This window comes from Malania oleifera, chromosome 3 (assembly GCF_029873635.1).
Source record: "Malania oleifera isolate guangnan ecotype guangnan chromosome 3, ASM2987363v1, whole genome shotgun sequence".
Lineage (NCBI taxonomy): Eukaryota > Viridiplantae > Streptophyta > Magnoliopsida > Santalales > Ximeniaceae > Malania > Malania oleifera.
This window is the reverse complement of record NC_080419.1, coordinates 117,283,373-117,355,461: the sequence shown is the minus strand read 5'-3', so window position 1 is coordinate 117,355,461 and position 72,089 is coordinate 117,283,373. Positions and strand designations below refer to the sequence as shown.

Genomic DNA, 72,089 nt, shown 5'->3' with positions numbered 1-72,089 from the left:
GATTTAACACCACTTTTTAGTTCTTAGCAAAATTATTTTGTGAATTCAAGTAAATATGAATTAGATTTTTAATTTTTTTTGAAGCAACTTTGAAATTTCAACATTTCAAAATCAAAATCTTGTTTTTATTTTAATAGTCACTTTTGCATTTCCAACAGTTTGCCATGCGACAGCTTAAATAATTAATGAATAAGATTTATCTACTGCCTTTTAATTCGTATCAAAATTTTATATTTTTTTAATGAAATATTTTCAAAATATCTCGAAACTTTGGGATAGATTGATATTAGACATAATTTTTTTGTGAATAGTTACACCACATTTGAATGCCAAGAAAATAAAAGAAAATTCACAATTTTTCAAGAGTGTCGAGTCTAAATTATTATTCTCTGGGTGGACATATTTTATGGAAGCAGGAGCTATAAATTTAAAAGTAACTCTTAAAATAAAAGCAACATTTTGATTATGAAAATATTGAAATTTCAAAATTGCTTTCCAAATCAAAAGCGGCTTTAATAAATGTTAAAATCTAATTCATATTTTATTTAAATTCACAAAAATTCAAATTTTGGTAAAAAATAAATTATGAAATTATATTTTACCGATTAATTATTTAAATTGTCACATTACAAGTTGTTAGCTTTGGTGCGATCCCAAGAAGAGGTGAATTGGGACTTAAAAAATTATCGCTTAAGTCAATCGATTTAACAACAGTATTACATAATTTAGGATCAGTTTATGCAATCAACAAATAAACATACACGTGCAGTAAAAGTAAAATGCGAAAAGTAAACAATACACGCAATATGTTATTGAGGTTCGGTCAAAGTGTCTACGTCCCCGCCTTGGCTACACCAGTACAAGGATTCCACTAATGCTCACTTAACGGGTGAAGTGACATCGATTACAATCAGGTCAATTCAAGGGGCTGGCCTCAACCAAAATGTCTTACCAGGATGACGCACTTAACTTTCCTAACCGGGTTTAAGTCAGTCCGGGACTATTCCACAAGGTTAGCCTCCCTCTTCATGTAATAACCTAAAAAAAAAAAAAAGAATAATAATGATGGTAATTTAGTTAGTATCAAAACGAAAGTGTTTATCTGTTAGGATTCTTGATTCCATGTTTGATGTTTAAGAAAGACCTTGTCTAAGTGAGTCCTCAGAGACCATTGCGACTCAGTCATTCCCTGGAGGTCGGTCTGGTCAAAATGGAATTTCATAAGATAAAACATGGTAAACACTGTTTATATAAGTAAATAAGTACATAAAAAAATATTTTGACTAACATAATTTGTAAAAATATATGATAAAATAATAATAATTTAGGTATCCTATACGGAGCCCACAAGACTGTGTGAGACCCACATGAGTTTCGAAGCCATGTAGAGGTTTACACGAGTTTCAAAACTATGTAGGACGCATAAAATCGTATGAAGATTATTCGAGTTACGTAGGATCCACATGAGTTTTCAAAATTCAAATTTAATTCTTATTCAAAAATAAATAATAAAATAAATAAATACTAAAAATAGTTTAAAAGTAATAACAATGATAATAATAATGATAATAATGATTAAGAAAAATAATAAAATTATAAAATAATTAATTAACTAATTGATTAATAAATTAGGTAAGTAATTAATTAAAAATTTATTTAATGGGAATGGTGGCAAGTACTCCCACATGGCCTCCATCCCCATCCCATATTTAACTCATACATGCCCATCCCTTGCCCACTCTTTAATTTAAAAAAAAAAATTATAATTTCACCCATTTCCCCACACTTTTACAAATTCTATTTCTTCTCCAAAATTTTCCTATAAATAGGGAGCTCTCAACCTTCATTTTTCACAATAATATTTTAAGGAAGAGAAGGATTAGTGAGTGAAAAAATTTGTGGTGGAGAGAGAATTTTTGAGTAAGTTCTCACTCACTCACTCTTTCCGATCTCATTTCTTAAAGATAATTATTGTGTTCGTAACACAAAGTAAAAGAAGAAGGTAAGTAAATTTGATCATGTTAGGATTTTTATTTAAAATTTACACTTGAATTTATTTGTAAGTAAATTTTGATTATGTTAGTTTTTTTTATTTAAAATTCATACCCGAATTTATTTTGTAAGTAAATTTCAATTATGTTAGTTAGTTTCATAAAATTTTCATGAGTTTATTTTTTTTACGCATATTTAATTATACCAGTTCTATCTTTAATATACTTGCATTTATTTATTTTTGTTAAGAAATGTTCTAATCCCCTCGGGTAAATTTTCAGCATTTCTTTCTATTCAAAACAAAAATTATATATATTTTTAACACAAAAATTGTGTAGCATGAGTTTATTTCTACGTTGCATTTTTTTTATTTTATAAAAATATGAATAAAGATGAGATTTTCACGAGATTATTTTAAATTGCATAAATTATAATAAGATGGTTTTAAAACCCCTTATGACAAAGGAAGTTCAAAGTTACAGATGTTCGGTACCGCAGCTCAAAGTTTAAACGGATCAGAGTGCACCCACACTGTTTACAGAGTGGTTATTTATGTTAATGGATTTCTCCTGAGTGCACACCTGGTTCCGGACCAGGACTTAATAAGGAAAATCTCACTTAAAGTTTACGTACGTTGATTTAGTTTGGTGGGCCAGCCAACTAAGTCCAGTCTTCGGACCGCACAACCCAGTCATGGGGGTAAACATGACTTACGGCAAACAGGCTTAAGGGTGGTTTTTACAATATATGTTTATACATATTTAATTACGTGTAGAAAGTTACTGTTGATTTGAAGGAAAAGTATAAGTTTACATGAAAAAGATCATTATGATGTTTAAATGACGATCTAAGGAAAACGTATAAGGAAAAGTATATTTATGTTTATCATTAAATATTTTTATAGTTTTAAAGTTAAAAGTTTAATTTAACAGTTATAGTATATGATTATAAAATTTTATTGTTGTAATTGATAGTAAAAGTTTTATGTAGTAATTTTTAAATTTATATTTATTCTAAAAGTAGTTTTGAAGTTATAGTATTAAATATTATTTTACGAAATTTTTTTAAAAGCTCATTTTGGCCACACCCTAATAATAATCTTATTTACTTACTGAGTGTCGTCTCACTCTAATCATATTTTTATTTCAGATAACTCTGAAGAGCATGTCGGAAATCAGGCTTAGCAAGCATGCGGGTGGGGATTACAAAAATAAAGATTGATTAGAAATATTAGTATGATGTCAAATATTTATGTTTGTATAATTTTTTTTCTTTTAAAATAAATGATTGTAATATGGATAATTAGCGCTCTGGTTTAATAATAATTGAGTTTATTTACTTCCGCTGTAAATCGATAGTAAAAAGTAAATATTACAGACCCTTTCGGGGTTGGGGTCTTACATTTGGTATGAGAGCAATAAGTTATAGGTTCTGTAGACTTTAAGAAATAATTTTACCAGAGCATAGGCATAAACCATGATGTGAGTAAGATCGGGTAAATTAGGGTGTTTTTCTTTTGCCTATAACCTTGATTAAACTTTAAAGATAAGGTTATGATTTTTAAATAACTCTAGTCCTTTCCTTCAGAATAAACCCAAGGAATAATTTAAGTGTTGAAAGAAACGAAAATAATATGGGGACTTGCAATGGAGAAGAAATCAATGCTACTACAGTATTGTGTGATATGGAACAAGTCATGGCGGAACTTTTGTGGAACTTCAAGAAACGGAATGGTCCACCAACCCATGAAGGTTGTATAGTGGAACAATTCAATCGAATGCACCCTCCGACTTTTGAGGTTAAAACTGATCCAATTGCTGCAGAAGATTGGATGCAATCAATGGAAGAAATACTATGAGTCCTTCATTGCATGGATGAACAAAAGGTGTTATATGCTACCTATAAAAAAACTGGTGAGGCCAAACACTGGTGGAACTAAAAAAAGTTACTCCTAGAGGAAGGACCAAATCCAACAATCTTTACATGGGAGCGTTTTAAGGAAGTCTTCTTTAAACAATTTTTCCCCAAAACCACCAGAGATGCTAAGGCCAGAGAATTTTTGGAGTTGAAACAAGGAAATATGAACGTACAGCAATATGCAGTAAAATTCATTGAATTATCTCGTTTTGCATCATATTTGGTTCCGAACGAATCAAAGAAAGCTCGAAAATTTGAAGAAGGCTTGAACTCAAGGATTTATGAGATGGTAACAGTATTTGAGCTCGAAGACTTCTCCCAAATGGTGAACAAAGCAACAAAGGCAGAAGAAAGTCTACAAAGGAGTGCAGAAATATCTAACCAGTAAAAAAGGCCCATGCCACAAGGGTTTTACTCTGGAAGAAATCAAAGATCTTGGAAAAGGAGCAACAACAACAACAAGAACAATAATGTGGGGCAAGGGCAAGCAGTGAGAAATCCAAATAATGCACAAAGCACATGCAACAAACTACATGGGGGTGAGTGTCGGGTTGGATTAGGGGTCTGTTATCGGTGCGGTAAACCTGGTCACATGCAATGAGAATGCCCACAAAACAACTACAACCCAAATCAAGAAAGAGGAGGCAACCAGGCACCTCGAAACAACAATCAACAGAACACCGCTCAGGCACGTGTCTATGCCCTCACTCTAGGAGATGCCAAAAATACTAATGATGTGGTGACAAGTATTATTCCCATATTCTCCAAGAAAGCAGTAGTATTACTTGATTCTGGAGCCGCACACTCCTTTATATCTACAACTTATGTTAAAATATGTGGGATAAAGACTTAGCCATTAGAAACTAAGTTATCTGTGGTTACACCAACGGGAACCTCAGTAGTATGTAGAAAAATACTTAAAGGTTAACCAATTTGTATTGAGGAAAGAATACTACCGGCTAACTTGGTAGTATTTAGTATGCACGGGTTTGACGTAATTCTTGGGATGGACTGGCTAGCTTCTAGTTATGCTAGTATAAATTGCTATAATAAGGAGGTGGTGTTTAGACCACCTGAAGAGCAAGAATACAAGTTCAATGGAACACGTGTATGCCCTTCACCACAAATATTGTCGGCTATCCAGGCAAAGAAATTACTCTTGAATGGATGTCAAGGGTACCTAGCATGCGTGGTGGAGGCGCCAAAGGAAGAATTGAAGCTCGAGGATATCCCAATAGTAAGGGAATTCCCGGATGTATTCCCTGAGGATTTACCTAGGCTACCTCCTGACCGCGAAATCGAGTTTTTTATCGACCTACTACTAGGGACGACACCGATATCTAAAGCTCCATACAGTATGACACCGGTAGAATTAAAAGAATTGAAGAAACAATTACAAGAGTTGCTGGACAAAGGATTCATTAGACCCAGTGTGTCACCATGGGGAGCATTGGTACTGTTCGTTAAAAAGAAAGATGGATCAATGAGAATGTGTATTGATTATTGGGAAATAAATAAAGTGACCATTAAGAACAAGTACCCAATACCTCGCATAGATGACTTGTTTGATCAACTCCAAGGAACACAAGTCTTCTCTAAAATTGACCTTCGATCAGGGTACCATCAAGTGAAAATTAAATCAGAAGATGTTCCAAAGACTGCATTCTGAATGAGATATGGTCAGTATGAATTCTTAGTCATGCCATTTGGACTGACCAATGCTCCTGGTGCCTTTATGGACCTTATGAATAGGGTTTTTTCGTAAATATCTAGATCAATTTGTAGTGGTTTTTATTGATGATATTTTGATTTATTCAAAAAGCCCCTAAGAACATGAGAACCATTTGAGACTAGTACTCAAAATACTAAGAGAAAAGAAACTCTATGCCAAACTTACGAAAGTGAGTTCTGGCTAGAAAGAGTTGCATTCTTAGGGCATGTGATATTTAAGGATGGTAATTCTATGGACCCAAGTAAAATAGAGGCAGTAGTGGATTGGGCGAGACCGAAAAATATTCATGAGATCAGAAGTTTCTTAAGTCTGGCAGGATATTATCGTCGATTTGTGGAAGGGTTTTCTAAAATATCTGGTCCTCTGACAAGATTGACAAGAAAGAATGTGAAGTATGAATGGACTGATGAATGTGAGCAAAGCTTTCAAGAATTAAAGCAACGATTCATCACTGGCCCGATGCTGACAATTCCATCAGGAGAAGATGGTTTTGCGATCTATAGTGATGCATCTCGGAAAGGGCTCGGGTGTGTATTAATGCAATAGGGGAAGGTTATTGCATATGCTTCTCGACAACTCAAGGAGTATGAGAAGAATTATCCCACACACGATTTGGAACTAGCAGCTGTGGTATTCGCACTAAAGATCTGGAGACACTATCTCTATGGTGAAAGGTGTGAGATTTTCACAGATCATAAAAGTCTCAAATACTTTCATACAAAAGGAATTAAACATGAGACAGAGAAGATGGTTAGAATTAATCAAAGATTATGATTACGTCATCAACTATCACCCAGAAAAAGCTAACGTGGTAGCAGATGCATTAAGTCGAAATTTAACAAATGCGTCAGTCTCGGCAATGGTGACCCAACATCAAATTATGATGGACCTGGAAAGATTTGGTGTGGAAATAGTGGAAGGAAATCATCAAGCTCTCATTACTAATTTGGTAATCTAACAGACCTTACCGGAAAAGATTAAGGCTGCACAGATTGAAGATGCAGAGCTAGTGAAGATTATGGGTAAGGTACAGAGTGGACTAAAGGGAGACTTTAACATCTCTGACAATGGAGTTTTGAGATTCCAAACTAAATTGTGTTTGCCCAATGACAAAGATATCAAAAGAACAATCTTGGAAGAAACTAATCGATCTATTCATATAGTGCATCTGGGAAGCACGAAGATGTATTGGGACTTGAGAGAGTCTTTTTGGTGGAATAACATAAAGAGGGAGATTGCACAATTTGTGGAACAGTGTCTTACTTGTCAGCAAGTAAAGGCTGAGCACCAGAGACCAGTAGGACCACTGCAAGCACTCCACATTCCTGAGTGGAAATGGGAGCACATCTCCATGGATTTTGTAATTGGGCTACCTCCAGCACTCCATGGACCAAACGCCATCTAGGTGGTTGTTGATCGTCTAACGAAGACCGCTCACTTTTTTCCAATCAAAGTTAACTACTCTACGACCAAACTTGTAAAGTTATATGTTCAAGAGATAGTTAGACTACATGGCGTGCCTGTGTCTATCGTATTAGATCAAGATCCACAATTCACATCACAATTCTGGAAGAGTTTGCAAAGAGCCTTGGGATCACAACTTACTTTCAGTACAACATTTCATCCTAAAACTGATGGACAGTCAGAGAGAACCATTCAAATATTGGAGGATATGTTGAGAGCTTGTGTACTGGATTTCAAAGGAAGTTGGATTCAGTATCTACCGTTAGTTGAGTTCGCCTATAACAACAGTTATCAGTCCAGCATAGAGATGGCACCGTATGAAGCGTTATATGGCCGAAAATGTCGATCCTCATTATATTGGGATGAGGTTGGTGAACGACGAATTTTAGGTCCCGAGATTATACAAAGGATCTCTAAGAAAATTAAGCTCATCCGGGACAAAATAAAAACCACTCAAAGTTGGCAAAGGAGCTATGCGAATACCCATCGGCGTGAGTTGGAGTTTGAAGTGGGGGATAATATATTTTTGAAAGTTGCTCCAATGAAAAGAATCATGAGGTTTGGGAAGAAGGGCAAACTAAGCCCCAGGTATATTAGACCATTTGAGGTATTGGAGAAGATTAATCTAGTTGCTTACAGAGTTGCCTTACCTCCTGCAATATCGAGAATTCATGATGTATTCCATGTCTCAATGTTAAAGAAGTACGTTCCAGACCCTTCTCATGTGATAAGTTATGAGTTGTTAGAAGTTAGTGACACTTTATCATATAAAGAAGTACCAATCCAGATTTTAGACAAGAAGGATTAGGAGTTGCGCACAAAGAAGATTTCACTGGTAAAAGTGCTCTGACATAATCATGACATTAAGGAAGCATCATGGGAACTAGAAGCAGAAATACCCACATCTTTTCGACGATAGCAGAATCGGACAAAAGCACAACATTATACAAGGTACTCATTTAAATCTTCGTAAATTTCGAGGACGAAATTTTTATAAGGAGGAAAGGATGTAATAACCCAAAAAATAAAGAATAATAATGATGGTAATTTACTTAGTATCAAAATGAAAGTATTTCTTTGTTAGGATCCTTGATTCCATATTTAATGCTTAAGAAAGACCTTGTCTAAGTGAGTGCTCAGAGACCATTGCGGCTCAGTTGCTTCCTGAAGGTCGGCCTGGTCAAAATGAAATTTCATAGGATAAAACATGGTAGACACTGTTTATATACGTAAATAAGTACATAAAATAATGTTTTGACTAACATAATCTGTAGAAATATATGATAAAATAATAATAATAATTTAGGTATTCTATACGGGGCCCACAAGACTGTGTGGGACCCACATGAGTCTCGAAGCCATGTAGAGGTTTACACGAGTTTCGAAGCTATGTAGGACGCATAAAATCGTATGAGGATTATTCAAGTTACGTAGGATCCACATGAGTTTTCAAAATTCAAATTTAATTCTTATTCAAAAATAAATAATAAAATAAATAAATACTAAAACTAGTTTAAAAGTAATAACAATGATAATAATAATGATAATAATGATTAATAAAAATAATAACATAATTAATTAACTAATTGATTAATTAATTAGGTAAGTAATTAATTAAAAATTTATTTAATGGGAATGGTGGCAAGTACTCTCACATGGCCTCCATCCCCATCTCATACTCAAACCATACCTTACCCATCCCTTGCCCACTCTTTAATTTTAAAAAAAAAATTATAATTTCACCCCTCTCCCCACACTTTTATAAATTCTATTTCTTCCCCAAAATTTTCCTATAAATAGGGAGCTCTCAACCTTCATTTTTCACAACAATTTTCTAAGGAAGAGAAGGATTAGTAAGTGAAAGAATTTGTGATGGAGAGAGAATTTTGAGTAAATTCTCACTTACCCACTTTTTCCGATCTCATTTCTTAAAGATAATTATTGTGTTCGTAGCACAAGGTAAAAGAAGAAGGTAAGTAAATTTGATTATGTCAGGATTTTTATTTAAAATTTATACCCGAATTTATTTGTAAGTAAATTTTGATTATGCTAGTTTTTTTTATTTAAAATTCATAACCGAGTTTATTTTGTAAGTAAATTTCAATTATGTTAGTTAGTTTCATAAAATTTTCATGAGTTTATTTTTTTTACGCATATTTAATTATATTAGTTCTATCTTTAATATACTTACATTTAATTTTTTTTGTTAAGAAATGTTCTAATCCCCTCGGGTAAATTTTCAGCATTTCTTTCTATTCAAAACAAAAATTATAGATATTTTTAAAACAAAAATTGTGTGGCATGAGTTTATTTCTACATTATATTTTTTTTTATTTATGAAAATATGAGTAAAGATGAGATTTTCACAAGATTATTTTAAATTGCATAAATTATAATAAGATGGTTTTAAAACCCCTTATGACAAAGGAAGTTCAAAGTTACAGATGTTCGGTATCGCAGCTTAAAGTTTAAACGGATCAGAGTGCACCCACACTTTTTACAGAGTGGTTATTTATGTTAGTGGATTTCTCCTGAGTGCACACCTGGTTCCGGACCAGGACTTAATAAGGAAAATCTCACTTAAAGTTTACGTACGTTGATTTAATTTGGTCGGCCAGCCAGCTAAGTCTAGTCTTCGGATCACACAACCCAGTCATGGGGGTAAACATGACTTACGGCAAATAGGCCTAAGGGTGATTTTTACAATATATGTTTATACATATTTAATTACGTATACAAAGTTACAGTTAATTTGAAGGAAAAGTATAAGTTTACATGAAAAATATCATTCTGATGCTTAAATGACGATCTAAGGAAAACGTATAAGGAAAAATATATGTATGTTTATCATTAAATATTTTAATAGTTTTAAAGTTAAAAGTTTAATTTAACAGTTATCGTATATGATTATAAAATTTTATTGTTGTAATTGATGGTAAAAGTTTTATGTAGTAATTTTTAAACTTATATTTATTCTAAAAGTAGTTTTGAAGTTATAGTATTAAATATTGTTTTACAAAATTTTTTTAAAAACTTATTTTGGTCACACACTAATAATAATCTTATTTACTTACTGAGCGTCGTCTCACTCTAATCATATTTTTATTTCAGATAACTCTAAAGGGCATGTTTGAAATCAGGCTTAGCAAGTATGCGGGTGGGGATTAGAAAAATAAAGATTGATTAGAAATATTAGTATGATGTCAAATATTTATGCTTGTGTAATTTTTCTCTTTTTTTGAAATAAATGATTGTAATATGGATAATTAGAGCTCTAGTTTAATAATAATTGAGTTTATTTACTTCCGCTGTAATCAATAGTAAAAAGTAAATATTCCAAACCCTTTCGGGGTTGGGGTCTTACACTTCAGGCCCACGCCTGGAATACAACAAATGGTATAAAATTTTTGTACATGAAAATACACTTCTTCACAAGTAGATATGTACACTAGTATAGTTCAAGCAATAATGTAAGCACGTATGATATGTAAATATACTCAGTGCTCTAATGTGTGCTAAACACTCAAATAAGTATAGATTATCAGTCCAAATTTGGAGTGTATACCAAAGTAAGATTTAAAATACAATATGTGAATGTCACAAAATTAGATCAAGGTTTCAAATATGCTAGCTAGTTGATTTAAACAAACTTGACAAGATATTCTTAATGAACTAAGCACAAAGAGTATTTGAATACAAGTTTTTGAAAATGATTTTGCACACAAAAATATAGGTTTAAGTGTCTTGCAATAACAATGTAAAAACCACAACCTTCCAAGTCTTCCCACTCAAGATTTATCAAGTTCAATCAGTAGAAGAACTTGATACTTCTACGCTCAATAAAATCAAACAATCAATATAATCTAATAAAAGTATGAGCAACTTAGATTATACACAAGCACTTTAGAAATACTCACAACACTTGAAAGATCAAAGAAAATGAAGTTTTGAAGTGTATGAGAGTAGTATAAGCTATAAAATGATTTTTGAATTTGAGAGAATTTTGGCTTTAATGATCTTACTAATCACTCCTTAATTTTGCAAATGAACTTGTATATATAGGCATAAATGATTTTTGAATTTGAGAGAATTTTGGCTTTAATGATCTTACTAATCACTCCTTAATTTTGCAAATGAACTTGTATATATAGGCATAAATGATTTTTGAATTTGAGAGAATTTTGGCTTTAATGATCTTACTAATCACTCCTTAATTTTGCAAATGAACTTGTATATATAGGCATAGGCAAAATTATGACCGTTGGAGATACCAAGGGTATTATTAGTATTGTTTTAAAATGTTTTAACACAATTAACCTTGTTTAAAAAATTTAGCTGCGCTAAAAAAATTTTCCAACCCAAAAGCACCGGTCAACTGAACTTGAGGTTCGGTTAACCAGGTGACAAAGTTCGGTCGACCGAGAGAAATTTGAACTAAGAGTTCGGTCGACCGGACTAAGGGTTCTAAGGCAATTTTTCCATTTTAGCGCGGTTTGGTCGACCGAGACACTTTGAATTATGAAGTTCGATTGATCGGCCAGTTGTGGCATCTCCCAAGGACCTTTGGTCAACCAGGGCGTTGAAGTACTTTCTTGGTCGGTCGATTGAAGGGTCAAAGTGTTGACCATGGGAAGTTCGGTCGACTAGCATAATTGAACTGGTCTTGTTGGATCGATAGAGCCATGGTCAAACTGTTGACCCAGGCCGGTTCGGTCGACCGAGGGATATAGTGCTTTCAAGTACGGTCGACCGAACGGGTATTTTTCATACATTTCGGTTAAAGTCCCTTATACATAAACCTTATTCATGTGAGCATATATATTTAAAAAGATAGGGCATATTTTTATAAATTATAGGGAGTCCTAAGGTCAGTCTAAGTCTTCTTTAGGACACCGAAAAAATTTGGCGTCGATCGACGGAAGGGTGATTCATAAGGTCTTTCTATGGTCTGTGTAGGTACCTAAAGTCCAACTAGGGTCGATTTGAGCATACCTACCTATCATACATGATGCAAATAGGAGTGTACAATCCTTAATAATATTACATCTCAGAATGAAGAAAGTGAAAAAGAATTACAAATACAACACAGAACTTCTTCATTCATCGACACGAACACCGCATGCCATCATGATATGTCTTTCAGTCCGAATACACGTGCACAGTGAACCTACATGCAAGCCTTAGTACAACTATCAATACCGCGAGTATTTGTCATGATCAAAACTGGGTGTGACCAATCAAGTCAACACAAGTTGTTAGGAGTGCAAAGGATGATCGTCCTCTACAGCCTACCAAGGAGATGATTTTAAAGCCTCTATTAGCATTCTCCCTTGTGAATAAGTTAAATGACAATCTACTTCATGAACAAAATTGCCTTTACTATTTTGATTGATTAGGCACTAATGTCACCATAATATAGTATTATTACACTCTATTATTATATTTAGTATAATGGTATAGTATGGTTAAAATGTCAAGGTTCAAGTCTTAAGGTTTTCAAAATTTTCATTAAAAATTATATCTTCATATTTAACTCAAAAAGGATAAAGGGACAAACCTACCTATTATTTCAATGGTTAAATCGAGTACCTAAAGGGGTCTTTGATACTATCATTATATATATAATGGTTAGATGTTCAAAAAGCCGTAAAGACAAAAAGAATTTGGTATAAAACGTGACAAAAATGTAGAAACATAGATAACTTTGAAAATTATAAAGAGGAGAGAAAAGATGCAAAAAAGGCTGCTAGTGAAGCTAAACACAGATCATTTTACTAGTTTGTATGATAGAATAGATACAAAAGAAAAGGGAAGAGATGTATTTAAACTTACTAAAACTTGAGAAATGAAGACTGAGGGCTTATGAAATGTAAAATGCATAAAAAGTGAGGATGATATTGTCTTAGTTAAGGACAAAGACATAAAAGAAAGATGATGAAATTACTTTAGTGAGTTGTTTAATGAAAACCAAATAGAAGACTTAAATTTAGAATTGACAAATAAGGAAAAGACAAAAAAATGAGATTTATTTACAAATAGAGTTAATGAAATTAAGTTTACACTAAAAAAGATGAAAAATGAAAAAGCTATAGGACCGGATAATATCTTAATTGAAGTTTGGAAATGCTTAGGTGATAATGGAATTGTAACGCCCCGACCCTTAATACAGCCCCAAAGTGCTACTACACATACGTATCCTGTACAAATCCTGATAACATACATAACTACCCTGCCTAAACAGGGACATACGAGAATTTCATAATGGTCTGTACTCATATATATTGCGGAAAACATAAACATTCATATGGATTCTATTAGACGTACCAGAGTATCTAAATGTTCCTTACATATATTCAACCGTACATAAAACATAAACTGTATTACATTCCCAAAAAGCCAACCAGGTTGACAACCTAGTACTCATACAGAAACTTACGCTAACTAACAATACCCTATGCTTCACAGCCTCTCTAGACGATTAGGGCTGATTTCTTGTAACTCCTGAAAAAAAAAGTTGTAAGATTGGAGTGAGATACTTCTTAGTAAAGAGGAAGATATTACATCAGTGTGTGACTGTACAGTTATATTATTATTTGAAAACGGTTACATAAATTGCACATTCTCAATATTGTAATGTATATATATAGTACATATATAAATCCTTGATAATATAAAACCCAGCAGCATTACAAATGAGAGTTCCTAGGGTTAGGGTAGGGTACAGGCCCATACATTGTACGATCCCTCCGCTCGATACTCAGATCTGTGACTCTGCTCAGTAAAGCCTTTAAATCATGTATATGCATATTTAGAACATCGTCCAATTCAAAACTATCATAACTATGCCAGTAACTTTCCGTGGCAAGGGTTGTGCGATAAGAAAACACTGATTGAGCCCTGTACATACTGGCATCGTCAGGCATCATAACATATTGCAGTCCAACTTGGCCATCACCACCCTAATCCCTTTTTACCAGTGGCCCTTCTTACCAAGCCTGCTACTAGGTACCCACACTGAACAATAACTACGTGTGGTTGCACTGTATCTCTGTTTTGACAACGGTACCAAGCCTACGAAATATAAGCTTTTTAAGGCTTCATATACTATGGAGACAAGTTGCGGTCCTAATATCATATATACAATTTACATTAAAACATAATACTTATGCAATTCCAATATTTTCACAATCTCATTTATGCATACTTTAATTCATACTGTGGTATAAATCGACTCGTAACCTCTCGGTTTTACCCTTTTCTCATACTTGGCACGGTATCTAACCGACACATGTTTTCTGCATTTTCTTATAATCACTTGGAACCTTATTCGCATAGTTCATATACATACATCTCAAATCAATATAGATTTAATTCATATCATACGTCACACTTATTTGGTCATATATATATATATATACATTTCATATAAACTGGTTCGTAAAATATCATTTCTGCTGCTATTAAGGGTTTCAAGCATCCCCTACTTTAGTTTTAGTGCAATTAAAGTAGTTTAAGAAATTTGGAGATCATATGCCAAAAACCATATTTTTTCCAAAATCGTAAAATCATGAAAACCATAAGAATCGACATTTATACCCGATAAAACTTTACAAATAAGTAGTCAATGAGTACATACATAAGCTACATATCCTGTGATTTCTTTTTCTAAAAATACTAATCCTTACCTTTTTCCCGAAAACTGAAACACCAGTTTATTGATCCAAAACTACGATGCAGGATCCTCAAAACCTAAAAACCGAAGAACAATACTTCAATATTATTCAACCTACTACAAATCTACCGAAATGGAAATGAATTCAGATCCTTACCTCGATTTTAGGGAAAATCCCAAAAATCTTCAAAACTATGATCTGATCCGCTACAACTGTAGAGTTGCCTCCCTTGATCCACGTAGAAACTTCTAATCGTAGAAACAGACGACAAATGGCGAAGGATCGTAGAGAGAAAGAGAGAACTCGCTGGTTCTAGAGAGAAAGAGAGAGAGAGCTTTTGGGTTTTCTTAACCCTTAAGCAACCAAAAATGATATTTATAGAGCCTTTGACTGAGTCAAATTCGTCGACGAGCCAGCCACTCAGTTGGTGGACGAAGCTATACCTTCGTCGACGAACCCCATCCGGATATTTTCTTTGGTTCGCTCAGTATTTCTTCGTCGACGACACTCTGAATTTCGGTGACAAAGAACTGAAGGGACTTCGTCGACGAAAATACTACCTTCGTCGATGAACCCTGCTGTAATTCCCTTTTTATCATTTTCTTATTTATTTTATGGGTTCAGGTCTCTACAGGAATTATATGGTTAACTAATTTATTTAACACAAATATAAAAACTAAGATGAATGGAGGGAAAACACTTTAATACCTCTATATAAAAATAAAGGAGATATTCAAAATTGTAATAACTATCGTGGAATTAAATTTATGAGTCATATGATAAAAGTGTGGGAAAGTATAGTTGAACAAAGATTAAGGCTAGAAACAAAGGCCTTAGAAAATCAATTTAGTTTTATGTCTGAGAGATATATCACAGAAGTTATATATCTTTTAAGAAGATTAATGGAAGAGTTTAGAGAAAAGAAGAGGGACTTGCATATGGTATTTATTGACTTAGATAAAACATATGATAGGGTACCTAGGGAAGTTTTATGGTGGGTTTTAGAAAAAAAAAATGGGTGTTTATAGTAGGTATACTAATGTCATTAAAGATATGTATAATGGAGTAATAACTAGTGTAAAGACTATAGATGGAGAAATAAGAGAATTTCCAATTACCATAGGTATACATCAAGAATTTGCTTTGAGCCTTTATCTTTTTGCTTTAGTCATGGACCAACTGATTAAGAGCATTCAAAATGAGGTTCTATGGTATATGTTGTTTGTAGATGTTATTTGAAAACCTTCATGATACAATGCAGAGAGAGAGAGAGAGAGAGAGAGAGAGAGAGTTGTCGTACAAAAGGCCGAAGTTGCCTTTGCCTTTAAACTATTTATATATATATTGAATACAATTGAACTAATGAATAAACCTAACCCTAATAATGATACAAAGACTAAAGTGCCCCTTAACTAAAATATTACAGTATATAGGATATTATCTAACATCTCCTCTCAAACTCACGATGGCGCACCGAGAAGCATCGAGAGTTTGCCAAGTAGAAGCTAGAAACGACAAATATTGTGTGTCATGACCCAAAATATATATACGATTAAAGCACAATAATAATAAAATAATAAAAATGGTCATTAAGTTTATATCAATACAGAAGTGTTTTTCTGTAGGATCCTTAATTCCATGTTTGATCCCTAAGAAAGACCTTATCTTAGCGAGTGCTCAGAGACTATTGCGGCTCAGTCGCTCCCTGGAGGTCGGCCTGGTCAAAATGGAATTTTATAGGATAAACAGGATAGACACTGTTCGTACACGTAAATAAATACATATACATAAAATAATGTTTTGACAAACATAATTTGTAAAAATACATAATAAGATAATAATAATAATAATAATATAGGTATCATATGTGAGGCCTACATGAGTTCCGAAGTCATGTGGGATTCACATAAGTCCCGGAGTTATGTAGGGCTCATAAAACTGTATAAGGACTATTAGAGTTACGTAGGACCCACTTGAGTCTCGAAGTTGTATGAAGCCCACATGAGTTTTCAAAATTTAAATTTAATTCTTTTTTAAAATAAATAAATAAATACTAAAACATAGTTTAAAAGTAATAATAATGATAATAATGATTTAAAAAAATAAAATAATTAATTAATTAATTAAGTAAGTAATTAATTAAAAATTTATTTAATGGGAATGGTGGCAAGCACTCCCACATGGCCTCCATCCCCATCCCATACTCAACCCATACCTAATCCATTCCATGCTAATTCTTTAATTTTAAAAAAATTATAATTTCGCTCCTCTTCCCACACTTTTACAAATTCCACTTCTTTCTCAAAAAAAGTTCCCAACCTTCATTTTTCACAAAAATTTTTAAAGGAAGAGAAAGATTAGTGAGTGAAAGAATTAGTGATGGAGAGAAATTTTTTTAGTAAGTTCTCACTCACCCACTTTTTCCGATCTCATTTCTTAGAGATAGTCATTGTGTTCGTAGCGTAAGGTAAAAGAAGAGGTAAATAAATTTGATTATGTTAGTTTTTTTTTATTTAAAATTCATATCGGAGTTTATTTTGTAAGTAAATTTCAATTATGTAAGTTCCATAAAATTTCCAAGAGTTTATTTTTTTACGTATATTTAATTATACCAGTTCTATCTTTAATATACTTGTATTTATTTTTGCGTGAAATGTTCTAATCCTCTCGGGTAAATTTTCAGCATTTCCTTCTATTAAAAAAAAATTATATATATTTTTAACATAAAAATTGTGTGGCATGAGTTTATTTTCACGTTACATTTTTTTCATGAAAATATGCGTAAAGATGAGATTTTCACGAGATTATTTTAAATTGCATAAATTATAATAAGATGGTTTTAAAACCCCTTATAACAAAGGAAGTTCAAAGTTACAGATGCTCGGTACTGCAACTTAAAATTTAAACGGATCAGAGTGCACCCATACTGTCTATAGAGTGGTTATTTATGTTAGTGGATTTCTTCTGAGTGCACACTTGGTTTCAGACCAGGACTTAATAAGGAAAATCTCACTTAATGTTTACGTATGTTGATTTAGTTTGGTCAGTCAGCCAGTTAAGTCTAGTTTTCGGACCACACAACCCAGTTATGGGGGTAAACATGACTTACGGCAAACAAACTTAAGGATGGTTTTTACAATATATGTTTATACATATTTAATTACGTGTATAAAGTTATTAATGATTTAAAGGAAAATTATATGTTTATGTGAAAATGGTCATTCTTGTGCCTAAATGAAGATCTAAAGGAAACGTATATGGAAATGTATATATATGTAAATAATTAAATATTTTTACAGTTTTAAAGTTAAAATTTTAATTTAACAGTCACAGTATATGGTTATTAAATTTTACTGTTATAGTTGATGGTAAAAGTTTTATGCAGAAATTTTTAAATTTACATTTATTTTATAAGTAGTTTTGAAGTTATAGTATTAAATATTGTTTTACGAAATTTTAAAAACTCATTTTGGTTACATACTAATAATAATCTTATTTACTTACTAGGTGTTGTCTCACCCCAATCATATTTTATATTTTAGATAACTCTGAAGGATATATTGGAAATTAGACATAGCAAGCATGCGGGTGGAAATAGAATAGAAAAATAAAATTTGATTAGAAATATTAGTATGATGCCAGATATTTATGCTTATGTAATTTTTCTTCTTTTGAAATAAATGATTGTATTATAGATAATTAGTGCTCTGGTTTAATAATAATTGAGTTTATTTACTTCCGCTGTAAATCAATGGTAAAAAGTAAATATCTCAGATCCTTCAGGGTTGGGGTGTTACATTTGATATTAGAGCAATAGGTTATAGGTTCTGTAGACTTTAAGAAATAATTTTACCAGAACATAGGATATAGGTTTTGCATACTTCAATATATAGATTTTACCAGAACTTAGGCGTAAAACATGATTTGGGTAGGATTAGGTAGTTAAAATATTTATTTTAGTTTGTTATATTATTATACGTTAATAATAGATTTATGATTTTAAAATAACATTTGATCATTGTTTAAGAATGGATCCTAAAAATAGTAGCATTGGAGGAAATGAGATTAACGTGAAGGCTCCCAAGGATAGGTAATAATCATATATTCTCTAAGAAAAATGGTAGTATTATTGAAAACACGTTAATTAATTTAAATATGTTATTTATGTTTGTAGAAACACGTATCCATATTAATGATTCATAATTAATTGTCGCATTAATAATTTAAAATTTATATATATATATATATATATATATAATAATATCTGAGATTTATTTATTTACGCTATTATTATTTTCACTAAATATATAAGAAATGACACATTAGACCCTACTGAGTTTAGAAGTGTTACACATACAAATAGATATGAACAAACGGTCTATTATGAAATCTGAATTTACCCAAAATTTCTTTGCATGTATAAGTTAGATATGAATATGTATTTTTACATTACATATTCAGTTATCAACAAAACTTTCAAACTTAATTTAGGAATATATATTTTAACATAATCTTTAATTTTAATTTTGTATTAGCTTATAAGGGATTAAATATAATTTAAATATTACTTATTATATTGAAATTCAATATATATATATATATATATATATATATAATCCCTTAGCATGTGCAAGTTAAATATGTATATCTATTTTTTTTCCCATTACATATTCAATTTTCATCAAATATCCAAGTTTGATTTAGGAGTACAAATTTTGACGAAATTTTTAATTTTGTATAAATTTATAAAAGTTAATACAACTTAAATTTTTCTATATTAACAAAAAAAAAAACTTTATATAGTAAAAATTCCATTAATGAAAGCAATATAAAAATTAACTAATTTCCTTCAAATAACTAATCAATGTCAAATCATCAATCGACCAAACATGCCCAACACATATTTGATCTAATAATAATAATAATAATAATAATAATAATAATAATGAAATATATATATATATATATATATATATATATATATATAAAAGGGGTACTCTTGCAGTTGAAAAAAAAAAAAGTCTCATGAGTAGAAATCATCGGCCATAGCTCACTTACCCCCAAAGCAAGGCCAGGGTATAAAACCACTTGGGCATAGTGGGGACTCGAACTCGCGATCACATGGATACATGGCCGGTTCCTTACTATTAGGCCACCCACCCAAGTGGTGACCTAAGGATGAAATTAATTATAATTAAAACATTAATAAAGATGTAGAAACATAAAAAGAACCTTGAGTCCGCAAATTTTGCAATACGTGTCGCTCTCTTTCGATTTTTGTGACACACATCGTTCTCCCTCGATTTTTGTAAAATGCGTCGCTCGATATCCATGACACGCGTCGCTCTCTCTCGATTTTCACGACACACATCGTTCTCTCTCGATTTGTGCAAAGAGCATGCTCGATATCCCTGACACGCATCACACTCTCTCGATTCTCGCGGCACATGTCACTCTCCCTCGATTTGTGCAAAACGCGTGCTCGATATCTGTGACACGCGTAGCTCTCTCTCAATTCTCGCGACACACGTCGTTCTCCCTCGATTTGTGCAAAATGCGTTGCTCGATATCCGTGACATGCGTCACTCTCCCTTGATTCTCGCAGCACACATTGCACTCTCTCGATTTCCACAACACGCGGCCATTCCCTTATAAAAAGGTTCTGCCCATCTCGAACTCTAAGCATCACAACTTTCTATCATCTTGAACAATCACATTTCGGTTTGCAGTGATTAGCTCTTCCCAACTTGTCTTTTAGTTGTCTCATTACTCGAAAATGTTGTCAAATCACCTAACTCCCCAAGTTGCTGAGAGCAGCACTAGATCATCGATCCAAAGATGGAAACCTAGTAAGACATAGCTGGAGATTTTAGAGAAGGCCTTCCACAGCAGTCAAGGGGAACTCCCTTCTGTGGAGTGGACTATCTTGCTTGTAGCACAACTCCGACGGTATGGTCCAATCGAGCCGGGAAATATATGCTTTTGGTTTGAGAACCGTAGGTGTAGGTGGGGATCAATTGGAGAAGCCACTATATTAACTACTGCCCCATCAATTCTCCATCTTACCTCCTCCACCACTACCGCCCCAAGCAGTGCCCCTGCCATTCTTCCAACCACTTGTACCCTCATCCCTATCGACAATATTTCGTCTATGAAACTTACAACTAATATCACACCTGTAACGTCCTCAAAATTCTTACCATTATATATATATATATATATATATATATATGTATATAACTACATTTATGCCTAAGCAGCGGAAACACAAATCATACAACCCTTTACATATATACTATACAATACCATAATCCAATATATACAAGCCACAACCATACAAAAATAAACCCCTCCAGCATCATCTATCTCAAAAATACAAAACCCTGTCATAAGTCACCCTACAATAAGAGTAATCTCGTAAACTTCCTATCCGTGAGCCTAATCTGCTCGCCTAGCTGGCTCACCTGAAAAATGTTAAAGCAATGGAGTGAGTCGACACTCAGTAAGTGGAAATATACTATTACTAGTGTGTGGCGGCTGAGTTAAATAATTAAAATACTGAAATAATACTGTAATCTGAGAAAACTGATAAACTAAACAGAATATATCTATCTACCATGTAATCTTTAAAATATGACTGAGTATCCGAGTTTACTATCTGAAGGTACTGCTAATATTATAATAATATAAGTTACTGCTATATGATATGTCTATACATAGGAGTTTCTGCTATACCTTGGGATCTGTATATCATGATATATCCCCTCATGATAGGGTTGTGCGGCCCGTAGGCTGGACTTACTCTAGTCGGCCCTCCAGATAAGTCAATCTCTATCATCCGCCAATTTGTGATGATCTATGTAGATCTTGGCCCACTGCAATCACTTCGGGCTATCGCAAACCTCTGTCATCGTCTAACCGGCTACCTTAACCCAGCATACTATGGAGACTACAAATCTCTCCTAGCACGATTAGACGGAATCCACATGCTATCTAAGTCATGTGGTTGCACATGTCTGAAACTGGCAATGGTACCGTACTCTGCTGTAATTATATCTGTCTGTAATTTTCATAGGGATCTGATATCGTGTAATACTGTATACATATATATATAATATATACTCATTTTGCTGCTTTTAACATGATTTCAAAAACAACCATAAAACTATATTTCTGAGCTATATTATCTAAGATATCTGACTATTTTGTGTATGATATCTGTGTGCTCTGTATATAATATCTATATGCTCTGTATATACTCTCTGTATGCTCTATATATAATTTGTATACTATGCATATCTTCTGTAGCGTCTTGATGCTATCAGTGTATAATCTTTCTGAGTGTTATGGTCTAGAAATCATGTTTTTCTCTGAAAATACTGTAAGTCTCATTCATTTCTAATATTCTGAAATATCTGAATATCTATATATCTGAAATACTATAAAATCTATATATATTTATATATATGATACTGTAATAAACTTATGCCACACATTTGAATAAACATAGTCTCATGCTCAATTCCTGAAATTTCTGCTATAAGGTAATATTCATAAATCTCTGGAAAAATAATCTGATATACATGTTTGAAACACTCATTCATAATATTCTGTATACATAATAAAATTTCTAGCATAACATATTTCCCTTACCTTAATTCTGAAAAGCCCCTATTAAATTTTGGCCCTATACCCACAGGGTTCCTAACTCAACATCCTGAAAATAATATCCCACAGAACAAAATATCAGTATTTCCTTACCTACAACATTTCTCATAATTACAAGGAAGGCATAATCTGAATAAAATATCTTACCCTGTATTTGGGATGAATTTCAAATCGACTCTCCTAACGATCTGCTCCGGTAGACTTGCAAAGAACTTTGCCAGGAGTGTTGTGGTGGCCTCGGATCTTCAATCGGGCGAAAAATGGGGCCAGGATCAAAGAGAGAAGGGGAGGGGGTCATAGGAGAGAGAGAGAGAGAGAGAGAGAGAGAAGAGTTCTGCGCTGAAATTTTGATTAAAAAGCCGAGTTTCAACTATTTATAGGACTGGATTCGTCGACGAGACACGTCACCTTGTCGACGAGTCCTTCAATAATTTCGTCGATGAACTTCCTCCCTCGTCGACGAATTTCAGACTGTCCCAAAACCCTTCTCGGTATCTTCTCGTCGACGAAACTTGTCTTCGTTGACGAGGTCCCCTTATGCCCTCGTCGACGAATCCCTGTGTTTGTCTACGAGACCTTGTGTAAGAATCCCAGGTTATTCCATCCAAAGTGTAATGTCGTCGAAGAATACGAAACGTTAGTCGACGAAGCCTACTACCTTGTTCTGTTCCTGTTTCCATTTTCCTCTCTTTATTATTCAAATACCAATATTTTTTGGATTGTTACAAGACCAATGAGTCATACCCCTTACAATGGCAATATCGCAGTCACCACACTAAGGGTTTCGGATAATACTGGCCTACTCCACCATTGCAAAGAGATCCAATACGCATTGAGACTCATATATGGGTCACCAATGACTCGTTATGATCATCCCTACCAAATGCCTCAAAGGGAAGAGGGCAACTCTTCCTCCCTCTCCGAACAAACGGGCGTTTTCTCCCTTTTTCCGACCCAAGCCGACAACATTACAAGAGGTCAACTCTGCCAAGAAAGAACCTAGGCGGTTAGCAGTGACACCGCTAGCACTTCGATAGATGTTGACGTTGATCTAATGCTCTAAAGGCTAGATTTCGTTTCATTTTTATACATATATTTTTAATTTATAGGACATGTATAATATATATATATATATATATATATATATATAATTATCCTTTTTCACATCTTCTGAATTTCTTTTCCATTTCAACCCCTATTAGATCGATTGTTCACACTTCAATTCCCAAAATAAAATACTTTGCCAAATTGACCCTCAATCTATTTTAAGACTTAATCAAATCGTTAATCAAGTTACTCTTTCAAATAGCGCAACCAATTATACAGTACTTATTTTAAATTAACAAATTTTGAAGATGAAATTTTTATTAAGAGGGAATGTAATGACCCAAAAATATATATACGATTAAAACAACAATAATATTAAAATAATAAAAATAGTCATTAAGTTAATATCAATACAAAAGTGTTTTTCTGCAGGATCCTTGATTCCATGTTTGATGCCGAAGAAAGACCTTGTTTTAGCGAGTGCTCAGAGACCATTGCGGCTCAGTCGCTCCCTGGAGGTTGGCCTAGTCAAAATGGAATTTCATAGGATAAACAGGATAGACACTCTTTGTACACGTAAATAAATACATATACATAAAATAGTGTTTTGACAGACATAATTTGTAAAAATACATAGTAAAATAATAATAATATATGTATCATATGTGGGGCCCACATGAATCCCGAAGTCGTGTGGGATTCACATGAATCCTGGTGTTATGTAGGACTCATAAAACCGTATGAGGACTATTGGAGTTACGTAGGACTCACTTGGGTCTCGAAGTTGTGTGGTGCCCACAAGACCATATGGGGCCCACATGAGTTTTTAAAATTTAAATTTAATACTTTTTTTAAAAATAAAAATAATAAATACTAAAACATAGCTTAAAAGTAATAATAATGATAATAATAATGATTTAAAAAATAAAATAAATAAATAAATAATTAATTAAGTAAGTAATTAATTAAAAATTTATTTAATAGGAATGGTGGCAAGCACTCCCACATGGCTTTCATCCCCGTCTCATACTCAACCCATACCTAGCACATCCCATGCCCATTCTTTAATTTTAATAAAATTATAATTTCACCCCTCTCCCCACACTTTTACAAATTCCACTTCTTCTCCAAAATTTTCCTATAAATAGGAAGCTCTCAACCTTCATTTTTCACAAAAATTTTCAAAAGAAAAGAAAAATTAGTGAGTGAAAGAATTAGTGGTGGAGAAAGAATTTTTGAGTAGGTTCTCACTCACCCACTCTTTTCGATCTCATTTCTTAGAGATAGTCATTGTGTTCGTAGCGCAAGGTAAAAGAAGAGGTAAGTAATTTGATTATGTTAGTTTTTTTTTTTATTTAAAATTCATACCCGAGTTTATTTTGTAAGTAAATTTCAATTATGTTTGTTAGTTCCATAAAATTTCCATGAGTTTATTTTTTTACGCATATTTAATTATACTAGTTCTATCTTTAATATACTTGCATTTATTTTTAAGTTAAGAAATGTTCTAATCCCTTCGGGTAAATTTTCAGTATTTCTTTCTATTAAAAAAAATTATATATATTTTTAACACAAAAATTGTGTGGCATGAGTTCATTTTCACGTTGCATTTTTTCGTGAAAATATGAGTAAAGATGAGATTTTCACGAGATTATTTTAAATTACATAAATTATAATAAGATGGTTTTAAAACCCCTTATGACAAAGGAAGTTCAAAGTTACAGATGCTTGGTACCATAACTTAAAGTTTAAACGGATCAGAGTGCACCCATACTATTTACAAAGTGGTTATTTATGTTAGTGGATTTCTCCTGAATGCACACTTGGTTCCGGACCAAGACTTAATAAGGAAAATCTCACTTAATGTTTACGTACGTTGATTTAGTTTGGTCGGTCAGCCAGTTAAGTCTACTTTTCGGATCGCACAACCTAGTTCGTACGTTGATTTAATTTGGTCGGTCAGCCAGCTAAGTCTACTCTTTGGATCACACAACCTAGTTATGGGGGTAAACATGACTTACGACAAACAGACCTAAAGGTGGTTTTTATAATATATGTTTATACATATTTAATTACGTGTATAGAGTTATCGATGATTTGAAGGAAAATTATATGTTTATGTGAAAAAGGTCATTCTTGTGCCTAAATGACGATCTAAATAAAATGTATAAAGGAAAGTATATATATGTAAATAATTAAGTATTTTTACAGTTTTAAAATTAAAAGTTTAATTTAATAGTCACAGTATATGGTTATTAAATTTTACTGTTATAGTTGATGGTAAAAGTTTTATGCAGAAATTTTTAAATTTACATTTATTTTAGAAGCAGTTTTGAAGTTATAGTATTAAATATTGTTTTATGAAATTTTAAAAGCTCATTTTGGCTACACACTAATAATAATCTTATTTACTTACTGGGTGTCGTCTCACCCTAATCATATTTTACATTTCAGATAACTCTGATAAGATATATCGGAAATCAGGCATAGTAAGCATGCGGATGGGAATAGAATAGAAAAATAAAGTTTGATTAGAAATATTAGTATGATGCCAGATATTTATGCTTATGTAATTTTTCTTTTTTTGAAATAAATGATTGCAATATGGATAATTAGCGCTCTGGTTTAATAATAATTGAGTTTATTTACTTCCACTATAAATCAATGGTAAAAAGTAAATATCTCAGATCCTTTGGGGTTGGGTTGTTACATTGTGAGACTTTGTGAAGAAGTCAACCAACTACATGATAGAGCAAATGAATGGGAGAGAGATGGTACTAAGGCAAAGATGATGACGTGTGAGATGACAATCAATTTCAATATGCTTAGTGCGTTTATGAAAGACAGAATTATGAGCAATTTGAATAGCACTGGTGTTGTCACAATACATATGAGTGAGTTTAGCAAGAAAAACACTCATGTTAGCAAGTAACCAACGTAACCAAACTATTTTAGCAGTAGTTGAAGCCATGACATGATACTCAACCTTAGTAAAAGAACAAGAAACTACAAATTGCTTCTTGTTTTACTAGGAATTGAGAGAGTCACCAAGAAAAATACAAAAACCAATCGTGGACTTATGGTCTATAGGATCTCCAGACCAATCAGCATCAGAATAAGCATGAAGTTCTAAAGTAGATGTAGAAGAAAGCAATATATTCTGATACAATGTCCCTCTGATATAACGTAAGATACAGAGAACAACAGCCCAATGGATTATGGTGGGAAAGGAGACAAATTGACTGACAATATGAACCGCATATGTAATATCAGGTTGAGTGATTGAGAGATAAACCAAAATTCCAACAATAGTACTGTATAGAGTTGGATCCACCAATGGAACCCCATCAGAAGAGGTATAATGAACATTAAGTTCAAGAGGAGTTGCTACAGTTCGAGTATCAATAAGACGGGCTTTTTGAATAGCATCTACTACATATTTAGACTAAGAGAGGAGATAACCTTTAGGAGAATAGGCTACCACAATGCCAAGAAAGTATCTTAGGGGTCCCAAATCTTTCATTTCAAAGTGGTGGTGCAGCTCTGATTTCAACTTTGCAATCTCATCTGTATCATCTCCAGTTAAAATCATATCATATACATAAAGAAGGAGAATAATACGCCTAGCAGATGTAGAACGAGTAAACAAGACACAATCATGATCACTTGATTGGAAGCCAATAATACAAAGCACTTCAGAGAATTTCTTAAACCAAGCCGTGGGAGCTTGTTTAAGACCATACAAAGATCTTCTTAGTCTACACACCTCCCCTGGATGATGAGGAACACCAGGAGGTGGAGGCATATAAACTTCCTCTTTGAGATCCCTGTTTAGGAAGACATTCTTTACATCTAACTATGAGAGGTTCCACTGGTTAATAGAAGCTATTGCAATCAAAATACGTACAGATGTCATCTTAGCAACTGGTGCAAATGTCTCCTCATAATCAAAACCAACTTTTTGAGTAAATCCTTTTGCAACCAAACCGGCCTTATATCTTTCAACAGAACCATCAGACTTAGTTTTGATCTTGTAGACCCAACAACATCCCACTACTATTTTACCAAGAGGAAGAGGTACCAACTCCCATGTGCTGGTCTTATACAAAGCAGCAAGTTCTTCATTCATAGCATGTTGCCAAAAAGGGTCAAGAGCTATCTATTTATAGGAAGTAGGCTCACAATGGGAATGAAGAGAAACTAAAAAAGTAGCAAAACTAAAATGATAACAAGAATTAGACATAAGAACATATGAATCAAGATGAGAAGGTGGCTTACGAAGTCACGTTGGATAACGAGAAGATGCAGGGTCCACATGATCAGAAGATAAAGAGGAGTCTGCTAAGGAGGAAGTGGGATTTGTACCTACAGAAGAAAATAAAGGACAAACAGAAGAATTGGGAGCAACTGGGGAAGACTTTGAATCAATATCACAAGTAACTGGATCAATATTCATAAAGTCAGACTTATTTAAGATTCTAGAACCTGTTGGAATATAGAAAAAAGGAACGTGTTCAAGAAAGGTGATGTGACGAGAAACATAAAGTTTTTTTGTTTTCGGATCATAACAACGATATCCTTTTTGTCCATCACCATAACCAAGAAACACACACATAGAGGATCGTGCAGACAACTTAGAACGCTCAGTATGAGGATGAAGGACAAAACATGTGCAACCAAATACTCTCAAATAAAAATACTCTAGAGCCTTGTCGTACAATTTCTCATAAGGAAAGACTCTCAAAGGAAAAGAAATAGGAATTATGTTAATCAAATATGTGGCAGTAAGAACGGCTTCTCCCTAGAAAACTTTGGGAACATTACTAGAAAGAAGAAGGGATCAAACTGTCTCAATGATGTGCCTATGTTTTCTTTCAGCCACACCATTTTGCTCTAGAGCATCTGTGCACGATGATTGATGTATGGTGTTATCAGAGGTGAGTAGAGTGAAAAACTCAGTAGAATTATATCCCCCCCCCCCAAAAATCGCACTTGAAACACTTAATGACAGTTGAATATTGAGTTTGAACCAAAGCACAAAACATTTTATCTAATAAAATCAGAGCATTTATTTATAAGATATATCTAAGAAAAACAAGTATAATCATCAATGAAAAAAACGTAATATCGGGACCCTTCCTTTAAGGTAGTAGGAGTTGGTCCTCAAACATCAAAATGAGTTAGATCAAAGGGTGTAAGAGACATTGATATACTTTTATTAAATGACAAAGTAGAGAATTTTGCAAGCTTACAATGACTACAATCATAAATGTCATGAGAAGATAAATTTCTTAATACTCTTGTGGAAGCCAAAAATCTCAATCGAGAACTAGAAACATGTAACGACCTGCTTAATAAATTGGGTTTTTTTTTTTTTTTTTAATACTATGATAATCTACATGCTTTGATACCATACTGGGGGTAAACCCAATTATTAACCTAAGCAGCGAGAAGCAGAAATCACATGAATATAACCATATGAAAATATATACAATACAATACCATACAATACCAGAGTAATACATGTTTCCCCAAAATACCCTCAACTATGCTGGGATATACAAAAATCCTCCACAATACTCACTTCACTGACAGGGCACTATTGAAGCCCTTCTATCTGCGAGCCTGGTCTGCTCGCTTACCTGGATCACCTGAAAAATGATTCAACACTGGGATGTGCCAACACTCAGTAAGACGAAATATGCTATTACTAGTGTGTGGCAAATGAGTTACAATATTATGAAAATCTGTTTCTATATTATCATGTATAACTGGATACGTAAGTATAGTACAAGTGATAAAATCCACCACCCCTTCCTATGTTGCTTAACATAACAGTATTGAAGATTACTATTCAAAACACTTCTAGTATACATAAGTATGTTCCCTGTTTCTGTAAAACTATACATACGTAATAGTAACTGAAAATGTTTCCTGTGGATAACTGTGTGTCATGATTTAACCCCTCATGACAGGGTTGTGCGGCCCGTAGGCGAGATCTACACTAGCCGGCCGACCAGGGTAAATCACTATACTCCATCGATCTGATCTGCCCACCTCAACCCATATTTGATGGGGAGCCTGTCCACGTCAAGGGCCTAGGTGATTGACCTACTACCACGTATTATCTAAATAGGTGGTTGCACTCATAATATAGCATAATATCTGTAGCAACGGTACCGTGCTCTGTAACTGCATAGTCCAATAGGGTCTGATATTATATAATATATATTTATATACCATTATCTGATTTACCATGATTCTGAAATAACTGTAATAACCATGATGCTGCGTAAACTGTAACTGTAATTCATATGTCATAATACTGAGAACTGTATAATCATAACACTGATAACTGCATAATCATAATACTGAAATTCGTATAATCATGGTACTGAGATTTGTATAATCATGGTACTAAAATTCGTAAAATCATGATACTGAAAATTCGTAAAACATATCTCCATACTATATTCATATTTACAAGCCACACCATACTTTAATACATAATATTCATTATTTAACAAATTGTATAATATTTTAAAAATACCTAACATAGCAAATTTCCCTTACTTGACTACTAAAAAGCCCTTATGGTATACTGGCCTAACACATGCAGGGCCTCCTACACAACACCCTGAAAACAACATTTGCCAAAATAGAATATCAGTATTTCTTCGTCTACATCATTTCCTATAATGGTTATAAGGCAAAAAATGGACTAAAAGACCTTACCCTAAATTTGGGATGAAATCCAACTCCGTTTCATCAATGATCCGCTCTGGCTGACTTGCAGATAACTTCGCCAGGAGCGTCGTGGTGGCTTCGGATCGTTAATCCAGCAACTAACGGGGCCGAAATCGAAGAGAGAAAGGAGAGGACTGTAGGAGAGAGAGAGAGGGGCGCTGAAATGTGATAAAAATATGATTTTTCACTACTTATAGGGCCAAATTCGTCGACGAACCTTACCCTTCGTCGACGAAATTCAGAGCAGCCCAAAACCTTCGCTCAGTATTTTCTCGTCGACAAAATGGGACCTCATCGATGAGATCCTGAAGACTTTCATTCACGAAATCCTACATTCGTCGACGAAGCCTGGTAGTTTCCCGAAATTATATTCTCCAAAATGCAATGTCGTCAACGAAGTCTACGGCCTCCTTCTGTTTCTGTTTCCATTTCTCTCCCTCTTATGATTAAAATACCATTATTCTTCGGATCACTACAAAACATGTCTAAGGCGTGAATCTCATAAATAAAAATTAGAAGAATTTGAACTTAAAAGAAATGAACACAAATCAATACTAGAACCAGCAAATTCTTTGTCCCGAAGCTCTTCTAACACATTCAATCCCCCCTTCTTATGGCATGTCCCAATCAACTTCTTGGAATGTGGATCCTGAACAAAACATAAGTTTGGAATAAAGTAAACACAGTATCTAAAATCACATAGTTGACTAATAGAAATCAAATTCAATGAAATTTTAGGAATACAATAAACATTAGAAAGACACAAATAAGATGAAATGATGGAACCAGTACCTACTAATGGCATTGGGGTACCATTGGCAGCCAAAACAGATGAAGGTGTCAAGGTAGAAGATATTGACGTAAATATAAAGATGTCATTTGACATATGATGAGTAGCACTTGAATCAAATATCCAAGTGGACGGAGATATACCCAAAGTGGACGAGGATGACAAACCTATGGAGGGAGAAACAGATAAGACATTAGGCTTTGATGTAGAAAGAAACTTCTACATTTGCTCTGCAATAATAGATAGTGTAGGCACGGTGGGAGACAACTCTTCTGATGATGTAGTGGCTACAGTATGATAATGCCTAGGCTTCGAAGTATGTTGTTATCCCTTAATAATAATGGACATTGAGCTTTCCAATGACCCTTTTGCTTGCAAAAACTACACTCATCAATGACAACTTTCTGATGTCGATTTTAACCATTAGAAGATTGCTTAGATAAAACAACCAAAATAGTCTAAGTAGGAACTGGGAGAAGATTTTTTACTCACATGTGACTTGAGATGCACTTCCTCTACCATTAGTTCACTAACAACTGAATCAACAGAGGGAAGAGGACTCCGATGAAGGATAGAACCACGAAGTGCCTCAAATTCATCTTGAAGTGCCATAAAAAACTGAACAAGTTGTTGTTCCTTTTTATAAGTGCAGTAAGGCTTATTCAAACTAAGATCCGCAGGGTCAGTTAGTGCCAATTCATCCCAAAAACTAATCATAAGAGTGTAAAATTGTTGAATACTTTGATCTCCTTGTCTTGTTGCTCTAATATCTATCTTTAACTGATATCGTTTAGCAAAATTGGATTGCATATATAATTTTGATAAATAATATCAAACTTGCTTAGCTGTAGAAAATTTAGCTAGCTGTATTCCAATGGACTAATCAATGAAATTTTTAATCAAGGTAATAATTTTGGAATTATTCAATTCCCAAACGGCTAAAAATTCTACATAATTCTCTTTCTTACTATTAAAGGGCATAGACACATTACCAGAAACATATCCCCACAAGTTTTTTCCAAAAAAAAAAATTCTTCATAACATTTGCCCAATATGAATAATTATTTCCATTTAGTTTAGCACTAATGGTTTGGAGAGAATCATCTCTTTCACCAACCATCTTCAAATGCAAAGAAATTAATTGTAGAGATCCAATCAAAAAATGAAGCCAAAATGTTACTACATATATCAATGAGAAAGAGAAAAACCATAGGTTCGGGAGCCACCAAGAAAGCCAATTTTCAGAGTAGCAAGATCGGTCTGCAGTTCCCGTCGGTCGAGTCGCCCTGTACTGGGAACTCCACCGGTACACCCGAAGAAGACAAATCTCAGCCTCATCACAATTGTTGTTCTCTTCCCCTATTCGAGTTCGACTGACGGAGATGGAATTAGGAGATTCTGATGTGTCTGGCATTCGACCTGACAAAAAACATCCGACTAGATTTTCGTCGACGAGAATTATGAGTCAAGCAGCCTCGAGACTGATCTCAAAGATGCCTCGACGGTCGAGAAGAAGAAGTCACTGTATGCGTATGGTAGAGTCTCGGCGACGTCGGGTGTGTCGCCATCGTTGTTGTCTGGGCGTGACGTCTGGGAACGCTGCGAGGACAATAAGAAGATGAGGATTGTTCCAAGGCATATACAACTAGCAGTAAGGAATGATGAGGAACTCAGCAAGCTTCTCGAGGACTTGAGAGGGAACCAACTTTGATACCATAAAAACATTCACGATCCAATGCACAGAGAGAGAGAGAGAGAGAGAGAGAGAGAGAGAGAGAAGAGGAAGAGATTCAATCACAAAAAAGAGAGAGAGAGTTGTTATACAAGAGGCCGAAGTCGCCTTTGCCTTTATGCTATTTATATATATATATATATATATATATATATATATATATATTGAATACAATTAAACTAATGAATAAACCTAACCCTAATAATGTTACAAAGACTAAAGTGCCCCTTAACTAAAATATTACAATATATAGGATATTATCTAACATTATTATGTTGATTGATGAAATTAGGGGCAAAGTAAAGGTTGAGTTAGAATTATGGAGAAAAACTTTGAAATTTAGAGGTTTTACGATAAGTAGAAATGAGACAAAATACATGAAATGTAATTTCAGTAATGGTAGAAGGAATATTGGAGACAAAGTTAAGCTTGATGATGAAGAAATAAATAGTACTTGTAGATTTTGATACCTTAGATATATTATATGTAAGTTGAATGAGAAATTGAAGATGATGTAATGCATTGAGTTAAAGTAAATTGGGTAAAATGGATAAGTGCTTCAAGTGTGCTTTGTGATCATAGAATACCCATAAAATAAAAGTGAAGTTTTATAGGGCGACTATAAGACCAACTAAGCTATATGGATCAAAATGTTGGGCGATGAAGAAACAAAAAGTCCAAAAAGTAAAAGTTGTTGAGATGAAGAAGCTTAAATGGATGAGTGATATAACACTGAAAGATAAATTAAGGAATGAATATATTCGCGGTACGTTAGCTGTAACTCTTATAGAAGATAAGATAAGAGAAAGATGACTTAGATGGTTTGGACACTTATAAAGTAGGCCACGTAGTATGCCAATGAGGAAGAGTGAGTTAGTTATTGCAAGGAGCAGTAAAATGAATAAGGATAAACCTAAAATAACTTGGAATAAGATAGTAAATATTTAATAGCTCTGAATTTGTCAAAAAAAAAATACCCATGATCGCATAAATTGACGAAAAGGATTCATATACCCGACCCCATCTAACGGACTTAAGACTTGATTTTGTTGTTATTGTTAATATATATATAAATTGTTAAAATTTGGAGATGGTACTGTACGAAGTAATTTAGGTAATTAGGATATAATTTATCAATGGTTGAAATTTTCTAATTTATGATTATTGAAAATTTTATAATATAAATTTAATTTTGTACACACTTTAATAGGTTATTTGAAAATATAGTTATTATTTATATATTTTTTGTATACATGTCCAGATATATAATGATCATCTTAAATGCATGTTAAGATTTTTATATGGAACCAAATACCAATATCGTTATCCAGGTAATAAAAATATTTTCATAAAGTAGACATGCCATCCTAAAAATGATGAATTGCAAATTGTATAATTTAAGCATGCTTGGTTTGAAAATAAATAAATTAAATTAAATAGAATTAATACTCTAAATAAAGGCAAATTTTGTCAAAACCACAAATCTAACCGAGAATTATCCACTTTGATGACAATGCATGATGATTAAAAATGAAATATCATTATCACTCTCAAAAATTGTCCACTTTGATGACAATGCGTGATAACTGAAAATGAAATATCATTGTCACTCTCAATTTATAAATGTACTTTTAAGTGTTCTACGTCGGGGGAGAGGATAAGAACAAGTAAATATATCATTTTTTTTTTTACTTCTAAATACCCCACAAAAAAATTTAAGAGGATTTAGAATTCTCATTACTATTTTGGAAATATAAATTTCAAACCTCAAATTTGAATTTGAGTGAATTTAAATAAATTTTAATACAATTTTATAATACATTTTATCTAAATTCAATCCAAATTCAAATTCAAGGTCTTTCCAAACATAGAAAATACTTCATTTTTCAATAAAATGAACATTTTTGTTGGGACTTCATAAAAACATAGTCAAACCATATTAGGTACTCTTGACTTGTGAAAAACAACTTTTTTCACAATTTTCAATTTTTTAAATGATTAAAAAAATATATCACCTTAGTTTTCAGTTTTTAAATTTGTGTCGGAAAAATTTTATTTTTTCCAAGTCATGTTCACTTGTGAAAAATAATTTTATTTTTTAAATAATTACAAAAATTCCTATTTGCTTTCTCATGTTCCATATTTTTATAAGAAAGTTAAAAAATATTTTTTATTGCGTAAATTTTAAAAAAATTAAAAGTAAATTAGAATTTTCATGATTATTTAAAAATTAGACAAGAAATATTTTCTCACCCCCTAAATAGGCTCTCTATATTTCTAATTTGAATCTTGAAAAACTAGAAACAAGTGGCATTTTTGTAATTATTTATAAATTTTAAAATAAAAAGTGAAAACAAAATTTCACAACTAAACAAACTCTAAAATTATTGTGCTTTCCTCCCTTTTGCCTATTCGTAAAAATAAATCAGTTACAAATAAATTACAATTAATTATGCAAAATATGATATTACTACCGTAGAGAAAATAATGAAGTGAAACTTTTTATGAAATCATAATAAGGAATATGCCAAGAATATCTATTTCCAAATTTTGTTATGAAAATATCTACTCCTTTCTTATTCTATGTTAAAATAAGACATATAAGTACAGAAAACATCTGCTCCATCTTTCCTAAGTTTCTCATTATATTCTTGGAGTTGTCCCACATCGATTATGAAAGGGCTTGGTCGTCAATTATTTAATGCGAGGGAAAACCTCACCCCATGAACTAGCTTTTAGGGTTGAGAAAGCCTAAGACCACCCAACATATATTTCATCATATTTTAAAGAATAACTATTCCGTGATCGCTTGATTTAGTGCAAGGGAAAACCTCATCCCATGAACTAACTTTTAGGGCAAAGAAAGCCTAAGACCACCCAACATACACTTCTATCATATTTTAAAGAATAAATATTCCGTGATCCAAGCGTAACCTAGTCTTTTTCTTCCATTTTGCTAAGTCTGCATGTATAATCGTACAAGTCTTCTTCTTCACATCGATGTGTGGGTATGTTTCATTTGCAGTGACCAATGAGGATTATAGAGCCGATAAGGTCATTGTCACTATGGGACTCGCAGATTCTTCCCCGTTAGGAAGGGGGTTAATAGTCTTGGCACGAGACTAGCTAAGCCAGGCAAAGGTCATATGAAGCAAACCAAAGCAAAGAGTCTACGCACAAGTCTATGAAGTCTTCGGCTGATAGCCCCACCTGTATGCGCTTGGTGCCTTCATGGTTTCTGCCCGAAGCAGTGCGTGGGCCCTATCAGTATATAGATCAATCCCACGCCACTTCAAACATTATGCTCTGAAGCTTCCTACCCAGTTCACAATGGTGCAGGGAAGGTGTGGAGGAAGCCTCCCTGCATTCTCAAATACTGGGAGAGATCAGATGAATGATATGTCCATGCTTACCACATTCGTCTGATGATCATATATATACTACTAGCTCTGCCCCAAATCATTCTCATTAATCACATTTAAATCCATATGTCTGATTCCAGTTTTGGTGATCCTTCTGAGTTCGAGCTTTCCGAGTACTTCAAGCTCGGCGACTGGCTCGAAGAGGATTCTTCACCTGCACCTGTGGATTCCAGACCTACCCAGAACCCGGTTAATCATCCATATGCAGTTTATGAAGCAGGTGGAAGTAGCAGCCACCGCGAGGGGCCTAATACCAGTAAGCAAATTCTTGTAGTATTAGATATATGGGTAGATCGTCTCCCTCTGATGTTTTGAGTTATTGGTTGTGTTTACTAGGAGTGAACGGGGATGGCCAGGATAATAGAGACGTCAGAGAAAAGGTTGCGTTCAAAATCAAAACAGACACTGATATACTAGACGACGGGTTCAAGTGGAGGAAGTACGGGAAGAAAATGGTGAAGAACAGCCCAAATCCAAGGTATGACAAAGCTAACGCTGTTATTAGTTGAGAGCAAGACTATGAATAAAACCAAAAAAAGTAAAACAAATTAGATTTACCCACAGTTCAAATCAATTGTACATCATGTATGTCTTCATCTACCCCAATCAATTAAAGGCACCCTTGACTGGGTTTAAGCCTTTGAAGCCTGAGCTCCCAATGCTTTCATCCCTTCGTCAAACAATATATATATAAAATATAAACAGAACAAAATAACATAACTAGGTTGTAAATGAAAGCATAAATTAAATAATGGAGAGTTTCTGACCTACTTGACCACAAAGTCAGTTCAATTTCTGCATGACCTGCTACTAGCCTTCGGTTGCTTTGAAGTGAATGCTCTTTCTGCAACCAATATGAACCTCCATGAGAGATTGCCCACTGCACAAGTTCATCATCTGTAGCATGCCAGAAGTGCAAAGACTACCTGAACAATAAATGCATGAAACTAATTCACCTTGGAGTGACTATATAACTTGATCAACAGGAATTATTTTCGGTGTTCAGTTGAAGGGTGCCCAGTGAAGAAGAGAGTCGAAAGAGACAGAGAGGATCCAGGATATGTGATAGCAACATATGAGGGCACGCATAACCATGAAAGCCCGAACAAGTTCTGAAGTTTGTCTCATATTTTGGGCAGGTGTTTCTGTTGCAAGAGCAGCTACTGCCATCACTTTCCAGTTACCATTACCTTCCCTTGCTTTAGTTTTTTATACCTATGAGGTATAGGCTTCATAGACCATTATGTTCAGCTTATGTACAATCAACATGATCCAAATATAATAGAGTAATGAATATCGTATCTAAGCTCTGCTTGCAAATTTCAAAGATGTTCTTTACAATTTAATCGCCTCAGAAGAGTGCCTCATCCATGCATCATAACTTATCTATAGAGAAATTGGCAGCATTCTACTTGGAGGATCACCCAACAGAGTCCCACAATTATCAAGCAGGGGCCTTAAGCTTACCTCCATCTGTTTGGCATTCTTGAAGCTAAGATCATGTTTGCCAGTTCATTTTCCTCCCAGAAAAAGAAAACACTGTAAGAAGGCATCTCTAGGAAGCTAACATACAACCTCAAGTTCAAGGATTTTACAGTTCAAATTTCGGCACCAGTTTGACAATTCCAAAATTTGGCACCAGTTTGACAATTACTTAAACTGAAACAAAACAACAGCAGCAGCAGCACTTTACCGTTTTGCAAGTAGTCATGAATGTAATTCACAATCTTGCAAATAAGATGGGATATGAAACTCTAGATGATACCAACAAACATAGATGGTGGGCCAACCATGGATTTTTTAAGAAACTCTCAAGGATCACAGACATAGTGATCTTAAACTGTAAAATTTAATTTACAGCATGAGTAAAGCAAACCAGGTGCATTTCATTGTGGTATTGCCTGCCCAATGATTCCATTTTACCAGATTCTTTTGGTCCTTTTTATTATTGCTTTCATTATCCTCCCCTTTCTTATATGCCAAATTAATTTGAAGATCAAAATGACCTGTGCTTTCTTTTTACACAAATTATGCCCATAAAATTAGTTACGGCATCATGCTTCTATCAAATGACTTTTCGGCAACAGACACATCAGGTAGATTTCAGAATTGATCAATAAATAATTTGCAGTAAAATGATGTCACAAATCTATCATTGTTACTCCAAATCATAGTGCATAAGCCAACATATTACACATCGACCTGGAAACACAAATTCTGCTCCACTACATAAATCTGTGAAAACTCAGTATGACCATTTTCAGAATAAATCAGAAGGGGTGAAATTTGGCAGCAAGGTTAGCTTACCCTGCGTTTGGGAGCATGGACTGCAAAGCTTGGATTTGGATCTGCGTGAATTTGAACATGTAATATAAAATTGTATTGAGTTTCTTCCAAATCCACACAAAACCAAATCCAAGACTCAAAATCTGTACTCCCAAACACAACCTAATTTGATTCTATAAAGTAAAAGAGGCAAATATAGGCTTGGGTTGAAGAGCAAGAAGCAAAAAATTGCATGCAAATTATGGTAATGCAACCCTTTAGTCTTTTGCATAATTTCAAGAGGCAATTACAAAAGATTTGCCATGGAGAGGAGCAGGATTCCAATATCATTATAGAGGGAAACCAAACTCATGCAAAAGCAAAGGGAAGAATATTCGAGGAATGGAGAGAAATAAAAATCGATGCTTTACAAAAGAAAGGCACAATTCAAAATTACCTTTTATTAGATTCATGCACATCAATTGACATGTTTAAATACAAGTATAAGCACTTGGATCTCTTATTATTGCGCAGCCCCAAGAACCAACTCCATTACATACGATCAGGGGGGAAAAAATCCAGCAGGCTAGAAACCTTGCTATAGGCAGGCATGCAGTATAACTTGGTATGTACAGTACAGATGCCGTGACTCCAGGTATACTCTTTTTTTATAACAACATGTGCGTACGCGTGTGCATCACCAACCAAAAATTCCATATTACACACGCAACCTAATAGTTTCATTTGGAAAGATAACGTCTGGGTTCCGTATGTGTGAATTAAGTGCAGCGAACCCTTTCCGTTCAGCTCTTGTGCTGTGGACACAAGAAGAGATGCTCCAAAATGTATCCTCAGCTAGCACTTTAGTCATCACTTGAGAAGAAAATTTAACAATAGCCTTTGACTTTGAAAATGCATGCTTATTAGTCTTACCCATGCCGCTAGCTAGCAACCAGCGGGACCCAGACTGTTGCTGGGTTGTGCTACCCCACAGCTGCTTCTTGGCAGGCTCAGGATTTAAACCAGCAAGATGCACTTCAGTGAGTTTGAACTGAGGAATGCCCTCTTTACCTGTTTTCTCATTTCCCTCTTGACTTCCCTCCTTTTCCATCAACTCATATTGGTTCTCCCCTTCCCAGTGGTTGCTTCTTCCCAACATGCTACTGCATATTTTTGGCATCAGAGGGACAAAATCCCTTTCTGCTCGAATTATAGCAAACATTGGTGCACCAATAGGCTCATAGTTTCGGAAGGGATCTCTTAGCTGTACCATAAGAGCTACTGTGAGGCTGTTCCCCATCAGACCACAATTTCCACCAAATGCTCTGCCCCATTTTCCATCCTTTGTAAGCCTTCCACCAATCAAATCTGCATACTTAGCATGATGAGCAGCAAGGATCTTCGAAATTCGCTCACCAATATGATCTCCACCAACAATTCCTGCATCCAGCTTCATCCACTCATCCAATGTAATAGACAGATCCAACAATCCATCAGCATCATGACCACCATCTTTGACGTCCAACAGTTCATCACCTATCGCACCTTTCAAACTGAATGTATTGAAATTGGCACATTTCCCATCAAACATTAAGGTCTCCTCGGCAGAGTTGGGCCTGATGCATGAAGGTGCCTCCTCAGCTGACATGCCAGATTGAATTCTCAACCCTTCAATTGAAAGGACTTCAATCTTATCCATAGCTAAAGGAGCAAGATCCTCCAGAGATACATACTCCAAACCCATCTCGCTACCTGTTGAACTTGATTTCAGATCATCATAATTCTGAACAGATGGAAACTGCACAGCTTTCTTTCCCTCACCAGATGAATCTTGCCCAGCCTCTGATTCACACTGCAAATTAACCTGGCTGTAAAAGCGCAAGAAATTTAATAAGGCATAAAGAGAGGAAGAAAGAAATAGGTATTAATAAAGGAATGCAAGAGGAGAATAGTTCAAACTCCATGAACAATGCAAATAAAACTTACAAACCTCTCAGGCATGGCCCATCTAGAAGCAGCATCCTGCACTACATGTTGAATCACCTTCCCAGTGATATCTTCCAAAGGCATTAACTTATTCACCTGCATTGAAAGCTTTCCAATTCCAACCAATGCCAAATGCTGTATAACCTCCATGACATCAGAACCCATTTCTGCTGGTAGCACAACTGCACCAGAAGCCTGGATTATCAAGTTCCCACCATTCTCAGCATTTCTGAAAAGTGAGGGACTCATGGACCGCAAAAAACCTGCACTCTTAACCCAAACAAATGGGCCCAGGCCTTCGCCAAGTGGAGGTAATTCACCTGGCTCATCAGGTGGGAGGTAGACTGGACTTCCAAATCCACCAGAGCTATAACGTGGAGAACTCTGAAAGGCTTCCTCATTCAAACCCCAATTCAGCATTAAAGCTTTAGTCTCCAAGTCTTCAAGCATTTTGGCATTCCTTTTACTTTTCAAAGACTGACTTGCCCTTCTATCCTTCTCAGCAGCTTGAGAAATCATTGAAAAGTTAAAATCTTCAGAAAAGTCTTCCAAACGGAATCCTGGTGGACCAGCACAACTAAATTCTGACAGCACTCCCTGTGCATCAAAATCAAAAATGAAGTTGCCAGAAGCTACAACATCTTTTTCAAACTGTCTCAATAAACGCTCTCTGGGAGAGTCAGGTTCGCCATCTGAACTCAAGCCAAAAGGACTGTGCTCTGTCCCCCACATGTTTAAGAAATCACCTGTCAAAGAATCAGTAACATCATCCAAGCTACATGATTTAACCATCTTACTTGATTTAAGACAGGATTTAATCTCTAAGTTTTCTTCTTTTGGAAGAAATTCATCCTCTAAATCTGCAGATGCCAAAATTGGTGGGCTTTGAAAAGCTGACACTAGGTTTGCCATGGCTGATGCATTGATCTGTGTGTTATTCTCTCTGTACCCAGAGTGTTTCACCACAACCTCATCTTTGTAATTCTCATGGGTCTCATCCTTCGGGTTGCCCTTTGCCTCACTGTCAACAGCAACTCCACCACCATTAATGATCTCATCCACGTGAATTGTTTCTACTGCAGCACCATCAAAAATCTGAACAGCACCCTCTTTAAATTTCAATGGTTCTTCTGTGGAAAATTCTATCCCCTGGTCAATTATCGTAAAGTCAGCATCATTTTCGATAAATGATATTGTAGAGTCAGAAAATGAGTGAGGCTTTGGTTTTAGGGACTCCATTTGCTCAGGAAACATATCAATCTCTTCTGCATTATTCTTCTTCCCCTCATCGAGTTTTTCATACAGAAAATTTATGGATCTGGAGAGGCCCATCTGTGGATCTGGCAATATTTTGTGAAAGCTCTTCACATCTGTAGACTGGGATAGTATGTGAGACCCATGATTCAAGATATCTGGGACACTCCCAAGCCGCCTAAGCATGCCATTAGCATCATCAAGACTGAATCTTCCAATAGGCCTTCTCACTGAACTCCGCCTATTTTGGCTTAAATTTAAAAGCTCAGGAACATTTGGATTTCTGGTCAACTGAAACGAATTGTCATCCACTACCAAAAACCCAAAACTAACATTTAGAGTTGCTCCTTTAGCTCTGCCTGAGAGCTCGAAGCTCATAGTCCACTTCCCTAGGCTTTTGTCGTCCTCTAACTCCTCAAAAGTACGTGGAAGCAACTTTGTAAGATCAACCCAATGCTTCCCAACTTCAAGCCTTGGAACCTCAACTACAGAAGCATAGACCAAGAAATGCTTGGCCTCATACTTCGCAGCCTGATGGGGTGCACTTCTACTCCCATACACAGAACATCTATGCATCAAAGTCTCTTCAAATTCAGCCAAACCCTGGTGAACCCTACACGAGCGTGTTTGCAACCCCTCCTTCCTTTTCCAATGCACACACAAGCTATAATCATTGAAACTCGGTGGCAATCCCCGAACTGAATGGACATGGAGAAAGAAACAACAATTAAACCGACGGTTCCGAATATGGGTCAAAACCTTTAAGGGCTTCCAATTCCATATTGATGGTCTCCTGTCCTTGCACAACAATTCTTCCCCAGTGAACCTCGTCTTGAAGTTCGATTCCGAATCCTGGAAACGGGTTTTCCCAGCCGATTTGGATCGAACATGGGACGGCTGAACTAATCCCTTTGGAGGGCTTTTGTCCAAATAAAGGGCTTTACTTATTGCCTCAATGTCACGCAACAACAACTCACCACTATTGGTGTCTCCAACACTATTATACCCAGGTCCAACATTGGACTGCATCATCTCCTCAAAACACAAATTTGACAAAAACAAAGAATTATAAACAAAGTTCTCCCAGCAACACTGATCAGTTCTAGTGTTTCACTTCGATCGACAGACTACAAGAAACCCAAAACAAAACCAACACATGCGAATAGCAAGTGGGAAAACATATGGACAAACCCGAATAAGAACTAAAAGAACGAATCAAACAACAGTACTGGTCTTACCAGCGGTAGTGATTGTTAATTGATCTTCAATCTTCAATTTTCATCGTATCAGCTCATGGACTACAAACAAAAACACAAGTAGAAAATGAAATAGGCGAGATATGAGCAGGAACTGACGAGAACGGAAGTGCGTTACCGCTGTTTCAGCCGAGTTTTTTCCCACAAGCGGCTTATCTGGAATTGTCTTCGTGCGGTTTCCTGTACAAAGAACTTGAACTTCGGAATTTGCGAAGCTTTGATGAGGTAAATGAGAGATGGGACAAGGTACCCAAAAAACAAAAAAAACAAACAAACCAAAAAGTCTTTGTCTTGTGTTGGGGACGTGGGTTGGTGGGGAGGGAATCAATCGTGGTGATGGGGTGATTCTGTGATGGAGCCCCGGAGTCACATTGCTCCGGATCTGGATCCGGGTTGGTCCACCATGCCCACCACCATGGTCCAAATTGGGCGTGATTGCGAAACAATTGTGGTCAAAATGTCAGACTTGAGAATAAAAAAAAAGTAATTAAATTTTAAAATAAGCACCATAACAGCTAAACTTTCAAAATTTTAATTATTTTATATGCGACTTTCCTAAGAGTTACTTTTATATTGTATATGAGTTTTTGAGATGTGAAAAAAATGAATTAATTAAATCTTCTTCCTACTTTTTCTTTTTCAAAAAAATGATATTTTTATTTAAGTAACTTCTTAATTGGAAGAGCATTGATTAAAATAATATGCCTTTTTACCTTAGAAGTGTAAATTTGATTTTAAATGTATTGCTCCAATAATAAATCTTGATTTTTTAAAATAAATAAATAAATAAATGTATTAATGGAGAGATTGATGGAAGTATAGTCAAATTTTAAAGTTACAAATTAGATTATAATATTGGTTTCATACATTTTTTTTTTTTTTTTACTTCTCTCTCTTCTTTTAGGAAAGAAGGTTTTAAACTTATTTAATACTTAACAAAAAAAAAAAAGCACAAATTGTTCATAATTCATATTCAATTAAAGTAATTTATTTCATCAACAAAAAACTAAAAAAAAAATTGCCTTAGAAAAGAAAGCACTTATTGGGAAATAAAGAGTAGAATAAACCTTTTATATTGCATGTGTAATTTTTTATTATTATTTTTAGTTTGATAAATACATTACTCAAATAGGTATTGCTAAGGCATGTCGTTATGTCTCAAAGAATGGTCTAAAATAGCGACAGATAATAATAATAATAATAATATAGGTTCGATTGAATCGTCACTAATTTGTTATTTTTCTAAGTGCAATTAGTTCACCTCATTGCTACTTGTTGATTGGTCTTTGAACTACTTATAGGCCAAGGAACTAGTAGTCTCGATTTACATTTATCAAAGTTGGGATCAGAAGTTTAGTTATGCGAGGGGAATATACTAACACCTCCTACACACTCATTCTACGAACGGTACCTAATTAATTATGAATTATCCCTAAAATGCATTTAATGATCATTAATTAACTTCTTAATAAACAAAAAAAAAAACATTGAAATTTTAAAAATATAAAATATAAAATAAGGTACGATTTAAGAATGTCTAATAAGATCTCTAAAAGAGGAAATTTTATTAGATAAACCTTACTCAAAACTAATATAGGTGAGATCTGAAACACCTTTTACCCTTTATTTAATCATTGGGATGCATACACACAAAATAAAATATATTCAAATATTTTTAAAAAAAATTCATAAAAATCAAGCGAAATTTCTTTAAAACATTCCCAAAATTTTTCAAAATTTTGTTTGTAATGACCCAAAAATATATATATGATTAAATAATAATAATAATAATAATAATAATAATAATAATGGTCATTAAGTTAATATCTATACAGAAGTACTTTTCTGTAGGATCTTTGATTTCATATTTGATGTCTAAGAAAGACTTTATCTTAGCGAGTGCTTAGAGACCATTGCAGCTCAATCGCTCCCTGAAGGTCGGCCTGGTCAAAATGAAATTTCATAAGATAAACAGGATAGACACTATTTGTATACATAAATAAATATATATGCATAAAATAGTGTTTTAATAGAAATAATAATAATAATAATAATATAAGTATTTTATATGGAACCCACAAAACTATGTAGGGCCCACATGAGTCCTGAAGTGGTGTGGGGTGGTCTACATGAGTATCGAAACTGTGTAGGACTCATAAAATCGTGTGAGGATTATTGGAATTACATAAAACCCACTTGGATCTCGAAGTTGTGTGGGGCCCACAAGACCATGTGAGACTCACATGAGTTTTTGAAAGTTGAACTTAATTCTTTTTCATAAAAAAAAAAATATACTAAAATATAACTTAAAAATAATAACAATGATAATAATAATGATTTAAAAAAAAAAAAAAATTAATTAATTAAGTAATTAATTAAAAATTAATTAAATTGGAGTATCGGCAAGCACTACCATTTCTCCCACATGATCCTCATCCTCATCTCATACTTAACCCATGCCTAACTCATCCCATGCCCATTTTTTAATTTTTTTAAAAAATTATAATTTCACTCATCTCCCCTCACTTTTACAAATTCAATTTTCTTTCCAAAAATTTTCCTATAAATAGGAAGCTCTCAATCTTCATTTTTCATAAAAAAATTTTAAAATGAAAAGAAGAATTAGTGAGTGAAAGAATTAGTGGTAGAGTGAGAATTTTGTTATAATTAAATTCTCACTCACTCACTCACTCTTTCTGATCTCATTTTTTAGAGATATTCGTTGTATTCGTAACACAAGGTAAAGGAAGAGGTAAATAAATTTGATTATATTAGACTTTTATTAAAATTCATACCCGAATTTATTTGTAGGTAATTTGATTATGTTAGACTTTTATTAAAATTTATACCCGAGTTTACTTGTAAGTAAATTTGATTATATTATATTTTTATTTAAAATTTATACCTGAATTTATTCGTAAGTAAATTTTGATTATGTTAGTTATTTTCATAAAATTCTCCCGAGTTTGTTCTTACGCATATTAAATTATACCAATTTTATCTTTAATATACTTGCGTTTATTTTTGAGTTAAAAAATGTTCTAAACTCCTCGGGTATTTTACAGTATTAATTTTTATTCAAGGAAATATTTTTAACACGAAAATTGTGTGGCATGAGCTTATTTTTTTGTTACGTATTTCACGAAAATATGAGTAAAAATGACATGAGTTGATTTTTATATTGCGTATTTCAAAAAAAATATGAGTAAACGTGAGATTTTCATGATATTATTGTAATTTTATAAATTTTATCATAAGATGTTTTCAAAACCCCTTATGACATAGACGATACAAAAAATTATTAATATTCGATACCGCAGCTTAAAGTTTAAATAGATCAAAGTGCATCCACGCTATTTGCAGAGTGATTTTATATGATAGTGGATTTCTCCTGAGTGTACACCTAAGTTAGATCAGAGTATAATAGGGAAAATTTCACTTAATGATGATGTACGTTGATTTAGTTTGACCGGTTAACTAGTTAAGTCCAGTCTATGGACCGCACAACCCAATCATGGGGGTAAACATGACTTATGATTAACAAGTCTAAAGGTGGTTTTTTACAGTACGTGTATATACATATTTAATTATGTTGTGCCGGGCACCCCACTTGTGCCAAACACCAATACTATAACTATTGCTATTGAATATATAAGAAAATTAAAGCAATGTAGAAACTAATAATAAAACAATAAATAGAACAAGACAAGAAATTTACGAGGTTCGGTATAGAATTACCTACGTCTTCGGGTGCCGATGATCAATCCACTACTTCTTGACAAAGTACAACTTTGAGGTGTGTTTTACAAATGAAGAGTTGAGCTCTTTATATAGCTTCAACCTCAAGTCTAAAAAACACTTCTCTCCAATGTGGGACAAATAATATAAAAAATTCAAAATAACCTTTTATACTAATGTGGGAGTATGCTACCAATGTAGGACAAAAAACAACAAATTACATATACAGAACTATTGATGAATTGAAGGAAAAATATATGTTTATATGAACGGGGATATTTTTGTACCTAGATAATGATTTAATAAGGAAATATATATATATATATATATATATATATATATATATATATATATACGTGATTGAGTATTATAGTTATAGTTTTAAAAGTTAAAAAATTCAATTTAACAGCTATAATATGTGATTATAAAATTTTACTGCTATAAATGATAGTAAAAGTTTTATGTAGAAAATTTTAAATTTATATTTATTTTTAAAACAGTATTGAAGTTATAGTATTAAATATTATTTTACAAAATTAAAGTATTATGAAAACTCATTTTGATCCCACACTAATAATAATCTTATTTATTTACTAAGCATCGTTTCATCCCAATCATTATTTTACATTTCAAATCATTTTGAAGAGTGTATCAGAAATCTGGCATACCAAGTACATGGATGGGAATAGAAAGAGTAGAGTAGAATAAAAATTTAGTATAATACAATTTAAAATATGTTTGTGTATTTTAGAATTTTAGAAATTTGCATTTTAATAGTTGAGACATATATTTGTAATAAAGCTAATTAGTGCTCTGGTAATAAAAATAATTTAGATTTATATGCATCTGTTGAAAAATTTATATGTAGGAACCCACTCGGGTTCGGGTCCTTACATTTTTTCTCGGTTTGTTAGTATTTTCTTACAAGTTTCTAGGATTTTTAAAGAAATTTTCCTTCATTTTATTTGTTTTTTTGGCATTTTTCATTTATTCATTTTTTTTATTTAAGAAAAAATGACTCAAATAATTATTTATTTATTTTTCAGATTTTTACAATTTTTTCTAAATTTTTAAAAATAAAAAATTAATTTTAAAATTTAAAAATAAACTAGCAGTTCGGGATGAGCTAGACAAGTTCAAATGGTCTGAATTGGGTCAACAAGTCAACTCAGATTTATTTGGGTTAGACCAGGTTGACCTGGTTAGGGAAAAGGGCTACCATGTGTCAGCACGTGGCACAAGATATTTTTATTTTTTAAAATTTATTACAGTAAAGTAACATCAACGCGATGTCACCCGTCACATGGCTAAATGCAATGGGTCCTAAAGCTTATGACATAGATTACTACAATAGAAGTGATCCAGCCATCTAGAAAAAATGCACATAGGATGGTCAAGATCGCTCCACATCTCTTTCCAAACGAGTGGTCCTAGCTGTGCCACCTGTCATTGTCCGTAGCTGTGCCACCTGTCATTGTCCGTACGATGACATGTGTCCCACTTATTTTCTTTTTAGAATCTAATGTATATTTTTTTTCTTTTCTTTTCCTCTGAATTTTCCATAATTTCACTCTCTCTCCCTCTCTATCCTCCCACTTTCTTTCTACTCTCTCGCATAACTCTTCTCTCATCTCTCTGTTCTTCTTTCTTGCTCTCTAATCTTTCTCTTACTCACTCTTTCCGCTTCTCTCTTTTGCTCTCTAACCTTTCAATTTCTCATAGCTCTCTTTCTCTCTCTCTTCTTTCTTTCATCTTCTCTCACTCTTCTTTCTCTCATCTTCTCTCTATTTGCACAACTCTTTCTCTCTTTTAATTTCTTTCTTTTCACTTTCCCTACTCTCTCTCTCTCTTGATTTTGTTTTGCTTTCTAATTTTGTTTTGTTTTTTTTTTTTTTTTTTTTTGCAGATCTTGATCGAAAAAGGCAATGAACTTATAGACTTGAGCTCGAATCATCAAGAGATAAGAATTGAACCTGTAAGGACCCGAACCCGAGTGAGTTCTTACATATAAATTTTTCAGCACATGCAAATAAATCTAAATTATTTTTATTACCAGAGCACTAATTAACTTTATTACAAATATATGTTTCAACTATTAAAATGTAAATTTCTAAAATTTTAAAATACACAAACATATTCTAAATTGTATTATGCTAATTTTTTTTATTTTACTCTATTCATTCTACTCCCGCTCATGCACTTGCTACTCCAGATTTTTAGTACGCTCCTCAAAATGATCTGAAATGTAAAATAATGATTGGAGTGAGACGACGCTCAATAAGTAATAAGATTATTATTAGTGTGTGGTCAAAATGAGTTTTCATAATTTCATAAAATAATATTTAATATTATAACTTCAAAAATGCTTTTAAAATAAATGTAAATTTAAAAATTTATGCATAAAAACTTTTGTCATCAACTACAATAATAAAATTTTATAATTATATATATAATTGTTAAATTAAACTTTAAACTTTAAAACTGTAATTATAATTTTAATTATATACATATATATACGTTTCCTTTATATCATTATTTCGGCACAATAATGACCATATTCATATAAACTTATACTTTACCTTCAAATCATTAATAACTCTATACATGTAATTAAATATGTATATACATATACTGTAAAAATCACGTTTAGGTCTGTTAATCGTAAGTCATGTTTACCCTCATGACTAGGTTGTGTGATCCGAATATTGGACTTAGCTGGCTAGTCGATCAAACTAAATCAACGTACATCATCATTAAGTGATATTTTCCCTATTAAACCCTGGTCCGACCCAGGTGTGCACTCAGAAGAAATCCACTATCATATAAAACCACTCTGCGAACAGTGTGGGTGCACTCTAATTCGTTTAAACTTTAAACTGTGGTACTGAACATCTGTAACTTTGAAATTTCATTGTCATAAGGGGTTTTTAAATCATCTTATATTAATTTATACAATTTAAAATAATATAGTGAAATATCATTTTTACTCATATTTTCATGAAACATGTAACGTAGAAATAAACTCATGCCACACAATTTTTGTGTTAAAAATATTTATTTATTTATTTTTGAATAGAAAGAAATGTTGAAAATTACCCGAGTGGATTAGAACATTTCTTGACCCAAAAATAAATGCAAGTATATTAAAAATAAAACTAGTATAATTAAATATACGTAAAAATAAACTCAGGGGAATTTTATGAAACTAACTAACGTAATCGAAATTTACTTTAAAAAAAAAAAATCGGGTATAAATTTAAAAAAAAAATCTAATATAATCAAATTTACTTACAAATAAACTTTGGTATAAAATTTAAATAAAAATCCTAACATAATCAAATTTACTTACATATTCTTTTACCTTGTGCTATGAACACAATGACTATCTTTAAGAAATAAGATCGGAAAGAGTGGGTGAGTGAGAACTTATTCAAAAATTCTCTCTTCACCACTAATTTTTTCATTTACTAATCATTCTCTTCCTTTGAAAATTTTTATGAAAAATGAAGATTGAGAGCGCTTCCTATTTATAGGAAAATTTTGGGGAAAAAAAATAGAATTTGTAAAAGTGTAAGGAAATGAATGAAATTATAATTTTTTAAAAATAAAGAATGGGCATGAGATGGATTAGGCATGGGTTAGGTTTGGGATAGGAATGAAAGTCATGTGGGAGTGCTTGCCACCACTTCCCTTTAATTAATTAATTATTTATTTTATTTTTTTATTTTTTAAAATTATTATTATTATTATTATTATTAAGCCATGCTTTAGTATTTTTTTTAAAGAATTAAATTCAAATTTCGAAAACTTATGTGGGTCCCACATGATTTTTTGAGTCCCACACAACTTCGAAACCCAAGTGGGTTTTACGTAATTCCAATAGTCCTTAAACAGTTTTATGAGCCCTACATAACTCCAAAACTCATATGAATCCTACACGACTTCAGGACTCATGTGGGCCCCACATAGTCTTGTGGGCCTCACATAGGATACCTATATTATTATTATTATTATTATTATTATTATTATTATTATTATTATTATTATTATTTTACCATATATTTCTACAAATTATATCAAAACATTATTTTATGTATATGTACTTATTTACGTGTACAAATAGTGTCTATCCTGTTTATCTTATGAAATTTCATTTTGATTAGACCCATCTCCAGGGAGCGACTGAGCCGCAATAGTCTCTAAGCACTTGCTAAAATAAGGTTTTTCTTAGGCATCAAACATGAAATCAAGGATCCTACAGAAAGCACTTCTGTATTGATATTAACTTAATGACCATTTTTATTATTTTATTATTATTATTCTTATACTTTAATCGTATATATATTTTTGGGTCATTACATTCTCCCATTCTTATAAAAATTTCGTCCTCGAAATTTGTTAATTTAAAATGAGTACTGTATAATTGATTGCGCTATTTGAAAGAGTAAATTAATGAACAATTTGACTAAGTCTTAGAATAGATCGATAGTCAATTTGGCGAAATATTTTATTTTGAGAACTGAAGTGTGAATCGTCGACCTAATAGGGGTTGAAATGGAAAAGAAATTCAGAAGATGTGGAAAAGGATAATTATATATATATATATATATATATATATATTCTACATGTCCTATAAATTAAAAATATATATATAAAATGAAACGAAATCTAGCATTTAGAGTCTTAGATTAACGTCAACAACTATCGAAGTGCTAGCAGTGTCACTGCTAACTGCCTGGGTTTTTTCTTGGCGGAGTTGACCTTTTGTAATGTCGTCAGCTTGGGTCGGAAAAAGGGATAGAGCACCCATTTGTTCGGTGAGGGATGAAGAGTTGCCCTCTTCCCCTTGTGGCCTTTGGTGGGGATGATCATAGCGAGTCATTGGTGGCCTGTACATGAGTCTCAACGCGTATTGGATCTCTTTGCAGTGGTGGAGTAGGCCAGCATTATCCGAAACCCTTTGTGTGGTGACTATGATACTGACGGAATATTATCAATAGGGATGAGGGTACAAGTGGTTGGAAAAATGGCAAGGCCACTACTCGGGGCGGTAATGGCGGAGGAGGTAAGATGGATAATTGGTGGGCCAGTAGTTAAGATAGTGGCTTCTTCAACTGATCCCTGCCTACGCCTACGGTTCTCAAACCAAAAGCGTACATTTCTTGGCTCGATTGGACCATACCGTCGGAGTTGTGCTGCAACTAAGATAGCCCACTCCACAGAAGGGAGTTCCCCTTGACTGCCGTGGAAGGCCTCCTCTAAAATCTCCAACTGTTCCTTACTAGGTTTCCATCTTTGGATCGACGATCTAGTACTGTTCTCAAACACTTGGGGAGTTGGGTGATTTGTTAATATTTTCGAGTAATGAGACAACTAAGAGACAAGTTGGGAAGAGCTAATCTCTACAAACTGAAATGTGATTGTTCAAGATGATAGAAAGTTGTGATACTTAAAGTTTGAGAAAGGCAAACCCTTTTTATAGGGGAATGGCCACATGTTGTGGAAATCGAGAGAGAGCGACGTATGCCGCGAGAATCAAGAGAGAGCAACGCGTGTTACGGATATCGAGCGATGCATTTTGCAAAAATCAAGGGAGAGCGACATGTGCTGTGATAATCGAGAGAAAGCGACGCGTGTCATAGATATCGAGCGACGCGTTTTGCACAAATTGAGGGAGAGTGACGTGTGCCGCGAGAATTGAGAGAGAGCGACGTGTGTCACGGATATCAAGGGACGCGTTTTGTAAAAATCGAGAGAGAACGATGTGTGTCACAAAAATCGAGAGAGAGCGAAGCGTGCCTCTAGTGACGCATTTTTCAAAAATCGAGGGAGAGCGATATGTGTTGCAAAAATCGAGAGAGTGACGTGTGCTACGGAAATCGAATGAGCGACACGTATTGCAAAATTTGCGGACTTAAGGTTCTGTTCATGTTTCTACATCTTTATTAATGCTTTAACTATAATTAGTTTCATACTCAAGTCACCACTTGAGTGGGTGGCCTAGTGGTAAGGAACCGATCGTGCATCCATGTGATGACAGGTTCGAATCCCCATTTTGCCCAAGTGGTCTCATGCCTTAACCTTGATTCAGGAGTAAGTGAGCTATAGCCAATGATTTCCACCCATGAGGCTATTATTATTATTATTATTATTATTATTATTATTTACCATATAAAGTTTCATATATATATATATATATATATATATTAACTTTTATAAATTTATACAAAATAAAAATTAAAAATTTCGTCAAAATTTGTACTCCTAAATCAAATTTGGATACTTAATGAAAAAATTATTTTTTTTTCATATTTAACTTGCACATGCTAAGAGACTTTTTTTTTTAATTTAAATATAATATAGTAACATTTAAATTATATTTAATTCCTTATAAACTAATACAAAATTAAAAATTAAAGATTTTTTCAAAATATATATTCTTAAATTAAGCTTGAATGTATTGATGAGAACTGAATATGCAATATAAAAATACATATTCATATTCAACTTGTACATGTAAAGGAATTTTGGGTAAATCCAGATTTCAGAATAGATCGTTTGTTCATATCTATTTGTATGTGTAACACCTCTAAACCTAATAGGGTCTAATGTGCTATTTCTTTTTTTAGTAAAAGTAATAAAAACGAAAATAAATAAATCTCGAATATTATTATATTATTATATTTATATATATGAAAAATTTAAATTATTAATGCATATGATCTAACAATTAACTATAATTCATTAATATGGGTACGTGTTTCTACAAACAGAAATAACATTTTTAACTTAATTAACATGTCTTCAATAATACTACCATTTACCTGTCCTTGGGAGTTTTCACGTTAATCTCATTTCCTCTAATGTTACTATCTCTAGGATCCATTATTAAACAATGATCAAATGTTATTTTAAAATCATAAATCTATTATTAACGTAGAATAAACTAAAATAAATATTCTAAATTACTCAATCCTACCCAAATCATATTTTATGCCTAAACTCTGTTAAATCTATATATTAGAGTATGCAGAACTTATATCATATTCTCTGATACCAATTGTAAGGACTCGAACCTGAGTGGGTTTCTACATATAAATTTTTCAGTGGATGTAAATAAATCTAAATTATTTTTATTACTAGAGCACTAATTAATTTTATTACAAATATATGTTTCAACTATTAAAATGCAAAGTTTTAAAATTCTAAAATACACAAACATATTCTAAAGTGTATTATACTAATTTTTTTATTCTACTCTATTCTTTCTATTCCCGCACACGCACTTGCTACTCCAGATTTCTGGTAAGTTCCTCAAAATGATCTGAAATGTAAAATAATGATTGAGGTGAGACGACGTTCAGTAAGTATATAAGATTATTATTAGTGTGTGACCAAAATGAGTTTTCATAATTTCGTAAAATAATATTTAATATTATAACTTCAAAAATGCTTTTAAAATAAATGTAAATTTAAAAATTTATGCATAAAAACTCGTGTCATCAACTACAATAGTAAAATTTTATAATTATATATATAACTGTTAAATTAAACTTTTAACTTTAAAACAGTAATTATAATTTTTTATTATATACATATATATACGTTTCCTTTATACCATCATTTCGGCACAATAATGGTCATGTTCATATAAACTTATACTTTACCTTCAAATCATCAATAACTCTGTACACGTAATTAAATATGTATATACATATACTGTACAAATCACCCTTAGGCCTGTTAATCATAAGTCATATTTACTCTTATGACTGGGTTGTGCGGTTAGAAGACTGGACTTAGTTGGCTAGCCGGTCAAACTAAATCAACGTACATCATCATTAAGTGAGATTTTTCCTATTAAACCTTGGTCCGACCCAAGTGCACACCCAAGTGTGCACTCAGGAGAAATTCACTACCATATAAAACCACTCTGCGAACAGCGCGGGTGCACTCTGATTCGTTTAAATTTTAAACTGCAGTACCGAGCATCTGTAACTTTGAACTTTCGTTGCCATAAGAGGTTTTAAAATTATCTTATTATAATTTATACAATTTAAAATAATATCGTGAAAATCTCATTTTTACTCATATTTTCATGAAATGTGTAACGTAAAAATAAATTCATGCCACACAATTTTTGTGTTAAAAATATTTATTTGTTTATTTTTTAATAGAAAGAAATGTTGAAAATTACCTGAGTGGATTAGAATATTTTTTAACCCAGAAATAAATGTAAGTATATTAAAAATAAAACTGGTATAATTAAATATGCGTAAAAATAAACTCAGGAGAATTTTATGAAACTAACTAATGTAATCGAAATTTACTTTACAAAAAAAAAAAAAACTCGGGTATAAATTTTAATTAAAAATCTAACATAATCAAATTTACTTACAAATAAACTCAGATATAAAATTTAAATTAACATAATCAAATTTACTTACCTCTTCTTTTACCTTGTGCTACGAAGACAATGCCTATCTCTAAAAAATGAAATCGGAAAGAATTGGTGAGTGAGAACTTATTTAAAAATTCTCTCTCCACCACTAATTTTTTCATTCACTAATCATTCTCTTCCTTAGAAAATTTTTATGAAAAATGAAGGTTGAGAGCTTCCTATTTATAGGGAAATTTTGAAGAAGAAAATAGAATTTGTAAAAGTGTAAGGAAAGAGGTAAAATTATAATTTTTTAAAAAAATAAAGAATGGGCATGAGATGGGTTAGACATGGATTAGGTATGAGATAGGGATGAAGGTCATGTGGGAGTGCTTGCCACCATTTCCCTTTAATTAATTTTTAATTAATTAATTAATTATTTTATTTTATTAATTTTTTAAAATTATTATTATTATTATTATTATTATTATTATTATTATTATTATTATTATTATCTTTAAGCCATGCTTTAATATTTTTTTTAAAGAATTAAATTTGAATTTCGAAAACTCATGTGGGCCCCATATGGTCTGGTGAACCCCATACAACTTTGAGACCCAAGTGGGTCCTACGTAATTCCAATAGTCCTTAAATAGTTTTATGAGCCCTACATAACTCCGGAACTCATGTGAATCCCACATGACTTCGGGACTCATGTGGGCTTCACATAGGATACTTATATTATTATTATTATTATTATTATTATTTTACCATGTATTTCTATAAATTATGTCAAAATATTATTTTATGTGTATGTACTTATTTACGTGTACGAATAGTATCTATCCTGTTTATCTTATGAAATTCCATTTTGATCAAACCGACCTCCAGGGAGCGATTGAGCCCTAATGGTCTCTGAGCACTCGCTAAGATAAGGTCTTTCTTAGACATCAAACATAGAATCAAAGATCCTATAAAAAATACTTTTGTATTGATATTAACTTAATGACCATTATTATTATTATTATTATTATTATTATTATTATTATTATTATTATTATTATTATTATTATTATTATGCTTTGATCGTATATATATTTTTGGGTCATCATAGAACCCCTCCCCCTTTTCTTCTCAATTTTTTTTTTCATTTTTATTTTCTCTTATTTCAATTTTTTCATTTTTCTAAAAAAAAAAAAAACAAGAGGAACCAAGGCTAGTCTGAACTAGGATTAGGTTAACTAGGGTTGGCTTGGGTTAGGCTTTGGTCTTGAGTTAGATTTAAAATTTGAGCCGAGTGGTTTGGGTTTAGGTTGATTTAAGGTTAGGCCCAATTGGGCTTGGAGGAGTCTAGGGCTTTTAGGTTAGGTGGGCTGAATCTTTTTGGGCTTAAATTAAAATGGGGCTTGGTCAGTTAGGCTAGGATTTGGTTGGAATTTATAAATGGGTTAAATTAGGATTTGACAAATTGGGTCAAGCCCAAATGGGCTCAATGTGTAAGTGGGTCTAGTTTATTTTAGGTTGGGCCTAGATATAAGATTGGGTTGGTTTTAGATTAAACCCAATTGGCCTTTAGGGAAGATGTGGTTTAAGGCTAAATCAGGTTTGGTCTTTTTGAATCTAATATGAGTTAAGCCTAATTGGGCTTCATGGGTTATTAGGCTCGATTAGACTATTAAGTTGAGCTCTGAGCTTAATTTAATTGTGGCTAATTAAATCAAATGAAGTCTAGCCAATTGCGCCGAGCCCAAAGGAATTTGTTTTAGGTTTTTGAATGGGTCAATTCAATATAGGTTGATTGGGTTGTGCCTAGTTACAGAGTCCAATTGGTTTTGGTAGTCAAAGGGTCAATGAACTCAGGTAAAAGTTGACTTGGGTCATGAGTCCAACTTGGATCTAAATTGGGTATTTGGGCCACTTGTCTTGGACCCAGGTCAAGTTGACTTGGGTTATGGGTATTCGGGTCTAGCGGATCCAAATTTGGGTCCAAGCTTTCGTATCTAGGTCTAGGTTTTCGGATCTAGGCTATATGACGACCTGCTTAATTTCTAATTTTTTTTTTCATAATATAATACAATATCAAAAAATTCAGCAGATCATAATCCAACTGGACCTGTGGGTACCAGGGATATATCAGAATACATAACGGAAGCGTAAACAGCAAGAAACATACAATCATAATATCATAAATACAAAACCATCCATCACAATACTAGAGTTATTACATCCACTTTATTTAAGTTTATATATCCCAAAAAGAAAATCCTAGGAACATTTTCACAAAAATCCAACCGTCCCCGCCAAAACTTACGCTTTAGAGAGGGCAGATCAACAGAACTACAACAACGGAGCTTTACCCGCTTTCCTATAAGGGGCTCCTGAAATGTTTATGAAATTCGGGGCGAGACACCTCTCAGTAAGATAAAAATAAACTAACACTAGTGTGTGACAACATGAGTATTTCTGTAGTATACATATAGTCATAAACATAACCAATAAAACTGTATATATATCATTTATGGGAAAAACATATATAATCAAAACATGGCAGAACATAATGGTTTCTATAACATAATTCATCTCATATAAATAATAATACAAAACAAACATCCCTGGAAGGTTAGCTGGCTATTGTCATGTATTACCCCCACATGACTGGGTTGTGTGACCCGAAGGCGGGACCTGATAATGGTTGGTCGACCATTGCCAAGTCAAGACTATAGTCTATAAGTCCGATGGGTCTGCCAGACCTGGTCCGTACATCAGGGGCGCTTACACATTTCTTAAAACCACATCGACCATCCAATCTCACACCACTCCGTACAGCGGCGTTAACACAAATATCATGATAAATCATGAACACATAGCATCGGTACCGTGCAAGTGCTAGCCTAGACCAAGCCAATCAGGTTCTGATAACATATAGCTTATACCGAAACAGTGATACATGGATATTTCATATCATTAATTATCAAATCAATCATATCATTTTGCATGTATACGTATATTATGAAAATCATCGGCCCGTACACCGATATTTCACATTTTACCATAGCTCGGCCCGTACGCCGGCAAATCATATCCATAGCTCAGCCCGTACGTTAGCAAATCATATCCATAGTTTGGCCCGTACGCCAGTAAATCATATACATAGCACGGCCCGTATGCCGGAAAATCATACACATAGCTCGGCCCATACGCCGACAAATATATCAAAATCTCGGCCCATACATCGGTTTTCCTTTATAAAAATCCGTATCATTAACACATTCCTAGAAAACAATTTTTCATTATAATTTCTACTTATGCCACACGAAATAGGTTTTTCATATATCTAACATACCATCATTTTCAGTAGTATTTCCCAAAAATAAATCATATATAAATATATTTATTTGCTTGAAATCAAATGCTGTAACAATATACATATTTTTCATAAAATTAATAGCTTAGTTTATCATCTTACCTAAGTCCTGAAAAGCCCCTAAAACAAACAACCCCACACCCGCAGGGTTCCTCGTTCAACACCCTAAAAATGACATTTCTCAGAACTAAAGTTCAGTATTATTACGCGTACTACGCTTTCTACAACTGTCAAATAGGCAAATACTGAGTAGAAAGCCTTACCATGGATTTGGGATGGTTTCCAACTCAACCCCACTGATGATCTACTCTAGCAGATTTGAAGAGAACTCTCTCAGGAGTGTCGTGGTGGCTTCAGATTGTCGAACTGGAAAAAATCTGGCCTAGAAATCGAGAGAGAAGAGAGGGAAACCGAAGAGGAGAGAGAAGTTGCGTAGAAGAATTCGACCAAAAATGAATTTTAATCCTTCTTATACACTGACCTTCGTTGACGAGCCACGTCACCTCGTCGACGAGGTCATGAAGACAACTCATCGACGAAATTCAAAATCTCTTAAAACCCCCACTCAGTAATTTCTCGTCGACGAGACACGTCACCTCGTTGTAACTAAGAGATGATAAATTTCGAGGATGAAATTTTTGTCAGGAGTGGAGATTGTAAGAACCCGAACCGTAATAAATGGGTTTAAATAAATATAAGAGGGGCAAATTGGGAATTTGGCTGGGTCAAAGGGCTATAAATAAGAATTTCCTTTACTTCCTCACTAAGTAACTTCAAATCTCTCTCTCTCTCTCTCTAAACCTCCCCCTACTCTCTCTCTCTCTAGATTTCTTTGCCGTTCGTTGATGGAATTGGAAATCTGAAGTTACCACGAGGATCGTGGAAGGATTCTTTACAACTTCTACGGATCGAAATCTCGTTTCAGAGATTTTTGAGTTTTGCCAAAAAATCGAGGTAAGGCTTGATTTTCATTTCTGATCCGGTAGTTTTGTAGGTAACAGTGTCATAAGTATATTCTGCACTGTGATTTGTAGGTTTTGGAACTCGATTCGCTGTTTAGGGGCCTTGGAGTTCAAGATTTGTTATCCGGGGAAAAGGTAAGGGGAACTATGTTTATATTGGTTATTTTTGAAATTGGACTCGGTGAAACTGTGGTCCACGGTCCTGTGTGTGTTTTGGCTACTCATTTGGGGGGATCTAACGGGGAAAACTATGGGTTTTTCATTATTACTGTTTTGGGAAAAAGGGGGTGACGGGCTGCATCCCTAGTTTTGTTGAAAACCGAGTATATGTGTGATTTATACTATGATATTGGGATGCCCGTGCCTTGACTTGTTTAAACTGTATTGTTTGAAAAACCATGATTTAGATTACCAAATGGGTGTGGTTTGTTTGGTTATATGAGCATGCATGTGGGTGTGATATGTTGAAATGCTAGTAGGAACGCGGTTCCAAATTGTTCTAAGTACTGAAAGTGTTCGGATCTATATCCGAGAGCGTGTGTTTATCGCCTGCAACGTAGGCAAGAGTGTCCGACTCTATATCCAAGCGCGTGAGCTTATTCCAGCAGATCATAACGAAGGGTGTGGATCCACCAGTTTAGCGCCAGTACGATGCCATGGGAATCGGAGACTAGCCATGTGCTGGTGGCGCCGTATTCGTAGGTTGGCTATGGGCCAACTTCGTATGTCGCGGGCCGGCTTCGGGCCGAAGGGTGTGACGACACCGGGATTGCTGATCATGTGTATGTGTATGTGTGTGTGTGCATGTATGCACTGTGGAAACTAGTACTGGATTGCATTTAACTGCGTGTATGTTGTATCATGATAACACTCAAATGTCACACACCGATATAACCTGTGTTCTTCCTTACTGAGAGGTGTCTCACTCCTGCTGTACGTACATTTTTACAGGTCCTTCGAGTAACCAGAACTAGCGTCTTGGTGTAGGGAGTGTAGTGGCCGGTGTACTGCGTTTAGCATTTGGGTAAGTGCTAGGATTGTATTGTGGTGGGTTGCCGTTTGAGATGTTTTTGGGTACTCATTTGTACGTTTTGATAAAGTCATGTTCTGCTCTTGTATAGACTCTGATATGGTACTGTATATGATGTTATAGAATGACATTTTTCCGCTGCGTATATATTTGTGATTGGATGTGTTTAGGGTGCCTGAAAACCCCACGGGATTGGACCCTCATCCATTGCACTGTATCTTTGGATGTTTTATCAGATACAGGGACAAGTTAGTTACATTTTCACCCTTGGGTCCTATTTCGGGGTTCAGGGCGTGACATGTCGCAAGTGTATATGATAGCGTGACGACGCTAGTCCTACAGACCAGGTTGTATCTTCTAGGCATATATGGGCACATTTACTATAAAAAGGGCAATATTAAGCCAACAATATGTATTTTTAGATTTACAGAGTAATACAGATTTTAAAATGCCAATTAAATGTATTTAAAGTTTGCAGTATATGTACACACAAAGTCTCATTCTAGTCAGACACTGATAATAATATAATCCGTCTTACTGAGAGGTGTCTCACCTTAGCATACAAATGTTGTTTCAGGTCCTCAGAGAGATCGTGTTTAGCGTACTACAGGGTTGGTTGTTGATCATTGGCTGTTTTGTCAGTGTAACGTCTCGACCCTTTACGTGGGCCCGGAGTGTTACTAATCCATTTATTTACCTGATAAACCACATTCTAATATCATGTACGCAGTGGAAAAATATAAATATAATCTCCCAAAAATATAATACCAGAGTTTTCTAAATCTATCCACCAACCATAATAAATTAATCATCCACCTGTATTCAACATATATAAATATCCCCAAAAACATCCAGTATTCACAATCATTTCTATCTTAGAAAACTCAAAACATAGAACAAAAAAACATAAATTTATACATCTAAAAATTAACATGAAAATATATACCCTTCTCTCTTTCTACTTTCCAAAAATGCTACAAAACCTTGAGCTCTCTAAGCTCGATTTCGAGGAAATCCTGAAAAAGATACATTTATATTCGGGTGAGACACATCTCAGTAAGGGAAGAAACAATATATTAAAACAACGTGTGGCTAACATGAGGTAAATATATATCATTTTAAAAACATTTGAAAATCATTAACATAACACTGAAATCATTCTCTGAACCTAATCAATCACATACAAAGATTTAACACATGAGATTACCTAAGGATAAGGGTGATTACCCACCCATACAAGTAGTACCCCTCTGCTCTGATACTTAGGTAACCCGAAGGTCACTACTGAAGCATACCAGAGCACTCACCTTACTCAGCAAGCCCTCAAGTGTTAGATTGATCTTGTACTCACATCGTTCAACAATAGCTTACCGGCAAAGGCCGTAAAGATAGGAAATTGAAATTAGGAATAGCTTCCCAAGAGGGGGGGTGAATTGACTTTTAAAACTTTCTTTTTAGTTCTTTTTTAAAGTACTTAACTTCTTTTAATATTTAACCAATTCTTTGACTTATTTATCTATTTTTTTTAATCAAACAATAACTTGGTTTCTCTTAAATAATAAACAAGACAACTAATAAAACATTCAATCTTCAACCACACATATAATTAAACTAGTCAAGCCTATCAACCACAATGCTTAAACCAACAACCAATTTAATTGCCAAATATAAATTCACTTCAACACTATTAAATTTATGAAATCATTCAAGATTTAGAACTTTCTAAAATATAAACACAATTCACTCAATCTCAAACTTTATACCATACAATCATAATATATTAATGGTATATGTAATTTTTAGCTTTTGTATTGTATCCAGCCCTGTAGTGAATGAAAAATTATGCTTGCTGATGTAAAGCCTTGTATAGATGAATAAAATCACTCTTTCCAAATATTTAGTACTCAAATAAACTTTTGGTAAATTTATCTTTGGGATGTTAACTATGTAACGTACCAACGTACTCCCTTTCGGTTTCCGCAACCCAAATCAAAATTAAACCTTAAGTTTGATTGATTTTCAAGTATACGTAATTTATATGATTTTCAAATTTAAACCATCCACATAATTTAAATATGCACTGAAAATAAAGAATAGGGAAAGAAAGAGTGAGATGGAGATTTTTACGAGGTTCTGCTTATACCCAGCCTATGTCCTCGCCTTTGACAAACCACCAAAGGATTCACTAAATCTGTTCCATTGATGGGTGGAACAAAAGCTAATTACAAGCGATACCCCACGCTCAAACACTCCTTCACTAGGCTAGAGGAGCCCGCCTCTCTAAGCAATATGCCTTTACTTAGCCAACGATCCAAACAATCCTTGGAACGTCAAAGAATTACAAGAAAACAAGATATGATCTACGTAAAAGTATACTCTCTCAAATAGTAAGTTAGTACAATTTCAGCACTATATACTTGAATGTAAAATACCAATATGAAATAGAATAAAGCTCAAGTGTAGAATTCACCAATATCCTTCTTAGATGAGGATTAATAGTAGAAATTCAGAGGAGGAAGGATTAGCACTTCAGAATATCTCAGCAAAAGAATTTTTCAATGAGTGAGCGAAAGAGTTTTGGAAGAACAAGAGTGCTTTTAGCTTCTCAAAACAGAATTTTCAATTCTTGGATGTATTTTGATTTGCAAAATCATGTATTTATAGGCTTTCAAACTTATTTCCATGTTGCAAAAATTTCCTTTGATAGTTTCTCAAATTTTTAGAAAGTTTGGAGCTCAAACAGCTATATTTTAAAATATTAGAATTTCAAAAATTTGCCCGTTGAACAGTGTTCACATGTCTGATAACAGTGACCCCACTTCAGTGTTTTGGCCAAAACTTTTTTTTATTAACTCCAAATTAGGTGTTCTTGGTGTCAAAAGAAATCTAAGAGAAAATACTACAACTTTCATGTTGAACACTTTTTAAAATAATAAGTTTTAGATAGAGAAAAATTTACTTTAATGTGGCTGTATAAAAACTGACAGCAATTGGAAAAACTCTTTTTAATGCTTTTCATTCAAAAAATGATTCTAACCTTTTAAAAATAATTTTTGACTTTATAAAAATATTTTTCAAATATTTTAAAAGGTATTTAGGTCCAAGAAGTTAACCTAAGAGTTTCAAAATATTTTAAACGATATTTTAAACATTAAAGCACTTACATGAGATTTCTAAGACACAACATTCTAAAGCTCAAGTCTTCATGCTTGCTTTGGCCCTTCCTTGGTCTTCAAGTTTTAATATTCTTTGAACTCTCTCACTTTACTTTTCTTTGGCTCTTTTGATTTTAAACATTTCTAGGCATGCATGATCTCATCTTCTTCAAGGTTTAATATATCATCTTTAAAATCCATGTTTTCCCTCTTTTAAGCTTTATTTGATCCTTGTAAGCACTTTGACCTTGCTTTCTCATATGTGAGCCCTAAAATAACATTACTCACACAAATATGTTAAATTCCACTTGTTTGTTAGCATCAAAACACGATAATAAGATTTTAAGCCTTATAAGGCCAACAGAAATCTACCTGCCCATACAAGTAGGTTCTCTCTACCCTAGTGCGTTATGCAGCTACTACCACATCTGAAGCTACTAGTGCACTCGCCTTTCTCTGCAAGCCCTTGGGCGAAGAGTTTGCCTCGCCTAACCATAACATGTTCTACATACATAGATACTTCTAATATCATAATACATTATTCCTTTCTATCATTATTCAATCATACACATCTGTTCATGTTCATAGCTTAAGCATTGCATTGCATTTCACTTTACGTAATTCTTCAACATTACATCATTCACATTGTCATTTCATACCATGTCATTTCATTATCATTGCATAACATTTTCATTTCATTTCCTTCGTACTACAGTTGGTCTTTAGCCATCATCAGTTAGTTTACAACTTCTTTTAACTATCATTACTACAGCTCCTTTTAGCTGTCATCAGTTAGTCTACGTAGAAACGTTCTAGATCTACTAACATGGCTGTCTTTCAGTTGTCTTACATTTATATGGTTGCATTTAACATATACAAGTAACATAGTCCATTACATATTTTATTCTCAATACTTTGCTTACTTAGTCTGCATCTCATACATTTAACATATATTTGCACAGAATTTCATGCCACACAATTTAATAGTAAAATTCATACATATTCCTCTAAAATAAGCCAACCCACATTTAGCATTTTATTACTAAAAATATAATTTGCATTTCTTACATAATTATCCAGAAAATTCTTTTCACTTTCTTCAGTTCATTTCCACAAATACATAACTAAATAAGTGATCCTAAGCTCAAAAATCATAGTTTTACATGGTTGTCATTTTAATAATTCACACCAAACCATACATATAATATAACATAAATTATTACCTTTAATTTCATAAAATCTGATTTAATATATAATTTCTCTTTACTTGAATTCTTGAACTACGCCAACAGGAACCACAAAAAATACCTGCGGCGCTCACTCGGACCCTGAATTAAAAATCCTAATTCTATTAAATTAATCCTAAATAAAATATTATTTTAATATTTCTTAGGCCCTTAAGTATCAAATAAACAGTTATACCCTCAAATATAACCAATTTGTTAAATTTCTCAAATCTCATTCTCGCTTTGGAGTATGGCCTAGAAAACTCCAATTGGAAATTTACTCATGTCAAAATGACGACGATCACGACAAGGACCCCGTGGTTGTACTTGATCGTCGATCTAATAGCAAATTTAACGAGAAATTGAGAAATTAGGAAAAAATTATCTTATCCCAGGAATAGTGCTTACGCCGCTCCCACGACAAATCCGCTTTAGCAGAAATGTCGGTGGTGGAGTTAGGAATCCAACGACACTTTTTGTTTCCCGATCGGTCAAACATCCATGAGAAATGAGAAGAGAGGGAGAGAAGAATGGAGGAGTAGACGGAGAGTAGCTGAGAGAAGGAAGAGACAAATTTTTCCCAAAGCTTCAAGCTTCCTTCTTTTGGTTTTTTTTTTTTTTTACTTACTTTATATATATTATAACAATATCATATAATATTATATACTTATATATATTTTATCCTTATATATATAATCACCATTTTACTTAACTTAATTAATTCAAGTTAATAATGTTTAACTAATTCATTACTAATAAATAATTTTAATTTAATTTAATTCTTTTTTTCTATTTCCTTTATTTGTTTATTTAATACATTAATTTAATAATGTTTAATTAATTAATTGATTGATAATTTTAATTAATTAATTATTATTTTTTAATAATAAATTTTTTTCCCAGATTATTACAGTCAGAGCTGATGATTTGTAGACGGTCGAGTTTCCCTTGTTTGGACGACATGTATATGTATGGTATTAGAGAAATGTATGTTATGTATGTTTAGTGGCACTCCGAGTCCACCTTGAGGGTCGGGGCATTACACCTCATCTTATTGAATTTCATTTTGAAAAATGATTTCTTTATTTAAGGTGTTTCTTTTAAAAGAGCTAATCGAAAGAGTGTTTCCGTATACCTTCTCAACCCAATATATGTGTGCATTTGAGTTTATGTGTATAGTTTAAATAATAAATCTTGGTATCACGGTCCTACATTAGATGTGTACTACGAAGATTTTAGACTTGTAAGGATAGTTTAGACTCCAACTATGTAAGGCGTCTTTTATGGGACAAATTCGTAAGGCCAGTGGGCCAAAGCGGACAATACCTCGAAGTTGTGTCCAGGACCGTTATATTTAATATTAGAGTTGCCCTGAGGGTACTATCATGTGGGTGGATCCTATATAGAGGTGTAAGCCACTCTGGTGAGGGCGTCCAAGATCAAACGGGAGAGCCTATCACAGGCCCATGTCAAACGTGTATTAGAGAAATCTTAAGCTTAGAAGAATGGTTTTAACTCCAACTATGTGAGGCGCCTTTTATAGGACAAATCAGTGAAACAAGTAGATCAAAGCAGACAATACCTTATCAGAGTTGAATCTAATATTATTACACTTGGTTTTCTAAAATTTAAAAATAAATAAAATTGTTAGTTAGGAGACCAATAAAAGTCTAGTAAAATTTTAACCTTCCCAATTAGATGATGGAGATTACTCTTAGACACTGTCTATGCCAAAGAAAATTTAAGTTTCTTTGAATAAATTTAGCATTTAACCACCCACCACCCCCTCCTCTCCCCAATAGTGTAAAGAGTATAAGGAAAAGAAAAGGGTAAAAAGTAGTTTAATCTATCAATTAGAAGACTTTTGCTGTTAAAAAAAAAAAAAAACGTTGATGGAGCAACAAGTAAGATGACGAATATAGTAAGAGAATATATCATTATAATTAAGAGATAAAGATACCTTTTTCCATAAAATTCAATGAAATATGCGACACTCGTCTCTTGTTGTTTGCATGCATGTCTCGTGATTTGATCTTTAAATTATCTTTCAAGAAATATATTTAACATAGGAGATAATTGTCATCGCAAGACTTAGTTAAACTAAATATGTGAAACAAGTCGATGTAAAAACTAACCTCCCTAAAATATATGTAGCATGATTTTAAAATATCATAATCGAACTAAAAATATCATAATCGAAGAACTGAAGCAAGACGAACTCAATGGGTCAATTAGATGGACCCACCATCTTAACAAAATAATTAAAACCATATGCACACAAAAAATATTGAAATGTTGCCACTATATAAGAAGGGGAAGAACTAGTTCACAACCACCATTAGTTGCTTATTTTAATTACACAATTTATATAATTAAACACACACACACACACACACACACACACACACACACACACACGTGTATGAAGAATTAATTCAAATTTAAATTCTTTTTTTTTTTTGTTGAAAATTCTCTCTTAAACTCTTAGTTAGAATCTTACAACTTAAACGAGCAACCTTATCCTATGTTTGGGAGAGACTTAGATTTGGATTTTGTGTGGATAAATTCACCCAAATTTAAATTTAAAATTTAAAATTCATGCTTCTAAACACAATGTTAAAGAAAATTTCTAAAAAACACCTCTTATAATTTTTTTGACTTCTAATAATGATAATAATATATGAATTATGAAATAAAATAAAATAATATTAAATTTACAAATATATGAAATAAATAATCTATATGTATACACCAATAACTTGGTTTAATAGGGAGGCCCAAATCTCAAAGAACAGGTCCGCCGGGTTACATCAGATTCTGTGGAGGCCCAACCATTCCATAAGATTTGAGAGACTTACAAAAATTACACATCCCATTACATAAAAATAAATCAATTTTATTTCTCAATTCTTTTTCAAGTTTGATCAGTCGTTTCTTCATTCCGACGATACAAAAAACCTTTAAAAAATTCAAAAAATTGCACCAAATAATTTATTTAACAGTACAGTTAAATCAATATTTTCTTCTATTAGGGTGTGTGACCACAAAATATTTATTAAAATTTATTAATAAAAAAAAAATTTAAAACACAAACGAACTACTCTCCCATCAAATTAAGGAGTTGGTTTAATTTCTTGAAGGAGGAAGGTAGTTTAAGTGACTTATTTGCAAATCCATCATAGTCAACATCCTTTAATTTCTATAAAGATGGTAGCTAGTAATTGTTTTAATTATAAGATTTTTCTTTCAATTTATTTTTTGGTTTCTAATTAATATATAAAAAAGGGGGTTTCAAATAATTAAAGCTCATCGAGTTGGAAAGGGTTTATTAGTGACAGCCGACACCATGATGTATTAGGTAGAAGAAGGGTTAAGGAGGTTGGAATCCTATGCTTATAATTTAATAATAATAATAATAATAATAATAATTATTATTATTATTATTATTATTTTCTTTCTTCCTTCCTTTTTTCTTAATAACCATTAAGAGAGTCGTCCCGGAGCTTTGCTATCTAATCAAAAACCATTAAATAAGTTTACGATTTTTTTCTTAATAATAATAATAAATAAATAAGAGAGTCATCACGGAGCTTTGCTGTGGACTTCCCCCAACAATTCCATAAGAGACTGTATGGAAAAGTTGATACAGAGACCGTACGAGGCTACTGTGCGCTTGATGCTAGCTTCGCTAGAGCGCAACCTGCTACCGGACGCCGTGATAAGGAAACTAACCCGTTTGCTGTTGGCAAGCCGTCTTCGTTCTGGCTACAGACCCTCCTCTGACCTCCAGCTCTCTGATCTCCTCCATTTCTCCCACTGTACTTTCTTCTCTCTCTGTAAATTCAATGTCGGGTTCTTGGTTAGATGCGCACTGGGTTTGCTTTTCTTTACTTATTAATGCTAAGTCTTGTACGTTGGTGATCTTTAAAATGATTACTTTATTTTTGCATATGTAAGTTGTAACCCAGTGTTTACCCTGCTTAAGATTAGATGACCAATGGGTTGAGTAGTCGGCACTTGATAGATAACTTAAATGCTTATTAGATTACGTACCCTAATTTTTATCCGGCTTTTCTGAAAAGATTTGGTGTAATAAAGTTAGTTTTAAGTCTAATTGAAGCCCCAGTTATTCCAAATTTTAAGCCCCTTTGATAACTAAGTTTCATACTACGATCCTGATTACCTCACGATAGTTTTGCAATTTCAAGTCAAGTCAATTGTTTGAGCCTTTTCCACTATGATTTTAAATTGAGTTTTTCATAAAATTTATTCGGTGCTATAAAATGTTCATTCTTGAAGTTCAATTCAAATCTGAATGACGATCCTGGAGTCAAATTTCAAAATTAAGTGATGTGTTGTTGAAAGTTAAGCTTTAAAGGTTTGATTGGATCTTTTAAACTTTTAATGAGATTTTTAATTGAATAAGTCCTTTGATTTTAAAGTTGGGGTTTCGTTTGGATGGTGAATTCATGCTTTAATCACTCCGCTCTTTTATGATAAAATTGCCCAACTTAGTTGGTTAATTTACTAGGTCAAAATTGGTCAACATTGGGATACATGCATCATTTATTCAAATAAATGAAAGGAAGGCTGCAAACATACATAGTGAAATAAAGCAGGAAATAATAAAATATACAAATAATGGTTACAGGTGGTAACCTCGGGGTTACATTCATGCAGAAATGACAAAAATAGAAAATACAAAATTCAATAAAAATGAAGATGCCAAGCCCTCCATCACCATGCTGCCACATGGAACTCCCAAAAACCCTCCTCTCTTCAAGAGCCATCTGGCCAAACTGAGAATCACCTGCATACAAAAGAAAGGAGCGGGACAGTCAGTTAGCAGAGTAAAATCACAGGGTGAGAATAAAAATAAAAATGGATAAAACAAAGATACCTTTCCCTCCATCCTGGTGCTGCCATCTGGAAACCTCCCAAAAGCTCTCCATTCCTTTCAGGATCACCTGCGTTCAGGAAAGGGAGGGTTGGTTAACGGAGGATAAAAAAAATCAAATCAGTCACACGTGCAGGGAATATTATTCCCTGACAAAATTGGTTGCAAGGGAATGAAATTAGTGCCAAGAAGCTGCGCCAACTCCCTGTAAATAGTGATAGGCTCACACACTGCAAAGACACCCCTCAGAGAGCATGGAAACTCTCCAAGAATTGAGAGAAAATTAGAGAGAGCAAATAGAGCCCTACAGAAATTAGGAGAGGAGAGAAATTGTCACGCCCCGAACCCGCAGGTGGGTCCCAAGTGTGAATAAAGTAACCTAACCTCTCTATATCAATTAAAACATACATGATATAATGCCAAAGAGAGGGTCCGACCCCTTGGGGTGAACGGATGCCCTATTTACATACGCATAACCATCCATACTCATTCAAATATACGTAGCGGAATACGATCTTTTATACAACAACAGTATCATACTAGAGTCTATACAAGTTAGTATTTACATTCCCATAATACAAACATACCCCAGGTGTCAGCAAAAACCATCCTGACAACCTGGATACCAAAACTCGTACTTAACAGGTACTAGTAGTAGCTAAATGACACCCCTTGCTTCCAGACGCTAGGATGTTAGTTTCGACTACCCGAAAGACCTGAAAAATATTTATATATATATTCGGGGTGAGACACCTCTCAGTAAGGGAGAAAACAGGTTATATCAGTGTGTGGCATACTAGTATTATTTTACATACTTCATAACACTATAAAATACGATATAGTTCGAAACATTTCCATACAATACCATACATATACATACAGTTCCAGTATTTTCATAAAAACCATTCCGGTACATACGATACCCAAAACATACGATCAGTGTCGTCGTACTAGTTCGCAACTACACAAGGTCACCTCGTCTCACAACGATTACATTGCTACATATGCAACTACGCTGCGACGACCGAGGCCCACAGTGATTACATTGTTCTATACGCAACTACACAAGGTCACCTAGTCTCACATCGATTACATTGCTACATACGCAACTACAATGCGACGACTCAGGCCCAATAGTGATTACATTGCTACATACGCAACTACACAAGGTCACCTAATCTCACAGCGATTACATTGCTACACATGCAACTACGAAGCGAAGACCTAGGCCCACAGTAATTACATTGCTACATATGGTGTAGAACACCCCCTTTGGTGACCAACCGAAACATACTGGTGATATTTCACACCTCGGATATAGAGCCGGCTACTCTCGCCCACAGTAGTTAACCGATACATGGCTATTTTACAAATCCCTGGAATCATTTTGGAACTCACATTCCTATACATTTCAGTGTACGGTAATTAACTGCCACATAGCTGTTTTACAAATACTTGGAACAAATACATACAACCATACATACCACACTTATTTGGTTTACGGAAAATCATATCGTTTACAAATTCAAGTATACAATTTATGCAAATATGGATTACTGTCACCTCAATAATACAGTTTTAACATAATCAACAGTTTTCCAAACAAAGTAGAGATGATTCCTGAAATCCCTAATTTTCCCAAAAACTATACCCCGAAAATCCCACATTTTTACTTGATAGATTTCCCTAAATAAGTAGCCAAAACATACATACGATTGTAGCCTACAAGCTTACCGATCCTGATTTCGAAAATGGACTGATATAAACAGAATCATCTTACCTTAACCCGATTTCCAACTGCGAACTCTACGATCCTCAAAACTACGAACCGAGACTCCAAAACCTACAAATCACAGTACAGTACATGCTTACAATTTGTACTATTATATATATACTGAATCAGGAACGAAAACAGAGCCTTACCTCAATTTTAGCCCGAAACGAGATTTCGATCCGCTAGAAACGTAGAGAATCCTTCACTGATCCTCGCAGTATCGTTGGATTTACGAACCGGGCAACGATCGGCAAACAAAGCTAGAAAAAGAGAGTGTAGGGAGAGTTCTTGAGAGAGAGAGAGAGAGAGCTTGGGGAAACTTAGCCCCAAAGCAACCCAAAATATCCTTTATAGTACCTTTGACCCGAGTGCATTCGTTGACGAATTGGTGTCCTCATCGACAAATTCTTCACTAGTTTCGTCGACGAATCGGCAGCCTCATCGACGAGCTAGATATTCCAAATTTTCCTAAACCCCTCTGCTTTTCTTGGTTGACGAGCCTTTGAATTTCGTCGACGAGAAGTCTTCTACCTTCGTCGACAAATTATGGCCTCGTCGACAATCTGTGCAAATTCCATATTTCCCTCTTTTACACAATAAATCCATATATCACGGTTT

The 72,089-nt window shown here is 33.7% G+C and overlaps 3 protein-coding genes and 1 long non-coding RNA gene across 9 annotated transcripts in view; 2 read left to right on the top strand and 2 right to left on the bottom strand.

Annotated features, from left to right (window-relative positions):
• Nucleotides 1-35,907: 35,907 nt before the first annotated feature.
• Nucleotides 35,908-37,490, top strand: LOC131152304 (probable WRKY transcription factor 50). 2 transcript variants are annotated; one of them, XM_058104125.1, is made up of 3 exons: nucleotides 35,908-36,440; nucleotides 36,521-36,662; nucleotides 37,171-37,490. In XM_058104125.1, the coding sequence occupies exons 1-3, from the start codon at nucleotides 36,251-36,253 to the stop codon at nucleotides 37,298-37,300; spliced, it is 462 nt and encodes a 153-aa protein (XP_057960108.1). In that variant the 5' UTR covers nucleotides 35,908-36,250; the 3' UTR covers nucleotides 37,301-37,490. The 2 variants fall into 2 exon arrangements, with proteins under 2 accessions (XP_057960108.1, XP_057960109.1); XM_058104126.1 differs by having other exon boundaries at nucleotides 36,066-36,440; nucleotides 37,191-37,490.
• A 1,398-nt stretch (nucleotides 37,491-38,888) lies between these two features.
• LOC131152303 (protein PLASTID MOVEMENT IMPAIRED 1-RELATED 1-like) lies at nucleotides 38,889-43,178 on the bottom strand. 4 transcript variants are annotated; one of them, XM_058104122.1, is made up of 4 exons: nucleotides 43,064-43,147; nucleotides 42,928-42,987; nucleotides 40,440-42,816; nucleotides 38,889-40,317 (listed from the first exon to the last, which is right to left on the bottom strand). In XM_058104122.1, the coding sequence occupies exons 3-4, from the start codon at nucleotides 42,719-42,721 to the stop codon at nucleotides 39,168-39,170; spliced, it is 3,432 nt and encodes a 1,143-aa protein (XP_057960105.1). In that variant the 5' UTR covers nucleotides 42,722-42,816; nucleotides 42,928-42,987; nucleotides 43,064-43,147; the 3' UTR covers nucleotides 38,889-39,167. The 4 variants fall into 4 exon arrangements, with proteins under 4 accessions (XP_057960105.1, XP_057960106.1, XP_057960104.1 ...); XM_058104123.1 differs by having other exon boundaries at nucleotides 40,440-42,712; XM_058104121.1 differs by having other exon boundaries at nucleotides 40,440-42,987; nucleotides 43,064-43,178.
• Nucleotides 43,179-68,431: 25,253 nt separating this feature from the next.
• The window catches only part of LOC131152301 ((S)-coclaurine N-methyltransferase-like), a 23,476-nt gene continuing 19,818 nt past the window's right edge, over nucleotides 68,432-72,089 (top strand). The window contains 1 exon segment of the mRNA XM_058104120.1: nucleotides 68,432-68,618. Within this exon segment, the coding sequence (XP_057960103.1) occupies nucleotides 68,432-68,618 (187 nt within the window).
• LOC131152302 (uncharacterized) overlaps nucleotides 69,406-72,089 on the bottom strand; it is a 4,344-nt gene continuing 1,660 nt past the window's right edge. The window contains exons 1-3 of one of the 2 annotated variants that reach the window (XR_009135920.1): nucleotides 71,621-72,089; nucleotides 69,701-71,540; nucleotides 69,406-69,610 (exon numbers count right to left, since the gene is read on the bottom strand). The exon at nucleotides 71,621-72,089 is cut by the window's right edge and continues 1,660 nt beyond it. This is a non-coding gene — a long non-coding RNA (uncharacterized LOC131152302). Of the gene's footprint in view, nucleotides 69,611-69,700 lie in introns of both variants that reach the window. The other variant, XR_009135919.1, reaches the window with a different exon arrangement.

What these genes read in the sequence shown, in the direction of transcription:
- LOC131152304 (XM_058104125.1), top strand. Translation starts at nt 36,251, where the DNA reads ATGTCTGATTCCAGTTTTGGTGATCCTTCTGAGTTCGAGCTTTCCGAG. An exon ending in CCGCGAGGGGCCTAATACCA is followed by an intron (nt 36,441 to 36,520) that starts GTAAGCAAATTC and finishes TGTGTTTACTAG; the next exon opens with GAGTGAACGGGGATGGCCAG. An exon ending in AAGAACAGCCCAAATCCAAG is followed by an intron (nt 36,663 to 37,170) that starts GTATGACAAAGC and finishes CTTGATCAACAG; the next exon opens with GAATTATTTTCGGTGTTCAG.
- LOC131152303 (XM_058104121.1), bottom strand. Translation starts at nt 42,721, where the DNA reads ATGATGCAGTCCAATGTTGGACCTGGGTATAATAGTGTTGGAGACACC. An exon ending in AGATGGGCCATGCCTGAGAG is followed by an intron (nt 40,318 to 40,439) that starts GTTTGTAAGTTT and finishes GCGCTTTTACAG; the next exon opens with CCAGGTTAATTTGCAGTGTG.